The sequence below is a fragment of the Heterodontus francisci genome, chromosome 8 (assembly GCF_036365525.1).
Source record: "Heterodontus francisci isolate sHetFra1 chromosome 8, sHetFra1.hap1, whole genome shotgun sequence".
Taxonomy (NCBI): Eukaryota; Metazoa; Chordata; class Chondrichthyes; order Heterodontiformes; family Heterodontidae; genus Heterodontus; species Heterodontus francisci.
Window position 1 is genome coordinate 60,039,059 of NC_090378.1, and position 59,976 is coordinate 60,099,034.

At 42.1% G+C, this 59,976-nt stretch overlaps 1 protein-coding gene across 6 annotated transcripts; it reads right to left on the reverse strand.

Moving 5' to 3' along the window:
* Positions 1-7,968: 7,968 nt before the first annotated feature.
* On the reverse strand, positions 7,969-45,302 carry LOC137372851 (uncharacterized). Of its 6 annotated transcripts, XR_010975510.1 has the most exons (9): positions 45,001-45,300; positions 39,918-39,967; positions 38,151-39,242; positions 36,414-36,623; positions 35,172-35,225; positions 24,622-24,702; positions 23,184-23,553; positions 21,318-21,477; positions 8,870-8,944 (listed from the first exon to the last, which is right to left on the reverse strand). XR_010975510.1 is itself a non-coding variant. In XM_068037208.1 (8 exons), the coding sequence occupies exons 2-8, from the start codon at positions 39,934-39,936 to the stop codon at positions 8,785-8,787; spliced, it is 1,983 nt and encodes a 660-aa protein (XP_067893309.1). In that variant the 5' UTR covers positions 39,937-39,967; positions 45,001-45,297; the 3' UTR covers positions 7,969-8,784. The 6 variants fall into 6 exon arrangements, 5 of the variants coding, with proteins under 5 accessions (XP_067893309.1, XP_067893308.1, XP_067893313.1 ...); XM_068037208.1 differs by lacking the exon at positions 21,318-21,477 and having other exon boundaries at positions 7,969-8,944; positions 35,172-35,222; positions 45,001-45,297; XM_068037207.1 differs by lacking the exon at positions 21,318-21,477 and having other exon boundaries at positions 7,969-8,944; positions 45,001-45,297.
* Between the last annotated feature and the right edge of the window lie 14,674 nt (positions 45,303-59,976).

Sequence of the window (59,976 nt, forward strand, 5' to 3'; positions counted from 1 at the left end):
ACCAACAAAATTACTAGAGTTTTAAAGATAAAAATATATTTTTTATATACAAATGGTGGAAATCTGAAAAGAAAACACTAAATGCTATAAATACACAAGCCCAGCAGATTCAGAACCTTCATCAAAATTGGGAACTAGAAAATAATTCAGAATTTTAAAGATGCTGTACACTGGAAAAACCCATCTCAGAAGAAACTAAAGCAAAAAAAAGGTAGTGTAATTAGCATATGCAGTCCTTCTTCTTTGGCCTCCTTGTCTCGGGAGACAATGGGTAAGTGCCTGAAGGTGGTCAGTGGTTTGTGGAGCAGCGCCTGGAGTGGCTATAGAGGCCAATTCTAGAGTGACAGACTCTTCCACAGGTGCTGCAGATAAAATTGGTTGTCAGGGCTGTTTCGCAGTTGGCTCTCCCCTTGCGCTTCTGTCTTTTTTCCTGCCAACTGCTAAGTCTCTTCGACTCGCCAAACTTTAGCCCCGCCTTTATGGCTGCCCGCCAGCTCTGGCGATCGCTGGCAACTGACTCCCACGACTTGTGATCAATGTCACATATGCAGTAATTGGTTCTATTGTTATAAACTGGTTGATAATTTATTTGCCAGGGAAAAATATACCATATTGTGCATAGTACTTTATCAGAGCTTTCAATAATGTTGAAGCTCCCAAATTTTAACAGTACAAACCAGATCAATAAAGTTAATGTATTGAAGTAGAGGACAAAAGCATGATTTAATTATATATAATTCCATTGGTTCATTTAAGTACTTTAGTAACACTTATAGCACAACATATATTTATTTCCAGAAAACAGTGAAGAAAAGCTATATGACATTTTATAATGATAATTTCAACAGTTACAAAATGTAACCTTTATGAAAGAAAATATAATACCGTTTGAAATTTTATAATACACCTTAAAAGTGCAGTGGAGATCATAGGATGATTCGGGTTTGCATAAGTGGTGCAAAACCTTTCTGTACCACTAGATGTCATCAATTAGTAAATACTGCACTGGAAAGCATTTTCTGCAGAGCAAGGCAAAGACCCAGCAATCTACATGCCTCACTAAATTGTAAGAGAATACATAACTTAGCATGCCTACATTCAACAAAGGCCATTACATCTACAGGACCTTTCTTTCTTTATTTGGCCTCGTTGTCTCGGGAGACAATGGGTAAGCGCCTGGAGGTGGTCAGTGGTTTGTGGAGCAGCGCCTGGAGTGGCTATAAAGGCCAATACTAGAGTGACAGACTCTTCCACAGGTGCTGCAGATAAAATTGGTTGTCAGGGCTGTTTCACAGTTGGCTCGCCCCTTGCGCTTCTGTCTTTTTTCCTGCCAACTGCTAAGTCTCTTCGACTCACCACACTTTAGCCCCGCCTTTATGGCAGCCTGCCAGCTCTGGCGATCGCTGGCAACTGACTCCCACGACTTGTGGTCAATGTTACAGGACTTCATGTCGCGTTTGCAGATGTCTTTAAAGCGGAGACATGGACGGCCGGTAGGTCTGATACCAGTGGCGAGCTCGCTGTACAATGTGTCCTTGGGAATCCTGCCATCTTCCATGCGGCTCACGTGGCCAAGCCATCTCAAGCACCGCTGTCTCAGTAGGGTGTATAAGCTGGGGATGCTGGCCGCCTCGAGGACTACTGTGTTGGGGATACGGTCCTGCCATCTGATGCCAAGGATTCTCCAGAGGCAGCGAAGATGGAATGAGTTGAGATGTCGCTCTTGGCTGACATACGTTGTCCAGGCCTCGCTGCCGTAGAGCAAGGTACTGAGGACACAGGCTTGATACACTCGGACTTTTGTGTTCCGTGTCAGTGCGCCATTTTCCCACACTCTCTTGGCCAGTCTGGACATAGCAGTGGAAGCCTTTCCCATGCGCTTGTTGATTTCTGCATCTAGAGACAGGTTACTGGTGATAGTTGAGCCTAGGTAGGTGAACTCTTGAACCACTTCCAGAGCGTGGTCGCCGATATTGATGGATGGGGCATTTCTGACGTCCTGTGCCATGATGTTCATTTTCTTGAGGTTGATGGTTAGGCCAAATTCATTGCAGGCGGCTGCAAACCTGTCGATGAGACTCTGCAGACACTGTTCAGTGTGAGATGTTAATGCAGCATCGTCAGCAAAGAGGAGTTCCCTGATGAGGACTTTTCGTACTTTGGTCTTCGCTCTTAGGCGGGCAAGGTTGAACAACCTGCTACCTGATCTTGTGTGGAGGAAAATCCCTTCTTCTGAAGACTTGAACGCGTGTGAGAGCAGCAGGGAGAAGAAAATCCCTAACAGTGTAGGTGCGAGAACACAGCCCTGTTTCACGCCACTCAGGATAGGAAAGGGGTCTGATGAGGCGCCGCTATGCTGAATTGTGCCTTTCATATTGTCATGGAATGAGGTGATGATACTTGGTAGCTTTGCTGGACATCCGATCTTTTCTAGTAGTCTGAAGAGACCACGTCTGCTGACGAGGTCAAAGGCTTTGGTGAGATCAATGAAAGCAACATAGGCATTACTAGCCTCTTTGTGCTCAACTCCAGGACATGAACATAAACATCAAGGTTAGCACTCCAGTGCAAACTTTGAGATTGTACTCCCTACACCAGGGATTGGTAAACTCCATAACAAGAAGAGCCACTTAAAATAAATGAGTCAAAAATGCAATATCTTAAGAATTGCAGTGTTGTTGCTGAAATGCCAATAATAATGAAAAACAAGACAGATACACGTTTCAACAACATTTTAAAGGTTTTTACAAAAATGTTGTGAATTGAATGATACTTTTTCATAAGTACAATGTTAATAAAAGTTAAAAAAAAGATGCCATTTAATTGCCATCAAAATAGATTCAATCGATCAAGGTCAAGAGCCGCACAAATCCTTAATGAGCTGCATGCAACTCCGGAGCCAAAGACCAGGTAACTTATATATAACCAGAAAAGCAATGTAACGATGACAGTTCGATTCCAAAACGGTTGTACTGCAGGAGACGTATTTGTGGATGATAAAAACTTAGCAACGTAATTAATAGTCGGCAGGAAAGTAGTGGACTTCAGGAGGACTGCTAAAACGGGTACATGGCAGATGCAATTTAATGAAGATAAGTGTGAAGTGATGTACTTTGGGTGCATCATCATGGAGAAACAGTATTAAATAAATGGTGCGGCAGCATCTGTGGAAAGAGAAGCAGAGTTAACGTTTCGGGTCAGTGACCCTTCATCGGAACTGACAAATATTAGAAAATTCACAGGTTATAAGCAAGTGAGGTGGGGGTGGGGCAAGAGATAACAAAGGAGGTCTAGATTGGACCAGGCCACATAGCTGACCAAAAGGTCATGGAGCAAAGGCAAACAATATGTTAATGGTGTGTTGAAAGACTCCCCCCTGCTCTCATGCTCACATCTCTGTCCTGGGATTGTGTCTAGGAGTCTCTCTCTGCATTCATCTGGTGTTACCGTAACTCGGTTTAATTTTTAAAACACCGTGGTTTTAGCTCCCCCTTGGTGAATCCTTGTTCACCGCTTTCCAATTATAAAGCAAAGAAACCAGAACAAACAGGTTTTCTTAGGTTTAAAGAAGAAAAGTTGAAATTTATTAAACTTAAACTCTAATTCGGTCGACGCCTACGGATACACGACACCCACACTACCATGCATACATGATACACGCATGCAAATAGAGACAGAAAAGAGCAGAAGAAAGATAAAGTGGAAAAGTTTGAGGCAATATCTGAAGAGTTTTTGTTAGGGTTCTTCGAGCTCACTGTAGAGTCCTCAAAGGTCGGTAGACCTTACTTTTCGTTGGGACGCAGTATTCTCCTTAAGCCTTGTTCACTGTAGGAGACTCTTCTCTCTTGGGGTTCATGTGTCTTCAGTGGATTTGGAGTTCCGTGAGAAAAAGATGGGAGCAGACAGATCTTCTCAGTCCAGGAGCAAACAGACACTCCGAGTTCCAACTGTTTGTATAATTCAGAAAACCCCAGGCTGCCAAACAGGTTCGTCATGTGACTAACTAGTTTGATGTCTTGGATTGTATCATCTTAACAGTCTCTGGAATGCTCTTCCTACACACAATACCTAGTGATCAAGGTCCATTGTGGGTTGACTGTGTTAAGGAATGGTTCCTTGTCCTTCCAATCACTGTCTGTTAATATACAAATGTCTTTTCCAGCCACGGCTGATCTGTTTAACGAGTCCTTTCTTCACTCCAGTAGCAGTTTAAAATCAATGTTCACGACAAAATTAATGTGCCTCATTCTTGGCAGGTGGGGGCCTAGCATGATAGTACCTACGGTCACTTATGTAACCCTGCATTATGGCACAAAACTCACTGATGTGAGTGAAATCAACTGCAATTATGTTATTCCGCATACACCAACTGTGTGGGGTAACGTCTATTGAACTGTGTGAGCACAGAGCAGTCCGCATGTGTTGAAGTTTCCTGCATTTACACCAGTAATGTGCTGGGGTGATTAACAGTCAAAAATGTAGGAACAGTATGTCCACAAGTATTGTGATATCAGTGTAACTGATATTTCTGCCATTTGACAGTGGTTTTCTTTATAAGACCTCTTGAATTTTTCTTTAGATTTGCAGTACACTCAACCAAAGTACCATCAATCTCAGTGCACCCAAAATTTTTGAACATTCCCTCCCCACACCCCTTTCAAAAGGACTAAGGAGCTGGAAAGATGTTCTCAATGGCCATACCCTTAGAAGAGGCCAGAGGTGGAGTGTGAGGTGTCATGGCAGAAAGCAGCGCATGTTATTATCCCTATTAGCAGTATTGCATTTGCACTTGTTTTACATCAGCTTTTAATGGTCAGACGTGGGAAAACAAGCTCCCAAGGAAATTGAAGCACACATTCCTACTAGCAAGGTCAGCATGGAAAACAGTGTAATCAAGATCCAGTGAACTCTGGTCTAAAGCACTGGGAAACAAGACTCACGTACCTGTCTCCTACTAAAGAAGATGGGCTGCTCCTGGTTCTTTCTTATGTCTGTATTGGTATGTGTTGAGTCAAGGCTTTGTTACTTCCTATCATTGAGAAACTGTTAACTCCAGGTATATCTTCTATGGGTGTTGGAAGTTCCATGCAGCAGAAAAGGTGAGGATAATGGTAATTGTCATTGCCAATGATAGCACATTACTAATCAATCTGCCTACAGGTCTTCATAGACAGGCAGCACACTAGACAGAATTTCCTCAGATAGTTAAGAGTCTCCAGCTCCTGACTTGCCCACAAAGCTGATTGGAGGTAGACATGCTGTCTGGGGAAGTATCTATGATGACTTTTGAGCCTCCCAAGATCCCTGTGCTCGAAGACCTTTTTTCGCTTCACTTCCCTTCCACATACCTGACAGTAGTCACACAGCCAAGTCCAGAGTCAGAAAGTTCTGGTATTTATCACTATATTTCCTTCTACTCAACGCTTCCCATACATAATAGTCCAGGACTGAACTCCTGAAAGCTACTTAGCTTTCCATGATTTGTTCAATTCACCATTCTCTCACTTTGCAATTGCTTCCAACACCGGGTTCGATTCCGGGTACTGCCTGTGTGGAGTTTGCAAGTTCTCCCTGTGTCTGCGTGGGTTTTCTCCGGGTGCTCCGGTTTCCTCCCACAAGCCAAAAAAAAGACTTGCAGGTTGATAGGTAAATTGGCCATTATAAATTGTCACTAGTATAGGTAGGTGGTAGGGAAATATAGGGACAGGTGGGGATGTTTGGTATGAATATGGGATTAGTGTAGGATTAGTATAAATGGGTGGTTGATGTTCGGCACAGACTCGATGGGCCGAAGGGCCTGTTTCAGTGCTGTATCTCTAATCTAAAAAAAAACCAGTTTTTGAAGAGTTGTAATGCAGACAATAGATGATTAATCCATGGCTGGTTTCTCTCCACATTTCACTATTCTTTATGCATATCTTCATTGCAAATCTTCATAAAAAATGAATTATTGGTCCCTGAGATTGGTTTTGCTAATTTTAATTGATTAGAAACATTAAAGCTTGATTCTATTCAATAAACTCCTACTCATAAAATAGAAATAAAAAATGCTGGAAATACTCAGGTCAGGCAGCATCAGTTGGAGAAAGAAACAGTGTTAACATTTCAGGTTGACAGCCTGTCATCAGAACTGAGAAAAGTTAGGGATGCAGGTTTTAAGCAAGTAGTGAGGCAGGGGAAGGGGGAGAAACAAAAGGGAAGGTCTGTGATCGGCAGGACAGATTAAATGACAAAAGGCAAGACAAAGATGGTAATGGGGCAAGTAGAGAAACAGAAGCTGGGTCTACAGGATGTGTAAATGGGAACAGCAGAATCATTACCAACAGCTGCCATCCAAAATATAGGAGCAGAGGCGATGATATAAAATTGTTGAAGTCAATGTTGAATCTAGAAGTCAGTGAACTGCCTAATCGAAAGATAAGGTGCTGTTCCGAGTTTACGTTGAGCTTCATAGAAACAGTGTAGGAGGCTGAGGACAGAAAGGTCAGAGTAAGAGCAGGGTGGGGAATTGAAATGATAGCTAACCAGAAGCTCGGGGTCACGCTTACAGACTGAAAGGAAATGTCCTGCAAAGCGGTCACTCAATCTGCATTTGGTCTCCCCAGTGTAGAGCACCGAATACAGTTATACCAAATTGAATGAAGTACAAGTAAATCGCTGAAAGGAACATTTTGGGCGTTGGACAGTGAGAAGGGAGGAGGTAAAACAGCAGGTGTTGCATCTTCTGCGCTTGCATGGGAAGTGGAGGTGTTATTTGGAGTGATTGAGCAGTGAACCAGGGGTCACAGAGTGAATGGTCCCTTTGGAATGCTGAAAGGGGAGGGTGACAGAAAGATGTACTAGATGGCATCACATTGGAGGTGGCAAAAATGGCACAGGATGATCCATTGAATGTGAAGGTCGGTGGGGAGGACAAGGGGAACCTTACTCTGTGAGGGAGGGGAAGGGACAAGAGCAGAAGTGCAGGAAATGGACATGGTCAAGGGCTCTATCAACCATGATGGGGTGGGATCCTCAGTTGTGGGCAAAAGGACTACATAGGGGAAGCACTGGTATGAAAGTTGGCCTTATCCAAACAGATGCGACAAACTGGGAGAAAGTTATATAGCCCATATAGGAAGCAGGGTGCAAGCAAGTGCATTGAAGGTAGCTGTGGGACAGTGGGCTTATAGTTAATATTGGTCAATAGCCTATCCCCAGAAATGGAGACAGAGAAGTTGAGGAACAAAAGGGAAGAGTCACAGACGGACCACGTGAAGGCAAGGGAAAGGTGGAAATTGGAAACAATGTTTAAGAAAATTTCCAGTTTGGGGCAAGAGCAGGAAACAACACCAATCACACTGTAGGAATGATTTAAAGGCATTAGAGGGGGCAGAAAAGATTCATGAGAATGGTTCCAGGGATGAGGAACTTCAGCTCGTGGATAGGTTGGAGAAGCTGGGGATGTTCTTCCTGGAGAAGATTTGATAGATGTGTTCAAAATCATGGAGGTGTCTGGACAGTGTAGATAGGGAGAAATTGTTCTCATTAGAAGAATTCAGAATCAGAGGATACCGATTTAAGGTGATTAGCAAAAGAAGCAACAGCGACATGAGGAAAAACTTTATACGCATTAAATGGTTAGGATCTGGAATGCACTGCCCGAGTATGTGGTGGAAGCAGATTCAATCGAGGCCTTAAAAAGAGAATAGGATAATTATCTGAAGAGAAAAGAATTTGGAGAGCTATGGGGAAAAGGCAGGGGACTGGGACTAGATGTGTTGCTCTTGCAGAGGGTCGGCATGGACACAACAGGCCGAATGGCCTCCTGTGCTGCAACCATTCTATAATTATAAAAGGAGGTGAGGGAAGGGACCCAAGTAGGACTGGAACAAAGATTGTTTCACATATCCGAATAAAAGCAGGCAAACCTAGGACCGATATGGGTTCAGATAGCAACGCCTTTTATTTGGAATAAGTGAATGGAGTCAGAGGAGTTGTTCAACGTGTGAACAAGTGTAGCCAGGCAGAGGAGGGTGGCACTGGGTGCGGATTGGTTAAGCCTCTGTTCAGAGAAGCAGCAATGGCCCCTCAGGCCGTCCTGCTGGGTGATAGAGATGTAGAGGATTGCACATCCATGATGAGGAGGAGACACCTATTGATATATTGATTTCATTAACAAATTATTGTGGCATTGGATGCAATCCAGAATGACTATGAACTAAACAGGTTTCTTTCTAGTCCGTTTCAATCTTTTCCATGCTAATTTACACCGCAGTAAACAGAAATTAATTTTTCACAATCTGGGACAAGGTGCTCGTTAGCTGTCCTGTAAAACACTTTTACAATAAATCACAATTGTAAACAACAAAATTCAAAATGGTAAATTAAACAATGTTTAGATATTTTCTTTGTTGTCACTTAACAGCATATAGTTCATTTGATTCATGTAAATATTTCACATTTTACCACTTTTTTTTGAAATGTACATTTTATTTTGAAGTACAGTAGCCACTCACTACAACTCTAATATATACATAATCTTTTCTAATCCTGTAACATAAAACTCACGATGCCTTCCTCTTTTCCCACACTATAGTCCAATTTGTACATAAAGGTCCCACAGACAGCATTATAGAGAGGGGCTACTGTATATTAGTGACATATTATAAAACAACATTTCTGTAAATATTCTTACAAAGCTAGTTACATATAGGGTAAACAGACTAAAAACAATAATTCCCACTATTACATCTTTGACTTTAAAAAAAAAACTACAAATTCCAGTGATCTAGTTTGTCTGCATCAGGATGAGGTTTTTCGTAGTGATTCTCGCAGAAGTAGTTTTACCAAGTCCAAAACTACCTTGATGTTCTGAGGACCAAATCCATGTGTGATTAAATTATATGGATGTTCCTGCCACATAAAACTGTCCATGATTGAGTCAAGATCTTCAATCACCTTTCTGGAGAAAATAAAAGAACTTGGTAAGCCTACATGAGACCTTTATAGATACAATTCTGTAAAATAAGCATCAGATTACAAATAGCATTTCCTAGAACTTTCAACCACAGTTCATGTGAAAGTTATATCCTTCTAAAGTTTCAAGAAAAAATATGAATGCAAAAGTTAATGAAATAAACACAGCTCCAGATGACAAAGACAGACAATGTTTATGCTTATGTTTTTAAAAAGCAGTCAAAATAGAACCAACTGAAAAAAGACAAATTGATACATTTCATGAATTTAGATTTTTGATATTTCTGCCTTCTGAATGTAGTTTTCACCATTCTTAGAATATGTATTTGTTAATTATCATTCATCATCTAAAAGATGCCAAATCTATATTAAGCATCTTAAATGGAGAGGGAAAAGGAAGGAAGTGAGGAATAAATAAACTGAGAAACATTAGCAATGTTTCACCAAGTCAAATACTGTTTTAAAAAAAAAACTTAATGTAACCAAGTCAAGGAATCAAGCTCAGATGAAATAAACAGCTGACGGAAATATTTTTTTTTGGTAACGCTTTGTGCTCATTGAGGTGAGACATGTCAGTACAGTAGAATGAAACATTTGCCTCTCATTTCATAGAATCATGCAGCACAGGAGGAGCTCATTGTGCCCATTTGGCTCTTTGAAATAGCTATTTAATTAATTTCACTCCGCTGCCCTCTCCCCACAGCCCTGGAAACATTCGCTTTTCAAGTACATATCCAATTGCTTTTTGAAAGTTTCTGAATCTGTTCCACCACCCTTTCAGACAGTGCATTTCAGATCATAACTTGCTGTATAAAACAAAACTCATTTCTGCCCCACCCCACCTCAGTTCTTTTGCCAATTATCTTAAATCTGTATCCTATAGTTACAGACCATCCAGCCAATGGAAGCTATTTCTCCTTATTTATTCTATCAAAACAGTTCATAACTTTGAACACCTCTACTAACTCTCTCCTGGTTACATGTCCAATCCTCAAACATTTCCTGGATTCACTTCCTTTCTAAACTATCTCTGAAGCTGGGCATTGGCTTGTTGATGGTCCAAGCTGACCTCAAGTCAACTTCATCCCACATTCATCTGTCAGACTTTAACTCTGGACTCTCCTTATGTCCTCTGTTTCGAAGTAGGACATGTCTCTCCTATCACTGCCATGCTTATGTAACCTGAATTCCCACCATGCCTATTCACATGCAGTTTAGCTGTCGCTCCAGAACAAAGATAATTTATTTCCCTATATTTTTTCACTTGGCTGCTCTCTACCTTTTATTTCCTGTTTCCTTCCCTCCTGTCACCCAGTCATGCCACCTTTCTTGGGTAGTATCCCAACACATCACTACTCCATTGTCTTTCTACTCTTACTGCCATCCTAGGCTTTAACTACCCCTTGGATAATCCAACAGCTACACCCTGTGGCATCCTCCTGAGGTGAGAAAGCATCAAGACACTTGCTGAACCTTCATATGAGCAGCAACTCCAATTGCTCCTTCTTCCTCATTTCTACTCAGCACATCCGTTGATGGTTGATCTTGCAAACCTCCTTTCTATGCTCAACCTACCAAGGCCTTCTTGGACTCTGCTAGCAGATCAACAATCACTGCTCCTCTCCGCATTTCCCTACAGCAAGTCTGTTCATTTGCAAATAAAAGCCCTTGCCACGCACAACCTTATTTTGGATGAATACATCGACAGCATGGCTTTGATTAAAACCCTTACTACCTGACTAAACTTTCCATCATTAACTCAGGCCAAACCTCTGGTATACAATCACCAAATCACACCTTCTCTTTGCTCCATTTCCCTTCTGATCTTGTTTCTGCTTTAAAATCCTTCTTCCCGCCCACTCCCCCAAACACTGTCTCAAGTTTCTCCCAGAGATATCCATCCTCCTTTCCTCAGTCAGCCTCTGCACTGAGTGACTCTTCAGCTTTGGAATTTCAATTTCCATCTCAACTCACCATGCCTTTGCTGGAATTCACAGCCCTCCTATGTTCCCTCAAACTCTTTGTATAAACACAACCTCAAACTTAACTGCCATCTCACAGGGCCTCTTTACCCCAATTCTCTTGATCTACCTCAATAATATGCCTTTAACTCCTGCCTCAAAGGAACAAGTCCTACTGCTGAAGAGCAGGTCCTGCTACAGACGGGTTAGGACTGTTGCTGGTTTGGAAGATAACATAAACATAGACTCTCTGAGCTGAACAGCTGCTTCCATGTTGTAACTTTTATGTAATTCTACTTACAACCATTCCCTACTACCCACACCAGCCATACTTTTAGCCCGAACGATACAGCCAATATGATGCTAAATTAGCAGCAGTGTTGTAGCCCAGTGCCCAAGCAGAGCTGGGCTGAGACTGATGAAACTCACTTCACACAGGACCAGGAGGCAGGCAAGATTTTCTACCTAGTAGATTCACTGGATTGATGACCAGGTCACAGAGGTGAAATATGATGTGTGAGCCCGCTGTTCCAATGATGGTGCCTTTGAAATAAAAAATGGTCCCAACTATGTGTCCTTCTCATTCACTTTCCAACCAAACTGCAGTACATTTCCAGAATTTTCTATTTCAGATTTCCAGCATTTACACATTTCTTTTCATCTTTCTAAGTGATATAGTTTACTCTGAAACAATTGGACATTTATTTGTTCTTGTGATTCGGTGAGACAGTGGTGTAGTGATAATGTCACTGACCTAGTAATCCAGAGGCCCAGGCTAATGCCCTGGGGACAAAGGTTCAGATTCCACCATGGCAGTTGGTGGAATTTAAATTTAATAAATTCAATTAATTGATAATCTGGAATTGAAAGCTAGTTTCAATAATGGTGCCATGAAACTATCATAGATTGTCATCTGGTTCACTAATGTCCTTTAGGGAAGGAAATCTGCTGTCCTTACCTGGTCTGGCCTACACGTGACTCCAGGCCCACAGCAATGTGGCTGACTCTTAAGTGCCCTCTGAAATGGCCTAGCAAGCCATTCAGTTGTCAAGGTCAATTAAAGATGGGCAACAAATGCTGGTGATGCCCACATCCCATGAAAGAATAATAAAAAAGCTACATTGGTGTGGAGAAATTATGAATAAAAGCCAAGAGCATTCCAGTAGCAAGAGAGGAAAGATTGGAAGGAGGGTTGTTCACAGGTTGCTTTTCCATATGTTCTGGTACCTAATTTCAGAGTGACACTGGTGGACATTTAGTAATGAGTTACCTGCCTGCCGCATCAGCTACAAATGGGTGTTGCTTGGGAGTGACTCCAGAGTGGAAAACTTCAAAAGCTTTTACAACAGAGGTAGAATTATATGGAATAGGTTAGCCAAATAATTAATCTTTTGAAATCTCATAAAACCTTGAGAGCAACCTACCACTAGAAAGTCACAGTGTACTTCCCTACCCTGAAAACAGGCTCTGGGTCAATATGCCTTGCTGAAATGCAGCCAAAAATCTTGGGTCAACGGCTCTGGTCCTCTCTGCCTTGGTGGTTTGCTACTGTTGCAAAGCTTTTATTTGAATAATGGATTTTTTTTACAACTATGGCTCAACTCCTCAAACTTACTGTCAACAACTCGAAAGGTTGATAGCGCCCAATCTAATCTTCAGGTGTGTGCATACTAGCGCATAATGTTAATAATGCATTTATAATAGGGAATAGAGAAATGGCAGAGAAGCTAAATGATTACTTTGTGTCGGTCTTCGCTGAGGAAGATACAAGAAATCTCCCAGAATTAGAGATCCCAGGGATTAGGGTGAATGAGGAATTGAAGGAAATTAGTATTATGTTACGAACAGGTAAGAAAGGGGCCTAGGGTTCCCGCTCAGTCTTCACCTGGTCTTACCGTAACAGGGTTTAATTTTGAACAGTGTTTTTCGCTCCCCCTTGGTGAATCCTTGTTCACTGCTTTCCAACTATAAGGCAAAGGAACAAGCCAAACAGGTTTTCTTAGGTTTAAAGAAGAATGGTTGAACTTTATTAAACTTAAACTCTAATTTGGTTAACACCTACGGATACACGACGCGCCAACACGAGCATGCATACGCGATACGCACATGCAAAAAAAAGAGACAGAAAGAGCAGAAAAAAGTAAAGTGGAAACGTTTCAGGCAATATCTGAAGATGGTTTTGGTTACAGTTCTTCGAGCTTACTGTAGAGTCCTTGATTGCATGTAGGTCTTGCTTTTCTTTGGGGCTCAGTATTCTTAAACCTTGTTCGATGTAGGAGACTTTTCTCTCGTGGTTCACATCTTCCATGGATTTGGAGTTCCATGAGAAAGAGATGGGAACTGACAGGAGAGGTCGTCTCAGTTCAGGAGCAAACAGTCTTTTTCTCTCAAACTGTCTGTACAGCTCAAAAAAAACTCAGGTTGCCCAGCAGGTTAGTCATGTAGCTAGCTGGTTTGCCCACATCGGTTTATGGATTCGGCCATCTTAGCTTCCTCACCTTCAATGTCTGGTGATCAAAGTCCACCGTGGGTTGAATGTTTCAGGGAATGGTCCTTTGTCTGTTAGTACGTAAATGTTTTTTCCAGCCATGGCTGATCTGTTTAACAAGTCATTTCCTCACTCCAGCAACAGTTAAAAATCAATGTTCATATGACAAAATTAATATGCCTCATTCTTGGCAGGTGGGAGTCTGCATTACATTAGCAAGAAGTTTGCATAGGAGAAATAGATGGGGCTGAAAGTTGATAAGTCACCAGGACCTGATATTCTGCATCCCAGAGTGTTGAAAGAGGTAGCTATGGAGATAGTGGATGCATTGGTCATCATCTTCCAAAATTCTATAGATTCTGGAGTGCTTCCTGCACATTGGAAGGTAGCAAATGTCACCCCACTATTTAAGAAGGGAGGGAGAGAAGAAGACAGGGAATTACAAACCTGTTAACTTTACATCAGTAGTTGGGAAAATGCCAGAATCTATTCTGAAGGATGTGATAAATGGACACTTGGATAATAATGATCCGATTGGACATAGTCAACATGGATTTATGAGTGGGAAATCATGTTTGACGAACCTGTTCCAAGTTTTTTAAGGATGTTACTAACATAATTGATAAACGGGAGTTGGTGGACATGGTATACTTGGATGTTCAGAAGGCTTTTGACAAAGTACCCTCCAGGAGGTTGTTTAGAAAAATTAAAGCAAATGGGAGAGGAGATAATATACTGGCATGGATTAAGAATTGGTTAACAGGCAGAAAGCAGAGAGTAGGAATAAACGGGTCATTCTCACATTGGCAGGCAGTGACTAATGGGGTACCACAGGGATCAGTGCTTGGGCTCCTGCTGTTCACAATATATGTCAATGATTGGGACGTGGGGACCAAATGTAGTATTTCCAAGTTCGCAGATGACACAACACTAGGTGGGATTGTGTGTTGTGAGGAAGATGCAAAGAGGCTTCAAGGGGATTTGGACCGACTTAGTGAGTGGGCAGGAATGTGGCAGATGGAACATAATGTGAAAAAATGTGAGGTTATCCGTTTTGGTAGGAGGAACAGACGTGCAGAGTATTTCTTAAATGGCAACAGATTAGAAAATGTAGATGTACAAAGGGACCTGGGTGTCCTTGTCAATAAGTCACTGAAAGCTAACATGCAGGTGCAGCAAGCAATAGGAAGGCTAATGGTATTAGAATTAGAACATTACAGCGCAGTTCCTCGATGTTGCGCCGACCTGTGAAACCATCTGACCTACACTATTCCATTTTCATCCATATGTCTATCCAATGACCACTTAAATGCCCTTAAAGTTGGCGAGTCTACTACTGCTGCAGGCAGGGTGTTCCACGCCCTTACTACTCTCTGAGTAAAGAAACTACCTCTGACATCTGTCCTATATCTATCACCCCTCAACTTGAAGCTATGTACCCTCGTGTTTGCCATCACCATCCGAGGAAAAAGACGCTCACTATCCACCCTATCTAACCCTCTGATTATCTTATATGTCTCTATTAAGTCACCTCTCCTCCTCCTTCTCTCCAATGAAAACAACCTCAAGTCCCTCAGCCTTTCCTCGTAAGACCTTCCCTCCATACCAGGCAACATCCTAGTAAATCTCCTCTGTACCCTTTCCACAGCTTCCACATCCTTCCTATAATGCGGTGACCAGAACTGCACGCAATACTCCAGGTGCGGTCTCACCAGAGTTTTGTACAGCTGCAGCATGACCTCGTGGCTCCGAAACTCGATCCCCCTACTAATAAAAGCTAACACACCATATGCCTTCTTAACAGCCCTATTAACCTGGGTAGCAACCTTCAGGGATTTATGCACCTGGACACCAAGATCTCTCTGTTCATCTACACTACCAAGACTCTTCCCATTAGCCCAGTACTCTGCATTCCTGTTACTCCTTCCAAAGTGAATCACCTCGCACTTTTCCGCATTAAACTCCATTTGCCATCTCTCAGCCCAGCTCTGCAGCCTATCTATGTCCCTCTGTAGCCTACAACATCCTTCGGCACTATCCACAACTCCACCGACCTTCGTGTCATCTGCAAATTTACTAACCCACCCTTCTACACCCTCTTCCAGGTCATGTATAAAAATGACAAACAGCAGTGGCCCCAAAACAGATCCTTGCGGTACACCACTAGTAACTAAACTCCAGGATGAACATTTGCCATCAACCACCACCCTCTGTCTTCTTTCAGCTAGCCAATTTCTGATCCAAAGCTCTAAATCACCTTCAACCCCATACTTGCGTATTTTCTGCAATAGCCTACCGTGGGGAACCTTATCAAACGCCTTACTGAAATCCATATACACCACATCCACTGCTTTACCCTCATCCACCTGTTTGATCACCTTCTCGAAAAACTCAATAAGGTTTGTGAGGCACGACCTACCCGTCACAAAACCGTGTTGACTATCGCTAATGAACGTATTCTTTTCAAGATGATTATAAATCCTGTCTCTGTATGTTAGCTTTTATCACAGAAGATTTGAGCACAGGAGTAGTGAAGTCTTGCTTCAATTGTATAGAGCCTTGGTTAGACAACACTTGGGAGTACTGTGTGCAGTTTTGGTCCTCTTACCTTAGGAAGGATAATATTGCCATAGAGGGAGTGCAACGAAGGTTCGCTAGACTTGTTCCTGGGATGGTGGGACTGTCCTAAGAAGAGAGATTGGGGAAACTGGGCCTGTATTCTCTGGAATTTCAAAAAATGAGAGGTGATCTCATTGAAACCTACAAAATACTTAAAGGGATAGACAGAGTAGATGCAGCTAAGATGTTTTACCTGGCTGGGGAGTCTAGAACCAGGGGACACAATTTCAAAATAAGGGGGAGCCACTTAGGACAGAAATGAGGAGAAATTTCTTTACTCAGAGGGTTGTGAATCTTTGGAATTCTCTATCCAAGAAGGCTGTGGAAGCTCAGTCATTGAGTATGTTTAAAGCAGAAATTGGCAGGTTTCTAAATGCAGATGACTGAAAGGGATATGAGGATAGTGTGGGAAAAAGGAATTGAAGTGGATGATCAGCGATGATCATATTGAACGGCGAGGCAGGCTTGATGGGCTGAATGGCCTACTCCTGCTCCTATGTTCTTACTAGTATAGGTCACCTGCTGATCCACTGGGGAATGGTTCAGCATTTAACATCTAGCTCGCTATTCCGCACGCTACAGCAACAGAGCTATAAGTAAAAATCACGTGTAGCCCATTGTGACTTTGTCAGTGCTCCCTTTCCAACTGCAGCCATCTACTCAATCTTATTTCCCTGTATTCTTTTACATTCTTCCTTTATAAATAACTATCCACTTATGCTTTAAATGGTGTTATTGTTCCTGCCACAATAGCCACTTGTAGGAAAGCAGTTTGTGTCTTAATGGTCCTCTATTAAAAAAAATTCAAACTTCCCCTTTGTTTCTCCAGAGACAATTTCAGTCTATACTTCCCTATTACCAATTTGACAACCAGCAGAAACAATCGGATATGATTCACCACGAGAAAATCTTCCAGTATTTTGATAACATATTATATCCTTTAACATTCTTTGATCCAGTTAGGAAGCCCCAAGTTCTCAAGACTTTCATAATAGTAATCTCATTCCTGGCATAATCCTATAAATTCCCTGCTGCACCCTTTATCATAGTTCTAATATGCTTCCTATAATGGGGTTTATCTGAAATCTTCTAGTCATGCAGGCCCCCAACAGCCAAGAATGAGGCATATTAATTTTGCCACATGGACATTAAATTTCAAATTGTTGCTGGGAAGAAGAGAAGACCTGATACAAGGTATTGCCAAGCCCCCTGACTGGAAGGACATTTTTGCATATTACTAGCACACAGTGTTGGAACAAAGCAGCTATCCCTGGCTCCCAAAACACAGAACAGACGTGGTCAGACCAGTTTAGTCACATGACTAACTGGCTGCTGCAGAGTTTGAACTAAGAGTTTTAAATTGGAGAAACAGTGTTTGAAGACAGAATGCTCTTGGCTCCTGGACTGAAAAGAGCCTCTCCTGTCTGCTCCCATCTCTTTCTCACGGAACTCCAAAAACCCACTGAAGACACATGAACCCCAAGAGAGAAAAGTCTCCTACAGTGAACAAGGTTTAAAAAGAATACTGGGGCCCAACAAAAAGCAAGACCATACCTTGAACAAAAGGACTCTACAGCGAGCTCAAAGCAAAGTAACAAAAAGCCCTCCTCAGAAATTGCCTTAAACTTTACCACTTTATCTTTTCTTCTGCTCTTTTCTGTCTTTATTTGCATGTGTGTATCGCATATGCATGCCAGCGTGGGCATGTCGTGTATCCGTATGTGTTAACCGAATTAGAGTTTAAGTTTAATAAGTTTCACCTTTCTTCTTTAAACTCAAGAAAGCCCATTTTGTGCTCATTTCTCTGCCTTATAATTGGAAAGCAGTGAACAAGGATTCACCAAGAGGGAGCTCACAACACAGTGTGTTTAAAATTAAACCCTGTTACAGTAAGACCAGGTGAAGGCTGAGAGGGACCCCTAGACACAATTCTCACCTGGATGTAACATTCCGTCGTACACCCCATTTCTAGTTATGTGTTGACACATCTAGGTTAATGTTTCAGGTCTGTAACCTTTCAGAGGTCACAGACCTGAAATGTTAACTCGGTTTCTCTCTCCACAGATGTTGCCAGACCTGCTGAGTATTTCCAGCATTTTCTTTTTTTTATTTCAGATTTCCAGCATCTGCAGTATTTTGTTTTTGTGTTGACACATCTAACCTGTTCCATGCCACTAGAGGCAAATTCATTAATGTCTTACTTTTACGATACTCTATTATAGTGATACTTTCAGTTCTCAATTTTCCAATACCATAAACAATCAAAACAGAAAACAAGATGATCAGGGAGCTAGCATAAATCCTGCTATTGAGTAGTATAATTATATGGAGAATCAGTAACTTCCTAGTCGTTCTCTCATTACAGAAGGATTGTAATAACCCTCCACCAATCAGATAATGTGCTGATCTGAACAATGCTGATTAGAAAGTACTGAGGAATGTAGAGAGCCAGCAGTTAACGGTGTAAAACAAGTATCCATTTTATAATGATCACTAACAGTATAAACTGAAGGATTCCAGGTATATCAAAACTACTTTAAAATGTCCAAATATCAATCTTGTGACAATTAATATCATAAAATGAGATATGTGTCTTTCAGTTGGTCCTTTTGACATGTTGGTTAGATATGGACCAAGTGCAGATATTTTGTTCAAGGGTCCTCGTGACATTATGAAGTTTTGTTCTATTATCGGCAAGGAGTACAGTCCCAATTTATTGTTTGAAGCGTTTCTGGAGCAAACTGTAACATCACATAAGGAAGAGCTTTACATAAAATGTGTGCTCCCACACGATCTCCAAAATATGAAATACTAATAAAGGGACAAAAGAGAGATAATCAATAGTACAACTATTAATCTTAAACAAAATTATAGATATTTAGTAGGATAAGTGTCATGTTTAAGAATATTAGAATGGTTTAAGAATCCAAAAAGTGAACTGGAAAAGTCTACACTTCTGACAAAGATTGCCTTATGCAAACAATTTTGGATAATGAGGACTGGTAAATCATTTAAAAGATAGCGCAAACTTGACAGAATGGAAATACACAGACCTGGAACTGTGCCTGCAAACTGAAAAATATGAAAAACGCACTCAAAGTTTTGTTCTACTTTGCATTTGAATTTAGAAGTAAAGCTGTGACATAGCTACAACAGATAGAAACTACAAGAACACAAGAAATAGGAGCAGAAGTAGACCATATAGCCCATCGAGCCTGCTCAGCCATTCAATACGATCATGGCTGATCTTGGCTTCAATTCCACTTTCCTTCCCGCTCTCCATATCCCTCGATTCACTGCGAGACCAAAAATCTATCTATCTATCCCAGCCTTAAATGTATTCAATGATAGAGCATCCACAACCCTCTGGGGTAGAGAATTCCAAAGATTCACAACCCTTTGAGTGAAGTAATTTCTCCTCATCTCAGTCCTGAATGATTGACCCCGTATCCTGAGACAGTGTCCCAGTGTTCTAGATTCCCTGACCAATGGGGACAATCTCTCAGCTTCTACCCTATCAAGCCCTTCAGAATCTTGTATCTCTCAATTAGATCACCTCTCATTCTTCTAAACGCCAGAGAATATAGGCCCAATTTACTCAGCCTAACATAGGACAACCCCCTCATCCCAGTAAATCTTCGCTGCACTGTCTCCAGTGCAAGTATCACCTTTCTTAAATGTGGAGACCAAAACTGCACACATTATTCCAGGTGAGGTCTCATCAAAGCCCTGCACAATTTGAGTAAGACTTCTTTATTCCTGTACTCGAATCCCCTTGCAATAATGTTCAACATGCCATTTGCCTTCCTAATAGCCTGCTGCACCTGCATGTTAACTTTGTGCGTTCCTTATACGAGTACCCCCAAGTCTCTCTGAACATCAACACTTACCAGAGTTTCACACCTTTTAAAAAATATTCTGCTTTTCTATTTTTACAACCAAAGTGAACAACTTCACGCTTCCCTACATTATACTCCATTTGCCATCTTGTTGCCCACTCACTTAACCTGTCTATATCTCTTTGCAGCCTCTCTACGTCCTCCCTGCAGCTTACCTTTCCACCAAGCTTTGTATCATCAGCAAACTTAGAGACATTACTCTCTGTCTCTTCATCCAAGTCATTAACATAGTGTATAAATAGCTGAGACCCCAGCACTGATCCTTGCGGCACCTCACTATTCACACTGCCTGCCAACTTGAAAATGCCCTATTTATGCCTACTCTCAGCTTCCTGTCTGTTAACTAATCCTCTATCCACGCTAATATATTACCCCCAACACCATAAGCCCTTATCTTCCCTATTGATCTTTTATGTGGCATCTTATCGAATGCATTTTGAAAATCCAGGTATATTACATCTACTGGTTCCCCTTTATTTACCCAACTAGTTACATCCTCAAATAAACCAACAAATTTGTCAAACAGGATCTCCCTTTAGAACAAGTCAGCATGGTTTTACTATTCATATTTTGCTTTTCAAAGTGCAATGTTAAGACTTCTTTAATAATAGTTTCCAGCATCTTCCCAACAACTGATGTTAGGTTAACTGGCCTATAGTTCCGTTTTCTCTCTACCTCCTTTCTTGAAAAGCAGCACAACATTTACCAACTTCCAATCTGACAGGACCATTCCTGAATCTAAGGAATTCTGGAAAATCATAGCCAGCGCATCCACTATCTCTGCAGCTATCTCTTTTAGAACCCCAAGATGTAGGCTGTGTGGTCCCGGGGACTTGTCAGATTTTGGTCCCTCAAGTTTCTCCAATACTTTTTCTCGCCTGACATCAACATCCTCAATTTCCTCCCTCTTTTTAGCCCCTAGGTTACTGCCTATTTCTGGTATGGAACTTGTATCTTCTACTGGGAAGACACACAAAATATTTGTTCAATGCCTCTGCCATTTCCTCATTCCCTCAGCAATTAAATATTTTTTGTTTATAAATACCTAACTAGTTTACAATGAAGTTAGAATGAGTCCAAATCTTTGCTAAAGTTGTTGCAACCTGAATGACATCAGCGTTTACTCCCAAGGTGTACAAATCTACTTAAAAGAAACAAAAGATCTAATGAGAGGTTATGAAAATTCAGTTATTTATGAGATGACAAGAACAGTTCCAGGACTGACCTTTTTGTATTCCCTTTATTCTTTAAAATTAAATACTTTTTTTTAAAGTTATCAAAATAACGTATCAATGTGGGAGGAACAGTACTTTTTCTGTTTTGGGTACCCAACATCAGCATTAGGAACTAAGGTTAGATGGCTAGATTAAGGGTAAAATGCTCTCCACTCACCTCTACCTCAGAAAAACACCCCATATGCATCAGTATGAATTTTTCAACTTCCCACACAAGCCATCCTTAAAAACTGAGGGCGAGATTGCAAATTTTGTGATATGAGCCAGTTACAAGTTTGTCTTAGATATTCTCTCTGGTACTGCAGAGCTGGTCACTCCTGTAAAGGCCCAAACAAAAGCTGCCATTCAGACACATATCTAGACAAATCCCATCCTTCTATTTGATTTGAATAGCTGTTCCTCCTTCAGACAAACTACCTGCCAAAATGTTCACAATATTGTACGAAGTTAAGCAGGAACATGATTTCAGTCAGTGATGTTGATTTTTAACCCCTCTAAACCCTGACACAAATCGAGGAAGACAATACAAATATTAGGCAAAATTATTTCATGGTTGCCACAGAAGTGTCACCAGCTTTCTGAAAGGAATTATGCAGTCTGAGTTAAAACTTACTTTTTTTCTTACTACATGTTTGCTGGGATATACATCTCAAGTTTCCATAGTACCAAGTATTTCTACTGTGAAAACTATCCAATCAGAAAGTTCAGACATAAATCTGTACTGAACCAATCACAAATTTCACGTGAAACCAAGCAGACTGTCCAGACAAAAATACCAGATAGCATATTATAAATCGGACTTAAAATAACAATTGATAACCAGTATTTTAATATAATTTTTAAAAATGTTTCACTTGAAATAGATTAAAATTAGACAACCTGGCTGCCTGTATTACTTCATTCATTTGATGAGGACAGGAAGGAAGGAGGGTCAGAAACCCAAAGTATCATCTTTGTGCAGAATAAAATTTCAATTGGAAATCAGCCATCAGAAACTGATGGCCCATTTTGCATAGAATGATGCAATGTTGTCATTATTAAATCAAGTTCTGATGTTAAGTATAATCATAACATCTTATTCACTCCATCATACAAATACCCTTTAACTCAGTTGTTCAGGTCTATTTTATGTGCAGTATATTCAAGATATTTCCTCCTCTGAAATTACATTATTGTAAACTGCACACAACTCAATATTTCTTTTCATCAAAAATCATTAGGAAAAAATTCCTATGAATGATGGAAATTCACTTTCAAGAACAAGAAATGCCTGATTGTGATTACATGCACAACTGAATAGTTTGAAAGGATTTTTTTTTATATTTTCTGACATCTTCCAGATAAAGTTCAGCACATTGCTTAAAAAAACAAACATTATCAAGCTGTCACAATCTAAGAGGCATGAAGATAAATTTTATGGAAGTGCAATCACAATTTGGAGCCTCATCCGCCAGCAGCATATATCTGCAATCATAAACTCGCTCCCCATGATTTTCCACAGTTGAGTTTGTCTAACCCACTGGATCAGTAATATCTTATTGTTGTGTAAAATGCTGATTTGCTTTTCAAAGCAAATATGGGCCAAAATAGTTCTGCAGAAGCAAATGTCAACCCTTTAGCAAATATCAACCCCTGTAGCATTTAATCATCTGTTTTCAATAATTATTAGGATTCTCCCAAACTAGATTTATGCCATTGCTTTGACTGATGGGACAAATTGATCCAGGACTTAGCCATCTCCTCAATGCAAACCTTTGAGCAGCTTGGCAGGCACTTTGCTGGAATGGAAGAAGGGGAAACAAAGAAGACTTCCACTTCTCCACCTGCCATTAACAGTTTTCTCTCACACTTTCCTATAAAGGGAATTAGCTATAGCTGATAAAATTCACCTCCTAAGGGAATACAAAAGTCAGCCAAGCTTGGGATTCATACTCAGGTCTTCTTGTGACGGGAACAACATTCAACTCACATTAGCTAATTAACTTGAGTTGCTCTCAATTAAATACAGAGATTAGTCACTTGCCTTGCTGCATATATTTCTGAAGCTGCAGCGTGCTCTGCTATCGTGCTGGCACATTCATCGACAGGAAAATAGCCAAGGTTCAGCTGATGAAAATTCTCAGTCAGTGTTTTTGCCTCTCCTTCACAGAGTCGAGTAAATGACGTGTGCAGAGTCCGGTCATAACCAGTTACAGGCAGATCCAGAAGTTGGCGAATATCAAAACGGTTATCCCTCCTTAATCTCAGGTAACTTTTAATGACGGTTTTAGACATTTTTTCAGGAGGGATAATACGTCTCCTAATTTCCCCCTTAGTTACAGGATATTTCACTTTTCTCTTTTTATCATCAGCTGAGGGGAGCAATGCAGGTACATGGGCAACAACAATTTGTTCTGCAACAAAAACAAAGCAATGATGTTATGTATTTTTGATTTTTAATGGAGGGACTAGAAAACTGCAATTCAGTTAGATGGGATCTTGAAAGCCACTTTTCTTTATCTTTCAGCCTCGCAATCCAGACACACTTGTAATGGATGAGAATATGAATCAGTAGGTGGGACTGGAAAAACACACTCCTGTCTGCATTACATCGCAGTGACTTCATCTCATTAAAATGCATGTGATGCTCAAGGTTCTGGTGTTATGGATCTTTATCCCATATTCTGATTGGATAAGACTGATGTTTATGTGGAATATAAGTGTTAACAATCAAAACTTTATGATGTTTGATATGGGGAGGAAAAGGTCATCAACATAGACAACGTTTTAATGATTTTTTCCTACATCTTCCTGCATGCAGAATTTTATTGGGTCTGTGTTAATAAAACAATTTTAAAGCAACATTACTGATCTATATGAATTAGATATTTGTTAATCACATTAGATGTTAAAAAGACTGTTAAACAATTTAAGTTACTAATATACTATGTAGTCTATTGAAATATATGTTAATGCAAAACTAAAATTTCCCATTACAAAGTTGTGGATGCCAGTTAAAAAAAATTGTATACAAGATTTGAACATTTTGAATTTAACAATTTCTAGTTATGAAAAAATTATATCAAATACAAATTGAGATGAACTTTCTAAATAGGAAACTAGGAACAAGTACAGCATGAATTACAAAAATAATTTCACTGTAAATTTTCTATTACTCAGGAATATACTTTTACCGATATCACTTTTATTGTTGCTGATCAAATCTGCAACTCTCCTTTTCAAATGGACTTACGCACAATTTTCTATCAACAAATTTAAACCCAAAATAAATGCACTTATGTTAGTAAATATTGCACACAGCTCAAATACATCTAGAAACATTTAAAAAACAATTACTTTAAGATAACTTGATAGGTTTATGATTTTACTATATTTTAGGGCTGCCACAAACTAAAGCGATATCATGAGATTTGCAACTTCCTAGTTATACATATAGATGCTTTAAATGAAGTAAATTGTACCTTCCTCCATTGCTGCAGCATTAAGCATGTTACAAGATGGATACGGATTTACAATCATTAACTCTGGTCCCGAATCTGAAACTTAATTTTGAAAAAGTTAATAGGAGGAAAACTATTAGTGTCCAAATTATTTTCATGTGCTAAAGTACATTATCCTATCAACTTAAAAGCCACTAAATTTGTGTGCTTTACTAACCAACACTCAAACCACAGCACTGAAGAAAATGATGAGCAAAGCAGTGCACTTCAATTTGCCTATTGCCTTTATACAGCGTCAGAAAATCTATTAAAGTATAGGCCTGAAATTATGCTATCGAATAGGATCATATAAAATTCTTTTTCCTTTCACAGTGTTAATCTATTTGTTTTAAATAGGTTAATGACTCATCAAAATAAGAGGACCTTCAGAGAAACAAGTGTTCATAAATTAGTATCCAAGGAATATGGAGACCACAGATTTTCTTACCAATTTAACACCATGAACTGTAGGTATAAAAGCAATTTTAAATTTAAGAATCAAAAGTATTAAGGGATATGGGGTCAAGACAGGGATATGGAGTTGGATCACAGGTCAGCCTTGATCTCATTGAATGGCAGAACAAGCTCGAGTGGCTAAATGGCCCACTCCTGCTTCTACGTAGACCCATTTCCAAGAGGTGTTTTCTGGAAGTAATTTCAAGACATGACACAAGGACATTGTGCAATGGAATTTCTTGCATTGCCTCCAAATGTACACTATTTCCAGGACATGGGATCAAGAGCAGGCCATTCAGCTCCTTGAACCTGTTCCGATATGCAATTAGATCCTGGCTGATTTGTACCTTAACACCATTTATCCACCGTTGGTTCACATCCTTTGATAACCTCACCGAACAAATGGACCCTGCCATACTTGTCAAATACAACCAAAGCCAACTTTGTCAAACCTATCCATCCACCAATGACACATTTGCTTTCTTCCCTGACAACAGCACATAGAGATGCTGTGTGGCACTTGGAAGTAACATCCAAGATATCCAAAAACAAAAGAAGATCAGAAAATAAAAGAGGATAGCTATCAGTACCTTGACTTCCAGCAGAATGATGAGGACCAACAAAAAATCCTCCAACATACCTTAACCCAAAAATTCCACTCTATCCTGATAGATTAGTGCTGGTGGAACTGCAGGTAGAGACAGAAAGCTAACATTCGTCATGTCCCTGTGTTCAGTTTTTCTGGAGGCCACCATCATGCCAGATCCTACCTAACAGCTAATTAGTCACTTTCCAAAGTGGATGTACAACAGAAGAAAGGACCCCTTTAACTGTCAGCTGTGGCTCAGTTGGTAGCACTTTCACCTGAGTCAGGAGGTTGCGGGTTCCAGTCCCACTCCAGGACTTGAGCACAAAATTTAGGCTGACACTCCACTGTAGTACTGAGGGAATGCTACACTGTTGGAGGTGCCATCTTTCGGATGCAACATTAAACAAAAGCCCCATCTGGCCTCTTAGCTGGATGTAACAGATCCCATGGCACGATGAAGAAATGTCCTGGCCAATATTTATCCTTCAATCAACACAACAGATTATCTGGTTATCACCTTGCTGTTTGTGGGAGCTTGCTGTTCACAAATTGGTTACAGCATTTCCTGCATTACAACAGCAACAACATTTCAAAAAGTACTGTTCCGTTATAAAGCGCTTTGAGATGTGAAAAGCACTATATAAATGCAAGTGTTTTTTTTCTTTTTTTACTGACTCAACCAGTTCTATGCATTAGCAGCAAAAAGTTCAATAACTGTGGCAATTATCAATCAGAGCAAATAATACATTACCTGAGTAATGGAATGCCTTACCGTCTCACTAAGAACACTTAATTATTCACCAATATTTGTATGTTGGTGTTTGGAGTCGTCACACATGCATAAGTATTCATGCACAGTGCTTTTCCCAAACAGAATGCAGTATAACTTGGTGCCATTAGCCTGCATTATTCCAAATAACTGGTACCTTCCGTATAACTAAAATATTAATATCCATAAAGAACCATCAATCTCAAGCAGAAACATAGTATAATGTAGGCATGGAGTATCACTAAACAGACTTTTTCTCTTTGTTGTATCTGAACCAGCAACAGTGTAAGATCATCTATTATGCGGTCATTGTTCTTAAGCAATATTGCACTATTTACTATACAAAACAATTCAGCAAAGTGAAAAAAAAGGCCTTTACAAATGAAGAATACATTCTGTACAAGATAACTATAAACTATCTTCTTCACAAACAGCAGCTTAAGAGTAGTTCTTTTTCAGTGTGTTAATTTCTTAAAATGCATTTGACACAAGTTATTAAATAATTAAAGCTAAGTCCATTGTCAAGTGGTACAGCATTTAACATTTTAAGCACTGAATATTTATCTTAGTATTCAAATAGTGCCATGGAATTTCGAACAACCACAAGTTGATAACACTTCTGTTTTGCTACAAGATGTCAATGCATATACCAACATTGTTCAGATCATATTTGAAAATGATAGAGGGAGAAATATTTTATTGCATTAATATTTCATCCAGTGACTCCTAAATCCTGTACTGTATGCTGAAAATTTAACATGGAAATCCAAATGGATTCCTACTAAATAATCAGACTTTTATTAATGGATCAACATAAATTATTAAAAATTAATTGTACATATATATGTTAAACTTGTTTCAACAGGGAAGGGAATCAAGCCTATTTTTAAAACATTTTACATAAAATCAAAGTGTCATCCAACAAATAAAATGCCATAAGATTAAAAGCATGCAGAAGGAGGAGAAAATTGTTTCATCCCTTTTCACACTACACACCTTTTTGTTGTTCAGAGTAGGCCTTTCTCAATTTGGCAAGATTCAGCAAAATTCAGTTGTGTAGTGCCCTCACTTCCTTCACTATGCATGCCATTTTGGCTTCAAAATGGCATCAGCAACGTACACATATACTTCTGGTGCGAGCAACGCAGATGACATTTTTGAGGGTGTCAAAGCGCTGGAAGTATGCAGAATAAGCAGATCGTGACATTTGATTTGATACCAGCTGCCATTTTGGAACTCAATGCTCCAGCTGACGCACTCTTTAAACAAGCACTGCTGAACAGTGGAACCCACCACCTGCCAATATCATTATTTAAAAGGGATCATTAACTACTTTCAGGCTAGTTGCTGTTTGGTTCCTGCTGGCTTTTGCTGAATTTGTAGAAGTGTTTGGTACTTTCTACTGTTATTTACAGTTGGTGCTGTCCACACTGAGTGGTTTGGCAGGTCTTGAAAGACTTGGTCCTGACTTCAATCAGTCTGCGCTGACCACTTGCACCCAGACTGGGTACAATAGTTTGTATCCCCCTTGGTCTGCAGCATGACAGGGAGAATCAGCAGGGGCGACAGAGAGGAGGATAATTTGCTGGAAGAGAGAGGAGGAAGAGGGGGAATTTTCAAACCTGAATCTCAGCAAGGAACAGTAAGTCAGATGTCTCTGCTTCACTAAGGATGTCCTCACTGAAATCTGCCACCTGTTGCAGCCACAACTACAGCCTCAGAGCAGTGAGAATGGCATTACCAATGGCTGTGAAGGTGACCATGAACTTTTATGCATCTGGCTTCTTCCAGGCTGGAGCAGACAATTTGTGCAACAGCTCCCAGTTCGCCATCCACTGCCGCATGGTGTGGAGGAGTGATCACTGATGCTTTGTATGCAAAGAGAAGTGAGTAAATTTCATTCTCTCTTGCTAGAGAAAAGCAGGCGGAGCATGCTTTGCAGGGATTGCAAGCTTCCTTGTGGTGTAGGGTGCCAATGACTGCCTACACGTCGCTTTGCAGGCACCAGGTGCCAATTCTGATATGTACCACAAGCGGAAGGAATTCCACTCCCTCAATGTCCAGCTGGTGTGCAACCATAGGCAATGTATCAAGCTGGTCAATGCCTGACAGCACTCAGGATGCTTCCATTCTGCAGCAATCCGCTGTACCATCTGCATTTCAGCCATCTCAGCAAACCACAGGGTGGCTACTGGATAACATGGTTCCTGTGCACAACCCAGGCACATGTGGGCAGCATGCATTTAACAAAATTCCATGTTGCCACAAGGAAGCTGATCGAGCAGACCACTGGGGTCTTTAAACAATGCTTCCGCTACTTGGACCACTCTGGATGAGCCTGTTGCACTCGACAGAATAGGTATCAATATTTGTTGTGTTCAGTTGCATGCTGCACAACCTCACCATTACAGGGACACAGCCCTGGTCACCAGGTATACAACGAACAGCTGAGGAGGAGGAGGAGGAGGAGAAGGAGGAGAAGGGAAAGAGGCAGTAGGGAAGGAAGCAACCAACCCATCCCCTTTCTGGCTGGACTGTGTGATGAACTCATCTGACTGCAGTACCAGTGAATGCAACCCCAATTCCCCACTCACCAACAGTCCCACCCTTACCTTCCCTCTGTTACTGACCATCACCAATGTCCGCTTGGCCACAATGCTGAAATAAAAGCCAACACAAAACAAACATTCAAAACTAAATTTATAAATCAAACCATTCAATATTTTGTACAAAAGTCAAGTAATCACCCTGAAACATTCCCTTAGTGCCTGTCTTCTGTGTACCTTTGCATGCCCTACTGCTCCAATGCAGTGTACCCCAGTGGCTGCAGCATGGCTACTGGAAGGTTGCTGACTGTCATGGCGATGATTGCAGACTACCTCAAGCAGCTCTGGCCCTAGTGGGCCTGGCTTCAAACTGCACCATGTCTCTATGGGGAGCAGGAACGTTCTGGGCTGACTGGCTGGCAGGCAGACAGACAATAGCAAGGGCACTGACGGAATGGCAGTGGAGGGAGGACATTTTGAAAGAGGACAGCAAGTTTGTGCTCCACGGAGCTACTGTCACTCCCCCAGTGCGACGCCTCAACAATTCCAGTAATGTGTTGGAGGGCAGATTATTTGTCTGCTGTGACACCCTACAAGGTTGTTTGAACACTGGCATTTACTCTATGATGGCAGCAGTCTGTGCCTGCGTGGCAGCAAGTTAAAATTGCATAACAGCTTGCAAGGTCAGCTTGCTGCCACGCATGATTTCAGTTACAGCTTCCACTGCACCACCCAAATGTTGCGTAACCTCTGCTTATGCTGCGATGGAAGCTTAGACATCAGCCGTCAGACGCAGCATCACGGCTGGGTCCGCATGTGTGTCTGTGGAGCTGGCAATCACTACTCCAAGGAATGTCCGCAGTGTTACGACCTCGGTGAAATCGTTCATGTGAAAACATGATATGAAGCCCCAGACTAATTTAAAGAATTACATGACAAAATTTCACATTTTAGGACTTTTATAATGAAAAGAAATCTCCAATTAACTGAATAATACTTTGTAAGTGGCTAATACCCAAATTACAAAGAAATGTATTTTCTTTACTTATTAAAAATACTTGAAAACTTCACACCACACTTATATGTTACACATTCCTTTTTGATGACAAAATCCTTTGCAGTTAAAAGTCCCCAAACTCCTCCCAGTTGCAATGGGTTGGATCTCAGACTATTCCAAAAATCACACGCTCTCCGCTCACTTCTCCGTCCATTTCCAACCTGGGCGTCTGTGCTTAAGGAGTTTCCTGGTAATTGGGCTGCTCCACAAGTTTCGATTTTCAAAAGTTTCAAGCCTTTGCAGCCCTTTACTGTAACAGGCTTCAGAGAGCAGGTGTCTCTCCCCCACCACTACCCCTCCCTCTCGAGACCGCAACCGCAGGTTTTTTCTCTTACAGCCTGCCGTGAGGCTACAACCGTAGAGGTCTCTTCTTCCAGCCTGCCTTGGGGCCAAAACTGTTGGTTTCTTCTCTTACAGCCTGCTTGCTTTCAGAAAGTCTATTAAATTCATCTGGACTCAGAAGTCAATAGCTTATTGTATTGTTCCAAAAATGCATAGTCCAGAAGTCTGATTTCACAAAGCCACTCGGGCCTTTCCATTGTTCCCAGCTGCCTGGTGTATTTACATCTTCCAAATTACTGATTCTTTGTTTTGCAACCCAAAGTCTGGGAGGGGGAAACCCATCTGTCTTCAGATGCTAGCCCTGTAATCTGCTTTTTCAGAAGAAAGTCTTTGATCTGTGTTCTATGATGTGCTCTTAACCTTTCAGAGAGTGGCGGTGAGGTCACCTGGCCGGACTCCATTTTGAACTTTTAAAAATCATAATTTTTAAAACAATCATGTTGCAAATTCCAGCATTCATAGTGCACAGCAATGACCTATAAGATGCTAGGCCCTAAACAATTACAACTATTTTCATTTATGCTAGGTACGACTCTAGCCACTGGAGAATTTATCCCCCTTGACTTCATTTTACTTGGGCTTTGGTGCTGCACTCAGTCAAATACTGCCTTGATGCCAAAGGTATCACTCTTCTTACATCTGGAATTCAGCTCATGTCCATGTTTGAACCAAGGCTGCAAATGAGGTCTAGAGTGGAATTGGTACAGCAAAACCCAAATTGAGCAGTGCGTAGGCTAATGGCCGATTGATAGCACTGTTAGTAAAGGTGGCAGGACATATTGAGAGAGTGGTTAGCTTTTAATTAGATTAGTAAGTAATTGCCGATTGATAGCACTGTTAATGAATCTTTGCATCACTTTGCTGATGATTAGGAGTAGGCTCTTGGGCAGTAATTGGCTGGGTTGGATTTACCCTCCTTTTGGTGGACAGGACATATCTTCGCAATTTTACACATTTTTGGATAAAGACTAGTCTGTATCAGAGTAACTTGGTTAGGGAGCTGGCTAGTACTGAAGCAAAGGGAATGTATTGGGTCCCATAGCCTTTGCTGTGAACAATGCACACAGCCATTTCTTGGTGTCATGTCAAGTGAATCAAATTGACCAAAGACTGGCATCTATGACAATGGGGGAGGCGGAGAAGGATCATCCAATCAGCACATCTGACAGAAGCTGGTTGCAGATGCTTCAGCCTTGTTTTCTGTACTCCTGTGCAAGGCTCTACCATCATCAAGGATGGGGATGTTTCAGCAGCCTCCTCTCCTCCAGTTAGTTGCTTAATTGTTCACCACAATTCATGATTAGATGTAGCATGTTTGCCAAGATTTGACCTAATCCATTGGTTGCGGGATCAGCTAGCTTTGTCTATAGCATGCTGCTTTCTCTATATAGCATACATGTAGAGCTCTATGCTCTAGCTTTGTCAAACTGGCAACTCATTGTCAGGTTCACTTTGTGGGGTCCCAAGCATGTTCTTCTACAGTCTGCATTGACCACAGCTGGCTTATTGGTGATGGAGTAGTGAGTGATGAGATTACAGGTTGCAGCGGTATACAATTCTGCTTCTGCTGATGGCTCACACTGCCTCATGGATGTCCAGCTTTGAACTGTTAGATCTGCTCTTAATCTGCAGTTGGCTGACTGTTAAGGCACGCAGCACAATGGAGGGTATCCTCACCATGAAGACGGGACTCAGGTCTGCATGACGACTGTTACATCACTCCTACCAACACTGTCACAGACTGATGCATTTTATGACAAGTGGATTAGTGAGTACAAGGTCGAGTAGGTTATTTGTTCCCTCATGTTGGTTCTCTCACTCTCACCACCTGCCATGAGCCCAGTCTGGAAGCAATGTCCTTCAGGATTCAGCCAGCTCAGTCCGTGGTGGTATAACTGAGTTACTCCTCCAGACAGAGTAGGTTCTGTGCCCTTGCTACCGTCAGTGCTTCCTCCAAGTTAAGGGAGTGCAGTAGATGGTAACAGGATTTGTAACCTGTTTGACCTTAAAACATGAGTATTACTGGATTCCAGAATTAATATTCAGGCCTCCGAGGTCCACTCTGCCACAGCTGTATACCACAGTACCCCCACCTCTGATGCATCAGCCCTGCCAGTGGAGTCATAGTCACTTACAGCATAGAAGGCCACCATTCAGCCCACTGAATCCATGCTGGCTCTCCGCAGAGCTATTCATTCAGTCCTGCTTGATCTCTGAAGCCCTGGAAGCTTATTTCCTTCAAGTGGCCAACCAAGTTCCTTTTGAAATGATTGACTGTTTCCACTTCTACCAGTGAGTTCCATTTGCTACATAAAAAAGTTTTTCCTCACATTCCTCCTGCATCTCTTGCTAAAATCTTCAGTCTATGTCCCCTAGCCCTGTGCCATTAGTTAATGGGGACAGCTTTTCCTCGTCTTCACTTATCTAAGCCTGTCATGATCTTGTACACTTCTTTCAAATCTCCCCTCAATCTCCTTTGCTCCAGGGAGAACAACCCCAGCTTTTCCAACCAAGCCCTCATCCCTGGAACCATTCTGGTAAATCTCTTCTGCACCCTCTCATGGACCCTCACATCCTTCCATAAGTGTGATGACCAGAACTGGATGCAATGCTCTAGTTGGGACCTAACCAGAGCTTTATAAAGGTTCAGCATAACCTCCCTTTTGTACTCTATGCCTCTATTTATGAAGCCCAAGATCCCTTTTGCTTTACTAACCACTCTTTCAATATGTCCTGCCACCTTTAAAGATTGATGCACATGCACTCCCAGGTCCCTCTGTTCCTGCACACTCTTTAGAACTGCATCATTAAGTCTATATTGCCTCACCCTATCCCTTCTGCCAAAATGCTTCACCTCACACTTGTCTGCATTACATTCCATCTGCCACTTGTCTGCCCATTCTGCTAGCCTATCTATATCCTGTCACAGCATAGATAGGGTACATAGGAAGAAACTTTTTCCCTTAGCGGAAGTATCAATAACCAGGGGGCATAGATTTAAGGTAAGGGGCAGGAGATTTAGAGAGGATTTGAGGAAAAATGTTTTCACCAAGAGTGTGTTTGGAATCTGGAACACACTACCTGAAGGGGTGGTAGAGGCAGGAACCCTCAACATTTTAGTAGTATTTAGATGAGCACTTGAAATGTCATAGCATTCAAGGCTATGGGCCAAGTGCTGAAAAATGGGATTAGAATAGATAGGTGCTTTACACAATGGGCCGAAGGACCTGTTTCTGTGCTGTATGACTCTATGACAGGTGGTTTGCATCATCCTCACTGTTTGCCACTCCTCCAAGTTGGCTATCATCGGCAAAGTGTGAATTTCTATTCTGTACTCCAAGATCCAAGTCATTTATATATAGCAAGAAATGTAGTGGCCTAGCACTGTCCCTTGGGGAACATCACTGTCTACCATCCTCCAGTCTGAAAAACAACTATTTACCACCACTTGCTGTTTTCTGTCCTTAAGCTAATTTTAAAAAAAAATACAATTGGACACTGAACCTCTTATTCCATGAGCCTCAATTTTGTTAACCAGCCTTTTATGTGGTATTTAATCAAGTCTGGGATGTTTATTGGGTATAATTCTCCAAGTATGACCAAGTCAAGTTGTTGACTGAATAGCCCATGGGACAGCTCTCCCAACTTTGGTACCGGTCCCCAGCTATCAGTGAAGAGAACTTTGCAGGGTCTAGTGAGCTGGCTATGCCTTTGTCCTGTGTCCTGATTCAATACCTAGGTTGCAAACAAGGAATCCCTCCAGTCTGATTCCCATTTTCCTTTCTAGTGATTTAATACAACCAAGTATTTAATCTCATTTAAAAAAAAAATCAGAATTCAAATTCTCAAACTGCCATGGTGGAATTTCAGCTCCAGCTCTGTCTTTAGTTCAGACCTCTGGATTATTAGTCCAGTAACATAACCACTATGCCAACATACTCATTTTGCAACAAGGAAAGAAAAGGATTTGCATTTATATAGTGATTTTCACAACCACCGAACGTCTCAAAGCGCTTTACACCAATGAAGTGTAGCCACTGTTGTTATACAGGAAATGCAGCAGCCAATTTGCGCACAGCAAACTCCCACAAACAACAACGTGATAATAACCAGATAATCTGCTTTACTGATTTGATTTAGGGATATATATTGGCCAGGACACTGGGGATAACTCCCCTGCTGTTTTTCAAAATAGACGTGGGATCTTTTACATCCACCCATGCAGGCAGATGGGGGTTTCAGTTTAGTACTGCACTGGATTGTCAGCCTCCAGTTTTGTGCTCAAGCCCTGGAGTGGGACTTGAACCTGAAACTTTGTGACTCAGAGGTAAGAGTGCTACCAACTGAGCCATGGCTGATAAAAGGAACCAAGACCAGTTAGATATGCCTATGTTTGGCTCCCCATACAATCAATACTGGCAATTGTTGTTCACTGCTTAAACGCATAAGCAAAAAAAAGCACACATTTCAGCTTTTAAAATGAAAAACAAACTTGCATATTTATATAGCCCCTTTAACAACCTCAGGACATTCCAAAGGGTTTTACAACTAATGAAGTACTTTGAAATGTAATCCCTACTGCAATGATAGAAAACATGGCAATTTGTGTACAGCAAAGTCCCACAAACAGCACTGTGATAATGACCAGATAACCGGTTTTAGTAATGTTGGTTATAGTAACCAGGATAGTGGGGAGTACTCAAATTCAATAGATATACTTATGAAAACAAATCTTGCAGTTGTAGATGCATCTTATCTTTAAAAATTAGATACCTTCTGTTATTCTGTCTTCCATATCTTGGTCACCTTTGCTCCTTTCCAGCGCTGCTGTCATAAGGAACACTGGCATTAGAAAAACTGCCATTTTCGCAAACTTTTTAATGCGAATGTGAAAAAAAGGTTTTCTTGTTTTTAATAAAAGGTATCAAGTGCCTGTCTTAACTTTTATTTTACCTGGCTACCCATTTGGGTTTAATGAAATTGTTTTAGTTTGTGTTTTGGATTAGGGGACACTTTGTTGGAGTTATCAAATGGACTTCTAACGACCCACTGCAAGGGTACTGTTTAATAAATCTGTAGTTCTTTTAAAATTCATTTCATACAGAAAGTTTGATTTTTCACCTGCGCACTCCTGTCACAGAGCCTCATACATCTGGAGTGCTCAGCAGAGTTTGGTCCACAATCTCCTGAAAAGTGCACTGGCTGATTGAGGTACCACACTAGAAACAATACCAGAGCCAACAGGTCCACAGAATTTCAGGACTGGATGGTGGATCAGTCAGTCTGATGACCTAGAGGATAGGTAATCGCAAAGGCCTGGGATTCTTCCTCCTTTCTCTGAAAAACCTTGTAAGTCAATGCCCTAATAGTCCAAGCTGGAAAAGCATTGTAAGACTTACCAGTGCTCTGCACTGGCAAACTGTAGATTATTAACCAGCTAAACCCCTATTCACCACTGGACATCCCTCAGACTTGTCTTTTGCCACCTTGTACCTAGATTCACTGGGCTTAGGTAAGTGGGCTTGTTCTTGCAGAGAATGAGTGCACACTCCATTCAGGTAAACAAAGCAGTTTACTCTAAGAGCTTATTCTAAGTAGTTTAGCAAGGAGACTCTTAAACATGGTGATTGGTTTCTTTTTTGTTTGACATGTAGAAAACAAACAACTTGTCTCTCTCTATCTCTGCCACTAACCCATCAGCTCAGTTTCCCAAGAAGGAATCTTGCCCTTTCTCTATTATTCCATCTAAATAGTGTTTCTCTCTTTTTCGCCCTGTTTCTAAACTGTAGCATAGCTTAAATATGGCTAAGACTTGCTCCTCAAAACCCTATAATGAAAGTGATTTATGAAAAAAAAATCCCTGTTTAAAGTTAAACAACATAATGTGTAATTTAGGAATCAAAGGCATTATGCGCAGAATATTTTTTGTCTGCAGTTTGTATGCAAGGGGAGCATTGCACTGTATGCAAAAGAAGGAGCAGTTAGAAACTATAATTAACATGAAGGCTCACTCACTTCCCAATACTTCAAGTGTTGCCGAAACTGCTGCCCATCCACCAGCACTGAAATGTGACCTTACACTTGCTTGGATTCCAGAATCCAATAGCAAATCTTCTTTTCCACTAAGATTCTCTGTCAAGACTTCAACATCAGTTTCATTTGCTAAACGAATATTAGAGATGACCTCATCCACAACATCAGCTTTCAGAACAGTGTGCAAGAACTCTGGTGATATAAAAATAAGGCATTCTGTTAGGGCTATTTAAAGTACTGTATTAAGTATATTATATATTACAAACCAACCAGTTTTTTTATATCTAAGTTTGACACTACCCAACTACTTATTAATTTTCTGAGTTTCAACTGTAATGCTGTCCTGCATTGCAGACTTCAGCTCTTCACATAGGATTAATTAAAAAAGAACCTGTAATTCCCCATCAAAATGACAATTTATATTACAGACCATAACCTTCCTTCACAGATATAACATGACAGCTCCTATATGATGATGATCCTGAACAGCATGTGGGAAACTGCATTGCTTCAAATCTGAACCCGCATTTGAATTCCAAATTAAAAATTGATCATATGGTCTGCACCATTTCACACCCAATTAGTTTTGGAAAGAATTTGAGTCAGGGTCATATAAAGATTTGATCCTAAATCAGTCTGGAGCAGCCACACAATGAAGTGCCATAGACCCCTGATGTCGATGTCATACGCAATACAGATTAGGACCTTAAAAATACTTCCTGACTGAAATGTACATAAATCAGCTGGAAACTGAATTCACAAGATCTCATTCTGCCAATCTTTTCTAATGCAAGTTTTTTTTTCACAAGAGACCTTACTTTAAAATAATGATTCCACTATTCGTGACAGCCAGCATATTACATTATTAAAAATTGGGTGGGGGAGGGGGGGGGGGGGTTTGCTGGTGAAAGGGAGCCCTAGCATGAGTTTTTCCCTCCAATTATTTTACAATGTAAAACAAAAAGATGCAATCCTGCACCCTCACCAAGCCCCACCACGTTTCATCAGCAAAGAATGTGCATTTAGAACTGTGACTGTTTAACAATCCAATTCCATTGATAGCATAACTTTCCCAGATGGCATGTAACTGGCTCAAAAATGTCCTCATTGTGTCAGATCATTGCACGATTAGAGAAAATATAGAATGTTTCATGTGCTTCTTAAAAGAAAAAAAGTCCTTTCAAGCTGGAATATGACATACAAACCTTTTATCCCTTTTTAAAAAATAAAGTAGTAAAAAGTCAATACTATTTCTGTAACACCAGAAACATTGACAATTAGTGGGATAATTAATGAAACTATGGTCCTAGTTAGGTCACCTCAAAATTGCAATTTTGGTCCAAGTTTTTGTAAAATGTATATTGCCAAGTAATATCCCATCCTGACAAATGTACTTACTATAAGTACAACAGCTCACATTATTCTGTATTGAATATATTTCTAATTAAAATAGTGATACAAAAGCAAAACTTGACTGTTGACTTATGTACATTACGGCATAACTTTTTCTTGTGGGTAGAATTAACAAGCATGGCTGAACATTCACACAAAAACATTATGTAGTCTATGAATATACTACAGTGTATTTCTTCAGTTAAGGAGAGTGCAAAATACAGTATACTTTATAGTTACTATAACAGCAGTTTAATTGACAGTGAAAATACAGAATTACTCTTGGAACACTTTCTGGTTTGATAGCAAGTTAAAAAAAGTACTTACCTAGAACTCCCTCCTGCCCACATGGTTCTGAAGGGTTACAGTGTAATTCAGAATTGCCAATATCAGAACTTATACGATTATGGGTTAAGGGCCGGGCATATTCAGCATCTAAAAGTGGCTCTAGATTTGATCCACTCCGGTCATGATTTGCCAGCTTTGCTGACCCAATGCAGTACTCTCCAGTTGACACATCTGATGGTTTCATGGTGTTCTCCATTAAGCTTCCAGTTAAGCAAGATCCTCTGGACACAGGATGGGGGGAGTGGTGTAATTCTGCAATGTGAACTTTGCCATTGTTACAGTGAGGCAGTAATGATGAACCAGAGCATTGATCATCAGGAACTGACGATGAACGTTTTCTGTAGCCATTCGATACATTGCAAGTGTCAGTCAAAGATATATCGTGTCCAGTTGATTGTCCTGCGGCCAAAGAACTATTACCCAAATGATATTTCTTCAGCTCTCGATTTTGGCTTCTATTTTCATCTTTGATTACACATTGATTATTAAAATCTGAGGTTTCTTCTTTTTCAGTTTTTATGTGCACAATATCTGGTTTCGTACCAGCTTGTGTATCACCCAGTGTGCCACTGATACCCAATTTGCCTCTGTCACCACCGAACATCGTTTCTTTCCATGAATGTTGTGTAGAAGGAACTTGTGAAACTGATGCTCCATTTCGGACTGCTTTGTCAGCAGGCATAAAAAGCTTACAAGAGCCATCAAACGAATCAATTTCTTTAGTTAAATCACCATCAGTAGTCTTAATTCTGTGTGGTTTTCTTACTTGTACAGCTGATGCTAACACATCTTCCAACTGCTTAGATTTTGAAGGCAGCTGGCCTCTGGATTTATCTTGATCACATGGTAATTGACACATGCCTCCAGTCCACCAATGGTAAGAGTGACCAGCTTCACACTCCCACAGAATAGCTAGGATTCCATTTTGGTGTTCTTCCACAATCTCCCTCCAAGTTGGGGTAAATGTACATTGGTTACCATGACAATGGGACCAAATAACCAGCAATTCAAGGTGCTCGCGCGTTAAGTGAAACACTGAATTGGAATGGCTTTCTTTCGGGAATGTATAATCTGAAAAAAAAAGGGGAAGTAGTTTAGAATTTAATCATAAATAATATAAATCCTTGCCTGAGTGTATCAAACACTTCTTATTCAACTTCATTCTTGCTTTCACGACCTCGAGTCACGATGATTCTAATGCATTGCTGGCTGGTCTTCCACATTCCACCTACTCTAAACTTGAGCTCATCCAAAACTCTTGCTGCCTGTGTCTTAACTCACACTAAGTCCCATTCCACTATCACCCGTGTGCTCGCTGACTTATGCTCTGAATTAAGCAATGTCTCTACTTTAAAATTCTTATAGTTTTCAAATCCATCCATGGACTTGCCCCTCCCCATCTCTGTAATCTCCTCCAGCTCCACAACCCTCCGAGATATCTGCACTCATCTAATTCTGGCCTCTTGAGCATCCCCGATTTTAATTGCTTCACTCTTGCTGGCCACGCCTTCAGTTGCCTAGGGCCGAAGTTCTGGAATATTCTTCCTACACCTCTCCGCCTCTCAACCCTGCTTTCCTCCTTGAAGACACTCCTTAAAAGCTACCTCTTTGACCAAGTTTTTGGTCATTTGACCTTATACCTCCTTATGTGGCTTTGTGTCACATTTTGTTTTATAATGCTCCTGCGAAGTGCTTGGGATGTTTTATTACTTTAAGGATACAATATAAATAAGTTGTTGTTGTTACCTTTAGGTTTGACTTCCATATTTTCAATGTCAAATTCACTTTTGTATTACCTGCAACAAATAACAAATGAAAATGCAAAGTTGCTCGTATAAACTACATTTTAAATAAAGGAGCATCTTTTCACTCAGAGTGGAAAGCCATCACAAAAACTGCCTATTTTCACCTGTATAACATTGACCATGTTGGCCGATAGTTTTTCTCAGCCTACCCTATCTGTTCCCTTCACTATTTTCATTGGTTGGGGTGCCTAGGTTGAGGGGACATAGTCTAAAAATTAAAGCCACACCTTTCAGCAGTGAAATTAGAAACATTTCGACACAGGGTGATAAAAGTTTGGAATTCTTCCGTAAATGGCAAATTATTCTAGATCATTTGCTAACTTTAAGTAAGAGATTGATAGAATTTTGTTAGCCAAAGGAATTAAGGGATATGGGCAAAGGAGGGTATATGGAGTTGAGTTGCAAAACAGCCATGATCTCACTGAATGGCAGAACAGGCTCAAGGTGCTAAATGGCCTTCTCCTGTTCCTATGTTCCCTCCCTACATCAACCTATCTGCTGCTGAAACCTTCATTCATCTCTAGATTCAACTATTTTGATGCTCTCCTGGCTAATCTCCCATTGTCCAGTCTCCATAGACTTCAGCTCATCCAAAACTCTGCTTCCCATATTCTATCTGGTGACAAGTCCCACTCACCCATCACTCCTGACGCTGACCTAAATTGGTTCCCAGTCCTCCAACGCCTCAAATTTAAAACTCTTACCTCGGGTTCAAATGTCTTTATGGTCTCTTCACACCCTATGTCTAACCTCTTCTATCCCTACAAACCTCTAGAACTTTGCTTTCCCCCCCAACTCTGGCCTCTGTTCATCCAAAAATCCCATTGCCCAACCTTTGGCAGTTGTACTAACAGCCACCTAGGCCCCAAGCCTTGGAATGCCCTCACTGCACATCCCTACCTCCCACCTCCACAAAAGAAACCTCTCTGACCAAACTTTTAATATCACCTCCTTCAGTTTGGTGTTAACTTTTGTCCAATTACACTTCTGTGAAGCACCTGGGGACATTTTTCTACATTAAAGGTCCTATACAAATACAAATTGTTGTTGATGTGGCCAAATGATCAGGACAAGAATTAAATGAGGAAATAAATGACTTAACCTTTAACACCACAAACAATTCTCAGAGATCCTACTGTTCAACCAAAAAACTGTACTGCAACTCTGATAATCGGAGGCAGATGTGTGAGCTCGTGTAGACCACCAGGGAATATGGATGCATTCATCTTCCCTCTCAAATAGTTCGCCTGTCAAAGAATCAGTCAAATGCCATCAAGAAAACTAACAGATTATCTCCTCACCATACACCATTACCTAATCGAAATAGAAACCTGCCATATGATAAGTGAATGGAACATAGGCTTCAAGGAAACAGGATCCTTCTATTACACCAATTAATAAACTTGTATTGAAAAAGCAGTTATATTTCTCCCTCTGAAGATAAAGCACAGTGGCGCAGTGGTTAGCACCGCAGCCTCACAGCTCCAGCGACCCGGGTTCAATTCTGGGTACTGCCTGTGTGGAGTTTGCAAGTTCTCCCTGTGTCTGCGTGGGTTTCCTCCGGGTGCTCCGGTTTCCTCCCACATGCCAAAGACTTGCAGGTTGATAGGTTAATTGGCCATTGTAAATTGCCCCGAGTATAGGTAGGTGGTAGGGAAATATAGGGACAGGTGGGGATGTGGTAGGAATATGGGATTAGTGTAGGATTAGTATAAATGGGTGGTTGATGGTCGGCACAGACTCGGTGGGCCGAAGGGCCTGTTTCAGTGCTGTATCTCTAAACTAACCCCCATGACTAAATTGCTTATTCAGCTAACTACTCTAAACTATCCCAAATCAGGAGCCCTCAGGTCCATATTTCGCTTTAATACTTATCAACTTATAGTCTTCTTCTTCTTTGGTCTCCTTGTCTCGAGAGACAATAGGTAAGCGCCTGGAGATGGTCAGTGGTCAGGTCCATATTTCGCTTTAATACTTATCAACTTATAGTAGGGCCAACAAAAAAATAGCAACTGCCACTGGAGAAGTGCTGTACACACCCAAGTTGAAACTTAATCTCTGGAAAGTGAAGGACACGAACTTAGAAAAGCCTAGCTTTGAAATAAATGATTTCTGATAATGCAATCTCACTAGTTAGCTGTTAATTATGGAAAACATGAAGCATTTTACTGCTTTTGTTAAAAAGAGGAATTTCACCCCATGCTAACATTCTTGTAGTTTGCTTCTACTTTGATCGGAATATATGTATACCATATATACACATGTAAAAGTCTAATTTTGAGATGAATTTGTGAGGCTAAAATTTGGGGTCCAATTTTACACAAGCAATATTTTTGAGGGGTTGAAATCAAAGTTCATTGAGTTCACAAAACATGAAACAAAAGCTCAATTGATATCAAAGAGTGAGAGGTGCACATTAGAAACTATGTATCCATTCTGGCGACGTTCACTGACCCATTCTGCCACATTATTTAAATGCGACCACTTGCCAGGCTTTCCCCTGTTGGCACATTTACTCTTTGGCATCTTCATAAGCTGTGTGGAAAGCTCTCTCTAATCTCTGACATTCTTCTCTGATACTTTGAATTCTCTTGTTGCTGCACAACTATTCGTCTTCACTGCAAACATAACAACTTTCATTTTAAACTGCACTGTGTATTTGTTGTTCTTTCTTGATGCCTTATTGATAAAATGTGAGGGTCCCAGCTGAACGTTCAGGTATTTATACTGGCATGTGATTAGAAAGTTCTGTCTGCGTTCTGGAAGTCTAGGGCTACTATCCCTGAAAAACTAAGGCCGACTTTTACACGAGATATATGAAAAATTAAAGATGTTTTTGGCCAAAAGTCATGGGTTGACTTTTACACGAGATCAACTTTTACTCTAGTAAATGGAATTAGCATTATTGGCTGAAGAACCATCTTGTTTGACAAAATAAGTTGTTTCGGTGCCTGGTGCATGTTAGCATCCACTAACTTCTTGTTTTTGCCTGCATCATTGATTTAGATGATCATTAAAGATCCCACAGCAGTATTCAAGGCATTTCTCGGTTTCCAATTAAAAATCCTCAATCAACTAACACCAAAAAAAAAATTGATTAATTGGTTATTCATTTCATTGCCTGTTTTTGATACGTTGCTGGTATAGAACTGCTGCTGTACTGGCCTACATAACAAACATCACTGCAAAGAAATGAACTATGAGGGAAGGTTGACTACCTCAGGCCTTCAGTCTCTTAAAAAGATAAGAATGAGAAGGTATACGATAGTCTTTAAAATTATGAAATGCTTGGACAAACTAGATTCAAGTAAGCTTTCTGTCATTTACAGAAGTGCAAGTAGCTATATTTACAAATTAAGATCAAAATAGGAATGGTAGGAGGAACTTTGTTTGCAAAAAAATATGGGCAATATGTGGAATAGATTATTGGTATAGGAGCTGCAATTAGTAACCTTATTGGCTTTCAAGGAGGAACTAGACATGTTCTTGTCAACAAATGGAATTCAGAGTTTTTAGAAATCCATTAAAGGAATAGGAACATAGGGACAGGAGTAATTTAATTATTTCAATCTATGTACTGTCCTACACTATGGGTCCAGGAAATTTACTGCATGGTAAAAAGGTGCATCACAACCCACTCAGCTAAAGAAAGTCTAAAGGGATTCAGTAGGAGGAAGGCAGAACTATGCAACCCAAGAATCTTGGTGCCAATCCTCAACTAGAATAACAAATAGGATTGCAAACTCTTTGCGGCATCTACAAGTCACTGATAACAGATCAAGTGTGAAACTGTCCAGTATAGAAAATAGGGCAAGTATGACGACACAATATGTGGAATATCATCATCGCTCTGCAGTTGCACACATTTTTAAATATCTATTAATGGTATATGAACAGGAAATGTTGGAAATATTAAGCAGGTCAGACAGTATCTGTGGCGAGAGAAACAGAGTAATCAACCTGAAATGTTGGCTGGCATTTTATCAGCACGCCACGAGTCCCGGCATCAGGACCAAATGCAGGTCCCAAGCCCATGCTGGCAATTTTCCTGGTGGCAGCCAATTAAGAGGTCACCACCGGGACCACTGTCCTATTAAGAACAGCAGCCTTCTCCCCTGAGCTGCCAGCCCAAAGGGTCGGCTGCTCTCAGCCTCAGCAGCGTCACCAGAAAGTGACCACAGCTGAAGTTGCAAGGAGAAAGAGAGGGCACCTCCATAGTGAGGCACCCTTGAAGAGCCGGCATAAAAAATATTGATGTGCCAGGGCCAGGCAGACCGACCAGGTTAATTGAAGTGGTGAACCCCTCCAGCGAGGGTGGCCATTGCTGCTGGTGGGCCCCTCCATGGGACATGGAACATCTGGAAAGGAAGGCCTCCCTCCCACCAGGAAGCTGCTGGGAGGCCACCTCGATGTAGCTGGCTTCCCTCCCAACACCTTCTGTCACCATTTTATCACCCATCCTGCCTCCCAGCCTGTCTCCAAAGGGCCGGTAAAATTCTGGCCATTATCTCTGTTTCTTTCACCACAGATGTTATCTGACCTGTTGAGTATTTCCAGCATTTTGCCGTTGCAATATTCATGGCAATTGATTTTTCTTTAAAATCAGATGTTTGCAAACACAAATGTTTAGATCCTACACATACATTTTGTTTGTGGATATGTATATTGGTTCAATTGACACTTCCCTGACATGCCAATTCACATGCGGGTAGCACCCTCCATATCCCCAATCCCCTCCCACATCCCCAACATTCAGCCACCCCCTCCCCCCAATATTTCCAACCAACCCCCATCCCCCCCCCCCCCCTCCCCTGCCCTGCCCCCCACCACCGCCCGAACCCTTCCTGCATCCCCCAATCACGTCCCCATCCCCAGAGCAAGGGCCGGGTCGATGTAAATGGGAACCCGCCCCAGGATTAAAAGCATTTTCACAGACTGGAACTTTCTGTCCCGTCTTCTCGCTGGCACTTCAACCAGCGGAGGCTCCGAGGCACGTTGCTGCTTGTGGTCGAAGTGAATCTTACCGGGAGCGGGAATTCCGGGAGAGCAGAGGCTCAGACTGGGGCCGGGGCAGCGCCGCTCTTCTCACTCTGACTCCCGGCTGGGTGGCCCGTGCGGTGCCTGGAGCCGCTGTTGTGTGTGTGTGTGTATATAGCAATGTGAGCCAGGTCTCGGGTCGGTGCGGCGTGGCGGGTCTCTCGCTGCTGGGATGGAGAAGGAGCAGTGAAGGAGGAGGCTCGGCAGCTGGATGGAAAATGGAGGATGCCCTGGTCAGGCTACGGTGTCTCTGCTCGGCCAAACTGCAGCCCACTCACACAAAACGCAACTTTCGAAATGTAGCTCCTATCTACAAACTGCACTTTCTCGATGGAGTATAATAGCGAGAGAAAGCTTCGCATTTCAATGAACAATTTTTTTAAAAGACCAAACTCTGACGTTAAACCTGCTTTTCTCCACCGATGCTGCCTGACCTGCTGAATATTTCCAACAGTTTCTATTTTTAACTTCAAATCTACTAGGATATGAGGCCAAATTTTGCACTCAACAACAAACCATTCATTCCACTTGCACTTATCCATTGACTTTCTGCAGATTTTGGAGATTGCTGTCAGACAACAGTCCATAAAACACACTGCCCCCTACAGGGGATCTGGGACCTGTGTGTCCCTTTAACCAATCAGGTTGAGGAATCATTAATAAGCAGCGCGGAGTGTGGACAGCAAGTGTCACTCAGAATAACCAAGTCAAATCAAATCAGGTACAGAAAGTGAAAGAAAGACAAAAACTGGATTAAGAGAGAGATAAAAGAGACAGAAATAAAAAGTACATATTACTTAAACATCAATAATAATTAAAAATCTGAAGAAATGAGATTCCCCAAAGAATTACACAGAATAAATACTCAATACTGGAACAACCTAACTAGTCCATGTGGCAGTTATGCTCCACTTCAGCCTTCTCCCATCTTTCCTTATCTAACTATAAGCATTAGCCTCTATTCCGTTCTTCCTTATATGCTTATCCAGCCTCCCCTTAAATGCATCTGTATTATTTGCCTCTACCAATCCCTGTGGTGGTGAATTCCACATTCTCACCACTCTCTGGATAAAGAAGCTTCTTCTGAATTCCCTATTTGATTTCTTGGTAGCCTCAAGTTTTGCATTTCCCCACAAGTGGAAACACTCTATGTATACTATATCAAATCCTCTAATAGTTTTAAAGATCACGATTAGCTCACAGCTTTATCTGTCAAGAGAAACGAGACCCAGCCTGTTCATCCTTTCCTGATAGGTATAACTTCACATTTCTGGGGCTGAATTTTCAGGTTCAGACAGAGGTGGGAATGGAGGTGGGCAGGGGTCAAAAATACAAAATTCCCGACACTGTACCCGCCACCGACCAGTTTCAGCAGGGCAGGGGGAGGATGGCCCTATGATCCCACACGATCCATTAGAAGGCCTTTTAAGGCTAAAGATCTCTTGAAAGCTCGTTAAGGAGGATGTTGTGATTTTGATGAGGGCACACAGGATGCATGCAGTCTCTGGGGCAGACCAGCTGAATGGAGGCAGATATACAGTGGGGAAGCCAGTCATGGCTGCCTCAGGGAATTAGATGGGCTCATAAAAGGGTGAACGGCGCAAAGGGGGCCTTGGCCATTGGGAGACAGGTGCCATTGGCTCAGCACAGATGGTGGGGAGAGTGGGCAGTAAATGCTCAGGAAGTGCAGGGTGTTTTCACCCTCATGGCATCGCAGGAGCATAACAGGAGGAGCCAAGGCTGCCAAGCACAACTCGGGGGTGGGTGGTGGGGGGTGGGGGGGCACCTGAGCACAAGGAAGGCAGCAGCTGGCAACGGGGGAAAAGACCTTCAGCATAGGATCTACTGACGAAGAAGGAACTACCTAGAGATAACTGAGAACCAGTGCTGCAGGAGACTGTGACTCTCTGGGCAGATGGTCACAGACATCTGTGCTCTCGTCGAGGAAGGCTGCACACCTTGCAGCCCTGGTCACCATGCCCTGCCAGTAGTCACCAAAGTCACTGTGGCCTTGGAGGTCTTCACTTCTGGCTCCTTCCAAGAATCAGTGGCAGGCATTGGTGGCATCTCACAAATGGCTATGCACCACTGCATCTTGCAGGTCACTGATGACTGGCCAGTCAGATTCATCAACAGAAAGGGCTTCCTCTCCCTCAAGGTACAGCTGGCATGCGACTACAGCTAGAGCTTCCTTCATGTGTGCAATCAGATACCTGACAGCTGCCATGACTCCTTCATTCTCCAGCAGTCCAGGCTGCCGCAGCTCTTCACTCCGACCCCCAAACCCCCTGGATAGATTCTGGGGATAAGAGATATCCCTTGAAGAGATAGCTACTCACCCCAGACAGAGGCTCAGAGGCAATAGAAGCAAAGCCATCTGCTCACCCGGAGCACCACTGAGCAGGCCATCAGGCTTCTGAAGATGCAGTTCCACCACCGGTCGGGTGGTGCACTGCAATACACACCTGCAAAGGTCTCGCTCATTGTGGTGGTCTGCTGCATTCTCCATATCATGGCCTCAGAGATGTGTGGACCTTGAAGAGGTGAGGCTCTGGAACGACACAGTTCATTGGCAGAAGAGGAGCAGGATGTGGAAAAGGAATTTGATGGGGAGGATATAGAACACTGAGGTGTCCCGGCTGCACAGGGAGGCAGGGAGGTGGCCGGGACCAGCGCAGGGCTCGGAGGTCTCATGGGGATGCAATGAATGTCAGGGATCATCTGATTCAGGCACGTTTCGACAAAGCCCCTCTGACCCCGGATGAAGGGCATGTTCTGAAACTCACTCGAAGTGCCTTTGCTAACACTTTGTTAGGATCAGGTGAGGAGGGGTCGAATGATTCCCATCTTTTCCCTCCTTGTTTGACCACAACAGGTTTACTTCTTTTTTGAAAAGGTATACTTGCCAATTCAGTGAGTATTTAACTGTTTATGCACTGTGATCATAAAAGAACCAATCAGATGTGTTTCTTGAGTTTAACAAAGATAGAAGTTAGCTTTATTGTACCTAAACCAATCTAAATAAAATAATAAAACATACTCCGACTTTCACACGCGCTCACATACACTCGAAGTTCACACATGCACGCAAATAGATTCAGAGTGTGGGGAGAATAGATTGGTCAAATTAGAGTCCAGAGAAATAAAAGGAGTATACAGTCTGTGGACATTGGTGACTCAGCTGGCTTCAGGCTAAACTCGGTGGTCGTGCAACTTTCCCTCGGTGGTCCTGATGCTTCTGATTTAAAGATGTAGATGGCTGACTTGGCTGTTTTCCTGGAGACAGTAGTGCTGGGGTGAATTCCTTCAAGGAGCCTCTGTCTGCAGCAGTGGTGACCCGGTAAGCAAACAGGGTTCAAAGCTTGCAAGGTGGGTTGGAGAGAAAGAGAGGGAGGAAGTAGGGACCCCACTCAGGTCTACTCTCGTCAGCATCTCAGCTGCTTGTCTCTATACTGCAGAGAAAGCCAAAGCTTAAGCATGTGAAGAGTGGGCCTGTTACATGACCATCACCCAGTGATTCAAACATGGTCCTTGCTAATGTATTCCCCCTTGCAACTTAATTAGTTCATGTCTGGGAACCCCCTCTCACAGCTTGGGTCCCATTGTTCAAGTGATTGGGTTTAAGGCATTCCCATTATAGCTTGATGAGTTCATGTCTGGGAAACCCCTCTCGGCTAGTGTCTCATTGTCCACATGATTAGGTTTAGTGTTTCATCTCCACCAGTTGAATACCTCAGGTGATTGCATTCATTCCCTGCCAAAAGGGGACAGGATATGTGGTTCACTCATATTCCCCAGGTTATTGTCCTTGATGGGTCTTTGCAGACATGGTGTCTCCATCGCAATGGATTGGAATGTGGAAGGTACAGTGATGCAAATTGGGATAGCCATCTTTAGCTGCGACCTCAAGTCACCTTTAGTCTCTTTTAAAAAAAATTCTATTCAGGTTTCCAGCTGGTGGATTAAAAATCATCATTTGACATAAAGCACGTTTTTATGACAACTTCCATTGAAGATGCAGCCAGAAACATGTAAACTCTTACTGTGAATGAAGGATGCATATCTCTCTAGAGGTTTAACTGTCACCATTAAGGAACCCTTGATCTCCTTCACCATCTCATACATCTTTCCTCGTCCCACCATTAATAAAAAGAGGCTCATAATTCTGGCTCAAATGTTATTATTTACATGGTGCTCATAAAGGAAAACAGTGCACAGTTACAGCAAGAAGACACCCCAGTGACCCACTCAGTGCTCTGTGTGATGCGCTGCTCTCCCTGTGGCTTCAGGTGCGGTGAAGGCAGTATGCTCACATGTCTCGGCTTCAGCTGAGATGCACATGGTGGTTATCCTCATCATGAGGTGCCCATGGTGGCACCTCCAAAGGCTGCTGCAGTTGCAGGGGCAACCTCATCACTGGCTCCGCTGTACAGATGCTCCCTCTGTCAGAGGGGCCAAGTAGGCTGAAGTTGATGATGGCGTCCCGTGAGAGATGGCACCCTCATCCTCTATGGTGACATCCTCAGCCCATGGATAGCACTTCGGATGGCTGGAGGGGAGCACCAGCTTGGGCGCAACTGGCATCCCCTCCAAACATTTCTGTGCCACCAATGCCACTGACCAGTCCAGGTTACATAATATGGCATGCACACTGTGTATGTCAGTGCACAGTCCTTGCATGCACTCCCAAGTGCTTCTGCATATGGCTCTTCATGAGGCTGGCCACTCTCTCAATGGAGGAGCTCATGCTCTCAAAGCCCCGAGCCATTGTGGCGCATATGAGCTGAATGGACTGCTCCATTCTCTGCCCATGACTCCGCACCACCTTAGGGAACTCCGACATGTGGGAGCACATCTGGTGTTGCTGGTCTAGGTAGAGTCTCCTTTCCTGTGACTACCGAGACTGTGCATCTGTGCCCAGATGAGCAAGGCTGTGTCTGCTCTCCCTTCTCAGAGGGGAACTGACAACAGCTGCCTCCGCCCCTGCCTCTGGCATTTCTCCCTGCACAGTTGTGCCAAGGTCCTCACCCCGTGCCACCCTATCTAACTGCCTGTGAGGACCCACCAACGTGACTGTATCTGCACTTGTGGAGAGTGCGCTTGTAAGATGCTTCTTCGGAGCTCTACTGCTGCTCTTGGCCCGCTGATGGTGAAGGAGATGGCCTCCTTGGCTCAACGTTTGCATATGTGGGAGTCACAAGAAGAGATCATGATTAAAAGGAGAGCAGTAGCCTCTGCAGTGCTGAGGCTTCCCAATGCAACTCAGTGTTCAGAACACTGTCAGTCAGGGTAGAATGCAAAGCTTTCCCTTAGTGAGCCCATTTCTCTCTCTAATCACCATCTCCATCATGAGTGCCCATCTCACCATGACCCTGGCTATTTCCGTTGAACCCGCCTCCATGGCTGTGATGACCTGAAGGTAAGTGGACCCCTCCGCTAGTCTGGGCCCTCTCCTGTGTATTACAGTCCTGTTTCTCCTGCAAGGACAAAAGAGAGCATGATAATGCACTACTGGCCTCAATGGTCAATACCAACTGTCCCTATTCATTAGAAACTGCATGTATCAGTGCTGGCAGGTCCTTAGCAGCATTATGGGTCTGAGCCATTCTGAGGGGTCACTAAGTGCCCTGGGCACCCCCCACCCCTCCAAGTTCAGGAGCAGCTTACACCCTGAGGCCCCTCAGGTGGTGTGTCTGATGGAGGGTGAATATCCAGAGACCTGTCCTGTGGGTTGGGGGTTGCACCACCTCACCAGAGTGTATCAGGTCATGGAACCTCTTCCGACACTGTTTCAGCAATGTCCATCCAGGCCTGCTGAGTCTGGGTGGGGGGGCCTCCTCCTGTCACCGTCCGGGAATAAGACCTCCCTCATATCCCTCACTTCCTCCAACAGGACCTCCAGGTCCACATCAGAGAATCGAGGGGCTGCCCTGCCCAGGATTCCAGGCCTCTGGCTCTCCTGAGACATTCTTCAATATAAGTCTTCTCTGCTCTTCCAGTCTGTCAAATGTGGTAGCAGCTGTCAAATGTGGTAGCCACAGTAATGGCTGCCGTAATCTGTTTAAATCAGGCCCGCACTTGAGTAAGCCCATTTCCGTTCCTGCCTCCGTGGCTGCTAAATGGCTGCCAAACCCATCTCCATGCCGATTAAGGGGGTCTCCCCATGAAATCCAAGGCTGCTTACACTGTTTGCTCTCGGGGCAGCTCATGACCCACAAATGGTCCCGAGTTCCATTTCCTGCTCCTACAGTGAAAATACAGCCCCTGGTTTCATCCTCGTAAATCTTTTTTACACCCTTTCCAGTGCCTCTATATCTCTTTAATAATATCGTGACCTGAACTGTGTACGGTACTCCGTGTGGTCTAACCAGGGTTTGCAACAAGCTTAGCATAACTTCTCAACTCTTCAATTCTGTCTAGAAATAAACCCTGGTGCTTGACTGGCTTTTTTTAAAAATGGCATTATTAACCCTCATCACTACTCTTAGAGATTTGTGTATTTATACCCAGAGATCTCTTTGCTCTGGGTGGTGCAGTGGTTAGCACCGCAGCCTCACAGCTCCAGTGACCGAGGTTCAGTTCTGGGTATTGCCTGTGTGGAGTTTGTAAGTTCTCCCTGTGACTGTGTGAGTTTCTGCTGGGTGCTCTAGTTTCCTCCCACAGCCAAAGACTTGTAGGTTGATCGGTAAATTGCCCCTAGTGTAGGTAGGTGCTGGGAGAATTGTGGGGATGTGGTAGGGAATATGGGATTAATGTAGGGTTAGTATAAATGGGTGGTTGTTGGTCGGCACAGACTCAGTGGACCAAAGGGCCTGTTTCAGTGCTTTATCTCTCTATGACTCTACCTCATATGAATTCTTGTTTTCCATGTAATATGCCTTTCTTGTTTTTCTTATCAAAATTGTAATACCTCACGATTATCTGTATTGAAATTCATCTGCCCATTATATGCCCATTCTATGAGTTTATTAATGTCTTATTTTATACCATTCTCCTCAGTATTAACTGCTCTCGACACCCATCCCCCAATTAGGTGTCTTCCACAAATTTGGAAATTGTGTTTTTAATTCCAAAGTCTCACCAAATGTGGTCTAACCATGGTTTGATACAAGTTTAGCATAACCGTGCTACTTTTCAGTTCTTTCCCTCTAGAAATAAACCTTAGTGCTTGGTTTGCTTTTGTTATGGCCTTATTGAACTATGTCGCCACTTTTAGTGATCTGTGTATTTGTACTTCCAGATCCTTTTGCTTCTCTAACCTATTTAGATTCTTATATTCCAAGTAATGAGTGACCTTCTTATTTTTCTTGCCAAAATGCAATCTCTCACACTTACCTACCTTGAAATTCATTTGCCAATTATATTATATTCTGCAAGTTTATTAATGTATTCTTGTAATGTGTTGACATCCTCCTCAGTATTGACTATCCCCTTTAATTTGATATCATCTGAAATTTAGGAATTGTGTTTTTTAATACCAAAGTCTAATGTAGTGAATGCAAATTGTGAACAACAGTGGTGCCAGCAATGATCCTTGTGGGAACCCACTTTCCACCCTCTGCTACTCTGAATAGCTACCCTTTACCCCTACTCTCTGCTTTCTGTCTTTTAGCCATCTAGCTAACCATTCTGCCACTTGTCCCCTGGCTCCATATACTCTGACATTGTTGTGTAGTCTATGACGTGGCACCTTATCGAAGGACTTTTGGAAATCCAGATATATTACATCTACTACATTACATTTGTCCATTCTCATTTTTAATTCTTCAAAGAATATAATGAGGTTGACCAAGTAAGACTTTTCGTTGTGAATTCCATGCTAACTATTCATTATTATATTTTTGGTTCCTCGATGTTTATCTGTTTTTTCCTTTAGTAGGAATTCTATTACTTTTCCTACCACTCATGTTAAGCTAACTGGTTTATAATTCCCTGGACATATTCTATCTCTCCTCTGAAATCTGCCTATCCTCTGGTACTATATCTTTTTTTAGCAAATTATTAAATATGTGTAATAGTGCCTTTGCTCTCTTCTCTAGATTGTTTTAAAATGCGCAAAGGCAATCCATCTGGCTGAGGGGTTTTTATCCTCTTGGAGTTTGATTAATTAATATTTCCTCCCTTTATTTTAAATGCAGTCATAATTTCTAATCTCATCTTTCAATGTCATGCTCACCTAATCCATCTCCCTGGTAAATACTGAAACAAAGTATTTTTTAAATATTTCTGCCATTTCACTATTGCTGCCTGTGATGTAATCCTGTCCATCCTATTGCCTATTCCCATCCCAACTTTTCTTTTTTTATTTATGTGCAGTAGAATATTTTATCATTTTGTTTTATATTCCTTAATAATTTAATTTCATATTTCCTCTTTGCCTTTCAAATTGTTTTTTTCACATCTCTCTTAATGTCTTTGTACTGTCCCCCGTCGTGCTCTCCCCTGCATGTATTTAGTGTATACCTCTTTCCTGACCCTCAATTTAATCCTTGTCTTTATTCATCCATGGTGTCTCATTAGTGTTTAATTTGTTCTTGTTTTTTAGCAAAATATATAGTTCCCAGTTGAACATTGTTTAAATGTTTCCCATTGCTGTTCTACATCATTGTCTGCCAGTATTGTTGTCCATACTTGTAAAAGTTAATTTTCAATGCCAAGGAGGCTGTTTGGCAGGAATTAAGACTTATCATGTCATTACCAGGATACTTACACAGGAATGGACTGGAATAACTTTTTCTGGTGGGTTTAGTTCATATCTATCAGTTACGTACAGCAGCTTTATGTCATTCAATGCATTTGAATGATGAGTCTCTCTGTAAGACACCGCTATTGTGCAGCTTATGAAGGAGCAGGACATCTCGGACAGCAAATTCCTGATTTACACATTTAACTGAGCTTGGCCGGTCACCTGAAGTTGCTGTCTGAGTTCCACATGTACTCAAAATCCATCCCAATGTGGCACAAATTACAACTGATGGATCACTGCAAGTTACATAAAATGAGAATAATCTGACTGGTGTGATGTAGAAGCCGCAAAATGACACTTGTTTCATATTTGTAGAGCTTGAATTTGTAAAGATATCTTAATATGCACGCACAGATATATTTTGAACATATTTAGTTCTTTACAGGATGCGCAATTAATAGCTTTTCCATCCAAAAGGTGTAACAGCTGTGGAGGGAGTTATTGAGCAATGCTATTGAAGCAGATACCACAGCTGGAATTTATAGCAGCGGCAGATGAAAACAATGGCGGTCCACTCGCATGGGCCGCACGTCGCGAATCCGTCCGATATTAAGCTCAGCGGCTCATTTAAATAGCTGGGGCGGACCGAGCAATGTTATCAGCTGCCTTTGCACAGGCGCTGACGCCAATTTTAAAGGGCTTCAAGCCCTACTTTTCAATTTAAGTATTTAAAGACTGATCTGAAAACATTAAATACAGTGATGTTGCCCCTCTCCCACCCCACCAAATAACTATAGACTTAATTATCTGCCCTCCCCCCACCCAAAACATTTACCTTGTGCACCTGACCTTCCCCTCCCCTGCCAAAGTGCACCAACTTTACCATTTACCACTTCCCACCAATACCTACACCATTGAGATGCCTGTGACCCCGCTCTTCCCCCAACCTGCACAGAGAAACTTACCTGCTCCCCCCCCCCTCACCACCAGTGTTCTGTCTCGGATCCCCAGACGGGGATCCAAAGGCATGGGAGTGCCGGTCACCAGCATCAATATCGCACCGGGACAGATGGCAGGAGCAAAAAGGTAATCTATTCATTTATTTAAATTAATTCACATGTTTAAATTGGGCTCCCGACACTGAACGGTGGGGTGGTGGGGGAGGGGGTGCCGCCACGAGGCGTCACCGCTGCTGGCAATAATAGGCCGGGCGTTCTTGGTGTCGAGGTCCGTGGCGGGCTCTCCCAGAGGCATTTTCTGCCCCCCCCTCCCGCCATGACCCCCGACATCAGGGGGTCTGTAAAATTCGCCCCCATGATTTGTGTTGAAGGGACAATTACACCTCTTGGCAGTTGAATTCTACATTCCATAAAGAACCTAAAATAGGAGAAAATACATCAGTAAAATAAGCAAGGAGTAACAGTTGCAATCAAAAGTGAAAAAAAAAATGAGCCAGAATTTCCTGAAAAAGTAACACTATACGTCACTTGGAATTCAGCCAACAATTTGTGGCAATGAAGCGATACCCGGTGAATTGCAAGTTGCCACAAATTGCTGGATGATATGTGCTGCTCTCCCATTAGTTTTGTGAAAACGGTATCAGGCGCTTAAGCTCCCCCTGGATTTCATGAGGTTGCTTCATTTGCACTTCAATTGACCATTAACTCACCACATCAAGGCACCCAGTGACTGGCCAGTGAGATCCATCAAAAGGAAGAGCTTCCACTCCCTCAATGTCCAACTGGATCTGCGACCACAACAAAAGTTTCCACCATTCCCTTTCCTGGCAGCTGCAATAACTCCACCTCCGCCAGTCAAAGCTGCCTCAGATCTTCACTCCAACCCCCAAAGTGCATGGGTGGATCCTGAGGGACAAGGGAAATCTCTTGAAGAGACGACTACTGACCCCCATATGAGAGCTCCAGACAGAGGCACGGAGGTGATACACCCAATGCCACCTGCTCAGCAGGACAACCATTGAGCAGATCATCAGGCTGTCAGATGCGATTTTTGTTCTTGGACCACTTGGGTGGTGCCCTTCAATACCTTCCTGTAAGGGTCTCATTGTTGTGGTGATATGCTGTGCACTCCATAACATGGCCCTCCAGAGATGTGTGGACTTTAAGGACAGTGAGGCCCTGGAAGGAGACAGCTCATCAGGGGAGGAGCAGGAGCTAAGAGAGGAAGAGGAGTTGGAGGTGGAGGGAGGCGATGCTGAACAGAGAGGTGGCCCGGCTCTATGACAAGGTGGCCTCCTCCTTCCATCCTCCAGGAAGAGGACCTCCCTCCTTTCCCTTATGGCCCCCTGCATTAGATCCAGGTTGGCATCGATGAAGCGTGGGTCTGCCTTTCCCTGGCTGGCAGGCCTCCAGCTCCCCTATGACATCTCGCTTCCCTCTGGTGGAGAGGAAGACTTTGGCACAAACTGCAGATCGCTCCCTGAGCAGCCTCAGTGATGGCTGCTGTATGGTGTCTAAATGTGTCCCACACTTCATCTGACCCACCGCTGTTCCCATCCCATTCCCATCCGTCTCCATACCAATTAAGGGTACACCCCCATTATAAGCTGAACTTAATCAATTTCCCACCAGAGGCAGATTTCTGACACAAAAACAGACCCAGCTCCTGTTTTCAGCTTCCACGGTGAAATTTCAGCCCCAAAGTGTCCAAGTTGATTTCCTTGCAGTTTCTCACCAAAACACCACCCAGGTTTCTCACCTCCTTCCTCCTTTCTTCCTTCAGCCTCTGCACTGAGTGACTCCTCATCCTTGGTGATTTTAATCTCCATTTCAACTCTCTCTTCTGAGTCAATGCCTTGCCCACTATTAAACTCTCCCTCCATGTAAATTCACTTATCAATACTGATGGTCAGACCCATTTACCATTTCATGTGGCCTCTCTACTGCCACTGTTTTGCTCACAGATAAGTGCATCTCTATCTACTTCGTTGCATCCTTCACCACCCACATCCCCATAACCCCTTCCGACCTTCTGCATCTACCCCAAGTAAAACTCTACCCTAAGTCACTTACAACTGTACTTTGGAACAGACTGCCTAGCCTTTGTTACAGTAGTGTAATGGTTACATTACTGGATGAATAATCCAGAGATTGTTACTTGAAATATCATTATTTCAGTATGAGAATTTCAAATCTGTTTTTAAAATCTGTAAATTAAAACAAAAGTTGACCGTGAGGCTATCAGATCGTCATAAAAACCCAACTGGTTCACTAATGCCATTTGGGGAAGTAAACTTGTCATCATTGCTCAGTCTAGCCTATTTATGATTCTGTTCCATGTCAATGTGGTTGAATTTTAATTGCCCCCTGAAGTGGCCTAGCAAACCACTCCACGGTATCAAACCACTACAAACAATACCTTCACCACACAGACTGCAATGATTCAAGAAGTTCTACCACCACCTTCTCAGGATAACAAGGGTTAGGCAACAAATGCCAGCTTTTCAACATTATTTTCAACATCACCCAGAAGAATTATTTTTTTAATTCACCATGACACATCTGTAATTGTTGATCTGCTCAACCACTCCAAGTTTGATGTCCTTTTCTCCAGTAAAACCTGCTCTGTCTCTCCCATCCTAGTCATTCCCCTTGATATGGCTCCCATCTTCACCCAATGGACACAGACATGAGTGTATCTGGTGCATAACTGATGAAAATTATTGCTGTCAGCAAGCAAGCGAGTGAAGAGGTGAAGCTGGCATGTCAGGAACTGGAATGGGAGAGGGGCAGGAGGTAGGCTCCAGGACTAAGATGAGTATATTGAGAGAAAGATGAGGAAGAAAAAACAGAAAACACAATGGATGAGGGTACAAATCGATGGACAAAAGGAGGGTGAACTGAGCGTTGAAAGGGAAAGAAAAACTGAAGGATATCAGGAAGAAATGGCAGTTGGGTAGATTTCTTCATTTTGGACAACATAATCCACGAGTTCCTTGCATTTAGAGTCTGAAGTTAGGATGGAGGAGGGAAAACTGATTGGGTAGTTTGTAATGGACAGAAAGAATTTGGTGTTGTTACTGCTTTCATTTATGACCATTGAGTAATATGTAGTTTTGGCCAGGGAGTTTCATCCAGCTGGGTGGGACTGCTCTCACCTGATTTCATTCTTATCTGTCTAATTTCAGCCAGAGAATCACTTGCAATGTCTTCTCTTCCTGCTCCAGCACCTTTACCTCTGCTGTCCCCCAAGGATCTATCCTTGGCCCCCTCCTATTTCTCATCTACATGCTGCCCCTCGGTGGCATCATCCAAAAGCACAGCTTTAGTTTTCACATGTACACTGACAACACCCAGCTCTACCTTACCATCACTTCTCTTGACTCCTCTACTATTGCTAAATTATCAGACTGCTTATCTGGCATCCAGTACTGAATGAGCAGACATTTCCTCCAATTAAATATTGGGAAGCCACTCGCTCCAAACTCTGTTCCCTATATACTGACTCTATCCCTCTTCCTGGCAACAGTCTGAGATTAAGCCAAAGCAACACAAAAGCAAAATACTGCGAATGTTGGAAATCTGAAACAAAAGCAGAAATGCTGGAAATGCTCAGCATGTCAGTCAGCATTGATGAAGAGAGAAACAGAGTCAATGTTTCAGGTCTATCACAGAGCTGAACCGTTGGTAGAATTTTATTCTGCCCTTGGAGGTGGGCACCAAGGTGGTTGGGGACCAACAAAATGGCAGGGGGCACCATTCCCAATATTGCCTGGGCTCCCTGCCATTTTGTCCGAGATGGAGAAGGCCGAGGATGGTATTCGGTCTTTTCTAACAAAGCTTGAAAGTTCAGCAGATTTGGCTTTGTACCACTTGCAGTTTACACACAATGTGTGATTGCTTTGTCAGTCATCAGTGCACAGTGGCGCAGTGGTTAGCACCGCAGCCTCACAGCTCCAGGGCCCCAGGTTCGATTCCGGGTACTGCCTGTGTGGAGTTTGCAAGTTCTCCCTGTATCTGCGTGGGTTTCCTCCCACAAGCCAAAAGACTTGCAGGTTGATAGGTAAATTGGCCATTATAAATTGTCACCAGTATAGGTAGGTGGTAGGGAAATATAGGGACAGGTGGGGATGTTTGTTGGGAATATGGGATTAGTGTAGGAATAGTATAAATGGGTGGTTGATGTTCGGCACAGACTCGGTGGGCCGAAGGGCCTGTTTCAGTGCTGTATCTCTAATCTAATCTAATCAAATCACATTAAAAAACTCCTTACTTTCTTACAAAGCAAGTTATGTAGATTTTCCGAAAGATAATACAATAGAAACATCCTAGTGTACATCTTGAACGATGCCAGAGTGTTCAGCATGCTTATGTCAGATGATTGTAGGTCAATAGCCTACCATATTTGTTTAAACCACTTTTATAAATCTCAGTAACCTTCATGAAAGTTGCTCAAGTTTGTTCTGCACCATGCAGTATCTGCGTGGTACTAATGGAAATGCAACAACAGAAATTATTATGCAATCCCTGCCATGTGTTGCTAATTTTTAATATAAATGTAATTGTTTTGTACTGATTTTGTATTGACTCCTAACTTGTGTTGCTAAAACTGAAGCACTATTTCAAAACAGAAACAGCATTATGCCTTTTGGTTTCAATAAAATAATTCTGAAGAACTTTTGCCTGCAATCTTTCTCATCGGATTATGATACTGCTGTCTCACAGGCAACTTTTATATTTACTTATTTACTTTTATATTTCCAGTTCCGAGGAAGGGTCACTGACCCGGAGCGTTGGCTCTGCTTCTCTTTCCACAGATGCTGCCAGACCTGCTGAGTGGTTCCAGCATTTCTTGTTTTTGTTTTATATTTACTCAGTGGATATTGAAAATTGTATTAAAAGTAGTTCAACACAAATCAAAAATTTAAATAAAATGTGCACAAAGTAGTACACACTATTCCTACATTGGCTTACAAGCATAGAGACAAGGTTCCCTCGTTTGAATACTTGCTTTTAGTTCAATAATGTTTAAATTAGGGAATGAGTACTGATACTGTTCACAAGTATGATTCTTGGAGGCTATTCTGTCCCCAAAAATTAGTAAATATCAGTAAACTAAGTAAACTACAACAGCGAAATTCAAGTCATACATTAAGAAATCTTCTTTAATGGAGTAACTTTAAACAAATCCACCTGGCAGGAAACTAACAATATTGGTCAGGTGCCTGTTTTACACCTTGGCTAATTTTACTTTCTATTGACTCGGTTTTGCACCCAGGTGATATATTGAAAATCTAACCCCAAATGTCCATTAAGAC

What these genes read in the sequence shown, in the direction of transcription:
- LOC137372851 (XM_068037207.1), bottom strand. An exon ending in AACACTTGAAGTATTGGGAA is followed by an intron (nt 35,226 to 36,413) that starts GTGAGTGAGCCT and finishes TCCTTATGACAG; the next exon opens with CAGCGCTGGAAAGGAGCAAA. An exon ending in TCAGAAATATATGCAGCAAG is followed by an intron (nt 8,945 to 23,183) that starts GCAAGTGACTAA and finishes TATTTTCTCCAG; the next exon opens with AAAGGTGATTGAAGATCTTG.